Source organism: Prunus mume, linkage group LG8, assembly GCF_029339155.1.
Source record: "Prunus mume cultivar Tortuosa linkage group LG8, ASM2933915v1, whole genome shotgun sequence".
Classification (NCBI taxonomy): Eukaryota; Viridiplantae; Streptophyta; class Magnoliopsida; order Rosales; family Rosaceae; genus Prunus; species Prunus mume.
This window is the reverse complement of record NC_142705.1, coordinates 1,053,841-1,105,212: the sequence shown is the minus strand read 5'-3', so window position 1 is coordinate 1,105,212 and position 51,372 is coordinate 1,053,841. Positions and strand designations below refer to the sequence as shown.

The 51,372-nt window shown below is 36.6% G+C and overlaps 7 protein-coding genes and 3 pseudogenes across 26 annotated transcripts; 4 read left to right on the top strand and 6 right to left on the bottom strand.

The window, feature by feature from the left end:
* Positions 1-455: 455 nt before the first annotated feature.
* LOC103341355 (Ankyrin repeat family protein) lies at positions 456-8,550 on the bottom strand. 2 transcript variants are annotated; one of them, XM_008244868.3, is made up of 4 exons: positions 8,392-8,550; positions 6,977-8,155; positions 5,629-6,061; positions 456-1,530 (listed from the first exon to the last, which is right to left on the bottom strand). In XM_008244868.3, exons 2-4 carry the CDS (start codon positions 7,615-7,617, stop codon positions 724-726), a joined length of 1,881 nt encoding a protein of 626 aa, XP_008243090.1. In that variant the 5' UTR covers positions 7,618-8,155; positions 8,392-8,550; the 3' UTR covers positions 456-723. The 2 variants fall into 2 exon arrangements, with proteins under 2 accessions (XP_008243090.1, XP_016651858.1); XM_016796372.2 differs by lacking the exon at positions 8,392-8,550 and having other exon boundaries at positions 6,977-8,357.
* Positions 8,551-11,386: 2,836 nt separating this feature from the next.
* LOC148914474 (uncharacterized) lies at positions 11,387-12,075 on the top strand (annotated as a pseudogene).
* Positions 12,076-13,500: 1,425 nt separating this feature from the next.
* Positions 13,501-14,390, top strand: LOC148914473 (uncharacterized; annotated as a pseudogene).
* Positions 14,391-14,489: 99 nt separating this feature from the next.
* On the top strand, positions 14,490-16,094 carry LOC148914472 (uncharacterized). Of its 2 annotated transcripts, XM_089043017.1 has the most exons (6): positions 14,491-14,685; positions 14,779-14,866; positions 14,975-15,061; positions 15,159-15,390; positions 15,549-15,772; positions 15,853-16,094. In XM_089043017.1, exons 1-4 carry the CDS (start codon positions 14,543-14,545, stop codon positions 15,195-15,197), a joined length of 357 nt encoding a protein of 118 aa, XP_088899143.1. In that variant the 5' UTR covers positions 14,491-14,542; the 3' UTR covers positions 15,198-15,390; positions 15,549-15,772; positions 15,853-16,094. The 2 variants fall into 2 exon arrangements, with proteins under 2 accessions (XP_088899142.1, XP_088899143.1); XM_089043016.1 differs by lacking the exon at positions 15,159-15,390 and having other exon boundaries at positions 14,490-14,685.
* Positions 16,095-16,884: 790 nt separating this feature from the next.
* On the bottom strand, positions 16,885-18,474 carry LOC148914471 (uncharacterized; annotated as a pseudogene).
* A 38-nt stretch (positions 18,475-18,512) lies between these two features.
* Positions 18,513-20,413, bottom strand: LOC148914470 (uncharacterized). The gene is made up of 2 exons (XM_089042650.1): positions 20,269-20,413; positions 18,513-19,479 (listed from the first exon to the last, which is right to left on the bottom strand). The coding sequence occupies exon 2, from the start codon at positions 19,473-19,475 to the stop codon at positions 18,513-18,515; it is 963 nt and encodes a 320-aa protein (XP_088898776.1). The 5' UTR covers positions 19,476-19,479; positions 20,269-20,413.
* Positions 20,414-23,511: 3,098 nt separating this feature from the next.
* Positions 23,512-28,509, top strand: GDI1 (guanosine nucleotide diphosphate dissociation inhibitor 1). The gene is made up of 13 exons (XM_008244869.3): positions 23,512-23,716; positions 24,711-24,773; positions 24,907-24,990; positions 25,104-25,211; positions 25,328-25,500; positions 25,886-25,997; positions 26,113-26,193; positions 26,278-26,340; positions 26,494-26,595; positions 26,798-26,922; positions 27,607-27,817; positions 27,892-27,966; positions 28,170-28,509. The coding sequence occupies exons 1-13, from the start codon at positions 23,630-23,632 to the stop codon at positions 28,218-28,220; spliced, it is 1,335 nt and encodes a 444-aa protein (XP_008243091.1). The 5' UTR covers positions 23,512-23,629; the 3' UTR covers positions 28,221-28,509.
* Positions 28,510-29,973: 1,464 nt separating this feature from the next.
* Positions 29,974-35,026, bottom strand: MLO15 (Seven transmembrane MLO family protein). 6 transcript variants are annotated; one of them, XM_089043167.1, is made up of 16 exons: positions 34,884-35,026; positions 34,574-34,666; positions 34,292-34,471; positions 34,135-34,192; positions 33,780-34,033; positions 33,284-33,400; positions 33,128-33,188; positions 32,906-33,000; positions 32,721-32,795; positions 32,524-32,612; positions 32,017-32,066; positions 31,586-31,626; positions 30,929-31,138; positions 30,764-30,831; positions 30,579-30,639; positions 29,974-30,470 (listed from the first exon to the last, which is right to left on the bottom strand). In XM_089043167.1, exons 3-16 carry the CDS (start codon positions 34,409-34,411, stop codon positions 30,171-30,173), a joined length of 1,599 nt encoding a protein of 532 aa, XP_088899293.1. In that variant the 5' UTR covers positions 34,412-34,471; positions 34,574-34,666; positions 34,884-35,026; the 3' UTR covers positions 29,974-30,170. The 6 variants fall into 6 exon arrangements, with proteins under 6 accessions (XP_088899293.1, XP_088899294.1, XP_088899297.1 ...); XM_089043168.1 differs by lacking the exon at positions 34,574-34,666 and having other exon boundaries at positions 34,292-34,507; positions 34,884-34,997; XM_089043171.1 differs by lacking the exons at positions 34,292-34,471; positions 34,574-34,666 and having other exon boundaries at positions 34,121-34,192; positions 34,884-35,013.
* A 1,337-nt stretch (positions 35,027-36,363) lies between these two features.
* On the bottom strand, positions 36,364-41,233 carry LOC103341358 (methylenetetrahydrofolate reductase (NADH) 2-like). The gene is made up of 10 exons (XM_008244871.3): positions 40,444-41,233; positions 40,190-40,250; positions 39,756-40,012; positions 38,821-38,994; positions 38,610-38,710; positions 38,366-38,477; positions 38,003-38,083; positions 37,738-37,915; positions 36,742-37,076; positions 36,364-36,577 (listed from the first exon to the last, which is right to left on the bottom strand). Exons 1-10 carry the CDS (start codon positions 40,846-40,848, stop codon positions 36,494-36,496), a joined length of 1,788 nt encoding a protein of 595 aa, XP_008243093.2. The 5' UTR covers positions 40,849-41,233; the 3' UTR covers positions 36,364-36,493.
* A 2,741-nt stretch (positions 41,234-43,974) lies between these two features.
* Positions 43,975-50,940, bottom strand: ASHH3 (histone-lysine N-methyltransferase ASHH3). Of its 13 annotated transcripts, none has more exons than XM_089042498.1 (15): positions 50,415-50,934; positions 49,546-49,675; positions 49,136-49,247; positions 48,436-48,535; positions 47,622-47,700; positions 47,326-47,497; positions 47,157-47,237; positions 46,836-47,010; positions 46,256-46,326; positions 46,066-46,156; positions 45,365-45,413; positions 45,186-45,269; positions 44,586-44,686; positions 44,393-44,448; positions 43,975-44,297 (listed from the first exon to the last, which is right to left on the bottom strand). In XM_089042498.1, exons 1-10 carry the CDS (start codon positions 50,430-50,432, stop codon positions 46,135-46,137), a joined length of 960 nt encoding a protein of 319 aa, XP_088898624.1. In that variant the 5' UTR covers positions 50,433-50,934; the 3' UTR covers positions 43,975-44,297; positions 44,393-44,448; positions 44,586-44,686; positions 45,186-45,269; positions 45,365-45,413; positions 46,066-46,134. The 13 variants fall into 13 exon arrangements, with proteins under 13 accessions (XP_088898624.1, XP_088898616.1, XP_088898614.1 ...); XM_089042490.1 differs by having other exon boundaries at positions 44,586-44,694; positions 46,256-46,283; XM_089042488.1 differs by having other exon boundaries at positions 44,401-44,448; positions 44,586-44,694; positions 46,256-46,283.
* Between the last annotated feature and the right edge of the window lie 432 nt (positions 50,941-51,372).

Here is a 51,372-nt window from a genome sequence, read left to right as displayed (position 1 = left end):
GACTAATATTGAATTTCAAATTGTTTTTGCATGAGTGGTTTTTTTTGGGTTGAATCTCAGTCAAATATGTCCTAAAAGCACCTTTGGCTGGTCTGCTCGAGATGCTCCCTAAAACAGAGAGAACATTGTTTTATTTCAAAAATCCCAAAGGCGACGGTCGTCAAATTGTCGCTTTTAACTATATATTCCCCTCTGTCTATACGTTTAGGTTTGAATGGTTCTCCTCGGTGTTTTGGTCTCTGGCCCTATCTATGTCCATGCTCACGAAAGAAAGGTGGCAGAGAAACACGGCTTTATTCATTGGGATGCAGCAACAACATTCCATTGTTCATTCTCTTCTTTGAAACTTCCTTTGACAAATTATTTTGGGTTTCTACATCCAACCAAGACAAAAAAGGCGACAGGAGAAGAAAATAAAGCTCCCAACACGAGATGGAGAGGAGAAGCAAAACGAATTAAAAGTTACAATGATAGATATAACTTATAAGATAATAGTAGTCAAATACAAGCACGTCATATCTCAACTCTTTTGACAAACACATTCAGACTATCATAATGTGTCGTAGAAGAACTAAATTACAAGGTAACCACATGATGGAAATAAAATTGACAAACCTTGGCTTTGTCATCTGAACCCAGCTATGACGTTATTATCCATTACATATATCGGATAGTGAGGGGAAAAAAAAGGGAAGTGAAACCCCAAAAGTAAGTAACATCTGGCTATGCATTGCTCGGCGAATGAAGTAAAAATGGAGGAAGATGATGCTCCAGAACAGCCAAGAGCTCTCCGCACTGGCTCACCCCTTCTAAGACCCCACCGCCAAGCCTGCTTACAGCTTCAACAACCTGTCCTCTCAGTTTTTGTGACAACAAACAGCCACCTGCCTTGACACACTCCCTATACAGCGGCAGGTAAGCAATCGTTACCCTCAGAGGGGCTGGTAGATCTCTTAAGCAGATAGGAGATCCACCCCATTTTAAAATCCTCACCAGGCTCAAGTAATGTTCTTGTCCTTGTCTTATTCCACGCAAGAAAGCTTCCTCTGACCAATGCTCCCGAAGAAAAGCTTTTAACTCAGGAGCTACACCCTCATCATCAGACCGAGCAATACTGTCTGCAACAGCATAAGTAGCTGCTGGATCACCCAAGAAATCGGAATGGAGAAGAAATGCGACACCATCAAGAGAACCACCACTTCGTTCACCAGCAGCCTTCAGAATTTCAATGCTTAGTGCTGCAAGGACGTGATGAGGAACATGAGGAAGGAGATAGGCAGCAACATCAACTTGGCTACTAGAAGTTGCAGCTGTGAGAGCAAGGCAGAGCTCCATGTCTCGGCAACCCCTTTTGACAAACCACTCAACAACCTGCATACAGCCCCTCTCAGCAGCTCTCATCAGGGGGCCCAAGAAAGCTATGGCATTACCCTCTTCCACAAGGCATTCCATAGTACCAATCTTGCAGTAGTGAGAAGCAAAACCCAAAGCCAGGTCAACATCAACATCTAAACTGTTCCTTTGGGCAATCTAACAACACAAAACCCAGATGCCAAATATAAGTAAGATGAAAAAATTCCAGACAAACCACATATCATAACAGCAAATTTTGGGTCTCGATCTTCTTCTCAAAATTCTCCTAAAGCCAGATGCCAAACAAAATTGAGAAGAAAAGCTGTCAGTAGAACCATATATCATAAAAGCAAATCTTGGTTCACAATCTTCTTCTAAAAATTCTCCTAGAACTGATACATAAGCAAATTATTTATTCAAGTATGCTTCAGCATAAAAGAAGCAACAATGAATAATGTCAATGTCAGAAAAAATATTTTCGATTTTCCAGATTTTCAGAAGTACTAGTAAAAAGTAAGAAAGGATGGACATTACTTTAGAATTTTTATAAATTTATCATTAAACATGTAATCAAAAAACAATACACACGACCAACACACATGAGCTTGAATATCAATATATAAAACCATCTTATAAAAACATTACAAATTTATAAATAAACCCAATCCTAGACATGTATTTATAAAAAAAACCCAAGCACTATTTAAACATAGAAACACACCCAAAATTAACCCCAAAGTCAACTTTTTAGGTGTGTTTATAAATGGGTTTTTTGAGTGTGTATAATGATGGGTTTTGGGTGTGTTTATAAAGTGTTTTGGGTGTTGGGTTTTTTTATAATTTCAACCTCCATTTTGGGTGTTTTAGTAAAACTCCCATTCAAAAAAAATGACGATTATAGTCATTAGAAGAACTAAAAACTTTGGCTTAATAACTATAATACTAATTACCATTATTATATAATTAGTATTTATATTATGTTGAGTATTACCTAGGTACTTTTATATAAAAATAAAATAACTAACAGTTAAACATAACTAAATTATAATAGATATTAGGGTTATGAATTTATCCTAAAAGAAACAAGATACATATTTTTTAAATTTTTGTTTATTTTTGTAGTAAATGCATAAAGGACAATCAACCTCATTCTCTTTTCGAATCCAGAGAGTTAATGAACATTTTTTGGAAAAGCCCCTTTTTTATTCCAACTATTTGATACTCGGATTCTGCTTCATTATGATTGGTAAAACGACTTCTTTTCAAAAACCAAAAAACAAAAAGATTAGTAAAATGACCAAGCAGTGATACAACATTGATACATCATACATGAACAAGCAACCATGACACATCCGTCTTTCAGATGAATGACAACTAGGAATGAAACCCTCTAAGAACCTACAATCTAAGATAGTAAGGGGCTGCCTGGTAACGTTTCAGGAGAATGTTTTCAAATAATATTTTTTGAAAATGAAAACAAGAAACAAATTTGCATTTTCAAGATACAAGAATGATACAATTATAGAAAGAAAGAAAAAAGTGAAAACGTGTCTGGTAACATAAACAATGAAAAATGTATAATTTAACAAAATAAAATAAAATAATGATATTTTTTAAAAGGCTAAAATTATCATAAAAATAAAAAATAAAAAATATAACAAATACAAAAAAGAATTACGGTGCAAATATAGAAAATAAAATTAAATAACAAAAAAGCAGTTGCTTTCAGACATCCTCCCCCCTTTTTCTTTTTTCTCCTCCACCTTTCTTTCTTCCTCTTCTCTCCTTTCTCTTTCTTCCTTCCCAGTCCCTTCCTTTTTTTTTTCTCTCTTTCTCCTCTCCTTTCTCTATTCTTCTTCCTTCCCATCCCAGGCCCTCTCTCTCTCTCTCTCAGTGAGAGAGAGAGAGAGAGAGAGAGGTACTCTTGATCATAAGATTTGATGTATGATGTATTTCCGTTATATGTATACCGATGCATATGAAATTTCCAATTATACTGAGATGAAATCCACTAATCATTTGTGAGCAAGATTTTGTAGGAAATAAATCTAATAACATGCAGGTCCAGAGCACGCTAAAGCAAAGAACAAAGACGTGACCCACATTATATATGCCTTGCAAAGGCTAATGATGATATGCATGCCTTGTGGAGGCTATTAATGCAAAATGTCGAGGGGGATGTGATTAAGCCCATAAGGACTACCTAAGGAGGTAACCCAACCTCTGTGATTGGTGATCCCATGAAGGAAGTTCAATGTGGTAGAAACAATCCATACTGCGTGACTCATATAGCACTCATAAAATTATGGAGATATCCTTGAGATATTCTTCTGCTCATCCCTAAGGCAAAAGTGCTATTTTATGTGATGCAAGGAAGGGATTTATCCCTGAATGAGTTTCGAGGCGAGTAATCTCCCACAGGCTGCAGGTCACATGTACTCTTGGAGAACTCACCTAAGTAAGAGACGTCGTGAGGCCGCGATTGTGAGAATTGGGCTATTCTCTAGTAACTCTCATGAGAATCAAGATTAGTGCATGGCCATAAATAGTACTACTCCGCATCCAAGTCTCAACCAATACTACGTGTGGGATATGTTGAAGTTTGGTCAAAGGTGCCGAGTTCAATACGTTGTACAATCAGGTTCCTCAAATGGAGACTATCATCACTAAGTGAAGGTTCAAGCCCGAAAGGCACCTACACCTATTGCATAATATTATGTTGCCCATATATATTTTGTCATGGTAAAATTTTGAAAACCTTGTGGGGGACTGTTGGAATTTTAAAAAGGTTTTTAATTTTTTTTTACTGTTTTGATTTGTTTAATTACTTTGGCTGTTTTATTTTATTTATTGTGGGGATTAAAAACATTAAATTTTCAGGTTTTATTTCTATATTGAATGTCTTAATTTTCTAGTTTAATGTGGTGGAGGTTAAATGTTCTTGGATGCCTATAAAAAGCCACTCCTCCTTCACATTTGAAATACGACCACATAACACAAATACAAATACCATACCATACAACCACAACCACTACTACAATCTGCTTCTCTCATCTTCTACCTTTCATACTTTCTCTACTTATATTATTATTTTTGGGCAACAGTTCTGACTTGGAGACCTATATCCGACATGCTCATAACAGACCTTGAGCTTGTGTATTGGGGATCGTATCTTAGAGTTAGTACCTGCATGTAGGGAGGCTATTAGGACAACATCTTTAACGTGCTTCACCATACCAAGCTTGCTTTCATAATCTTAATTTGTTTTACTTTTATTTACATATTATTTGTTTATTTAGTGTCGCTTTACCTTAAAAGACTTTCAAATTTATTTTATATATTATTTATATTGTAAAGGGTTTTGCCTCTCTCTGTGTGCAATTTGCTAAGTGGGTGGTGGTACTTCGATTTGGTACAGGTGGTATTGATGGTAGGGTCGATTGGGTTCGACTGGGTGGTGGTGCGAATAGCAGGTGGCTGGTCTGTTGTGGTGACTATGGTTCAATTGGGCTGTAATGGCTGTTGGGTGGTATTTGACGATGGTGGTTACGATGGTGGCTTATGCTCTGTTTTTTTGCCAATGAATCCATATTCTCTGAAAATGAAAACATCATTTTGATGTTTTCTGCATTTTCAGTGAATTATAACTAAAAGGTTGAAAACGTTCTGCATTTTCTCAAACCACCGAATGCAAATCTCAATGTTTTCTGAGAATGCAAACGGAAAACGGCCTCCGAAAACACCACCGAACAGGTCCTAAGTATCAGAAAAATACATAACTACATACATACAACCATGCTTGTCAAAATATAGCTTGCTTTTGTTTAGTTTCTTGTGAAAAAAAAAAAATTCCATAATGAATTCTTACTCATCTGATGTTCTTAGGGTGCCTTTCTTCCATTTTTGGCTTTTGTGGAATGTTAGAATCATGGCAGGCATGAATGAATGAATCAAGTATAGATTCCTTTTTTCTTTTTCTTTTTTCTGTTCCTTTAATTTCTTTTATCAGCTCCTAGTGTCCCATTGTGGAATTGGTGAAGTCAGAAAGCATTCTAATAAACTTCATGATGCCAGGCTGCCCTTTCTCTAAGGTCATTTTGTAGCTTGGTATTGTAATATATTTTACAGCTTTCTAGATTTTACCCAAAAATAAACCACATGACTAATTTTCCACATAAACTACTAACAAAAAAGTACTCAGGCAAAAAATAATATCCAAAAGCTAGGAAGGCAAATAAACATCATCATGGCATCTAAACAAAATATTAAAGTCACCTGCAATAAGATGCGCACAAGCTCTGTACTCCCAAAACGAGAGGCTTCAAGAAAACACTGATTAACATTGTCCGCACCCCCTTCCACCAACATACCCAATAAACCATGAATTGCAGTTGCCGAGATCCCAGATGCCCAGCCAGAGTTGAATGAACTAGAAAAGAGAGTTAGGGGAAAGCAAGCAGCATCAAAGGCCTCCGTGAAATCCTTCCCGGAAAGCTGGTTACCAGCAAGATCTATGAACGTCTTAAATGCTGATAACTGGAGTTGGATCTCAACTGATGAGCTATTGTTAACTCTATCCTTTTTACCCTGACCACGAGAATGGAAGCCTATGCATTTCAGAGCCCATTCGGTAAACTTTTGAACCTTAGCACCAGCTTCTGCCTTCAAGACCTCATCTCCATTGCATTCCTGGAGACGCTCATGCAACCTATCAAAAAAAACAATGATGCAAAAGGCACACCAATAACAGGATTAAAGGGAAAAAGACTGACAAGGTGCTCAGCAGACACAATAAAAAATACCACACTATACTCTTGTACTTCAAATAAAAGAAGGGAAAATCAAAGGACATCAAAGAATGAAATCTATGCATTCTTAAGTTTTGATAGCAAGTGGTGCCTTTTGCACAACTCCCAGGTTTTCTACATGTACGTTCGTGCACAGATTGGCTGAAAGCATATGAACTGGCACATAAAAATTACTATAATATGATAACCACAAAAACTGAATATATGCACTTTTTCTGCTTAACGAATTGCTCACTTCATTAAGAATTTAAGAACAAGAGCAAGGGCATAAACGAACTAGAACTATACACTTCAATCACAAACTTCAATAAATAAAGTAATTTTATCCTACTAGTAAGAAAGATAATGCATCCTAATCTACCTAGCCCTCCTTATTAGTTATAAAGTCTTCATCTTCAATTCTGGAAAAGACTTATGTATTCTTTATGGACCCATGCACAGTACAGACACCCATGCAAAAACACAGCAATATTTGTCGTTATACAAGCATACGGTATTTTCTAAGTGTTTCTGATTCAAGCCTGCGCAACAAATGCAAAAGGTCAAGGAAAAAAAAATTGAAAACTACTTTCTCAAATAGATGGCAAATACAATAGCTCTCAGTACATACTAAGTGGCATCCCTACAAATTCAGCATGTATATCAACAGTACCGAAAAATTAACACAGGGTTTCAAATATTGATAGATGATCACTCATTAACTACAGAAGATATAGCAGAACCATACATGATGTCAAATCAAATTCAATCTTCTCAGAAAGATAATAAAATAAATAAATATTTCCCCATATAAGACTGAAAACATTAAGCCTTACCTTTGGGCCATCACTGTGACTGTATCTGCAAGACTCATTGTTCGGCTCTGACAAGCAGAGACGCAAGAAGCAAGAAATGAAGTCCTCAAGGCAGCTCTGGTGAAGTCATACGCACCATTGACAATTATCTTCTTAATCAATCCCGTTATCCCGTAGAGCTCTTGTTGTGTGCTCAAGAACCATATTGAATCCAGAGTGATGCACAAAGCATCATTCAAGGTTTGTGGATCAGCTAACAGGATCAAACTCTCTGCAAGTTCCCAATCATGGGAACTCACCGCACCCTGAAACAAACGACCCAACTCAATCCTATCTTGTCTACTGAGTTTCTTCTCTTGCTCAATTTTCTCCTTCTTCTCCAGGTTGGAATCCACCACAGCGGCCCGAGATTTGAGTTTCTTGGCACTACAACTACAATTAGTGGACATCCTTGACTCCTTCCTGACAAGGGGTCCTTCTCTAGAAAATACCACATTACTTCCCTCCCCTTTGTCTGATGCTAAACCTTGAACTCCGTTATTTGGACAATCAATTCCACTCTCTTCTGCTTCCATTTCAATATAAGTGGGGTCTTCAGAATTAGTCTCGTTTACCACAATCCAACCACCATTACCCTCAACAGGTGCCATCTCCTTTTCCATCCTCACCCTCTATAGACTATTCTATTCCCCTTCCCACGAATTTCCGTAATTTAAAATAAAATTAAAGGAAAAACCCCTCTAATCAGGCTATCACACAAATTTCCCAACAAGCATCATCAAACAGCCCAAGTAGTAAAAGTATAACTGATAATATAATGGAAGAAACTCATCGCTCAATATTCCAAATCCAACAACACCAAATGGTTAATGCACGAATTCGTTACAAAAGTTTACTCCCTTTTTTTTGTTTCTCCTCCTTCGATCACTGCTCCACTTGGAGTTAGGCGAACAAATCGAAAAGCAAAGTCCTCAACAGGCAATGGAATTAAAATAAGCCCTAGATTCTCGAATTCCTATACATGTTGGTGTTAAGAGACAATCCAGAACAAGCAAACCAGAGAAACAACCTACCAGCCATACCGTCAAATATCAAATGTCAGAGAGGACCACAGTTGCAACAACACTGGAAAACCCTAGAAACCCTCCTTTAAGCGAATCCGAAGGGATTCCAGCAATATATCAAGGATCGAGAATCACCCTATAACACCCAGAACCTCGTTTATCAACACGTTAACAAATACTAACAAAATCGTTAAAGGCATCAAATAAAAAATAAACTATCTAAAACTAAAACAGAATCTGTTAGGGAAGGAGGAAAGAAAGGAAACGAAAAAGCAATGCAATCGAAAATTAGTGCATAAATAGTAAGAACTTAAATAAAGAGGAAAAAGCAAAACGAAAAATACATGGAATGAATAAATAGATATAGCAAACCTCTGATTAATTGTGGTGGAGGACAGAGACTCATCAGAGAGCAAAACCCTGTGATGTTTATTCATTCCCTTCAATTTTTTCATTTCCTATCTGGAAAACCATTATAGATGTTTTCTGTTTATTTTATTTCCTTTATTATTCATTTCGTTAAAGGAATCCGCCAATTTGACCCTTCAATTCTACGATCACTGTCAATTTGTCTCCGAATTAAATTTTCTAAATTTTAATTAGTCTATGTATCTCTCAATGTTAAATTTCTACACATGTCATTCAATTTGCCTCCTAATAATAATGTCTCTTTTTTAATAAATTATAGAATAGTACGCTAATATGATCATATGGAAGAGTATTTTTACTCACCATTTTAACTCAAGGTCTATGTTCACCATCCTTCTCAACACTAGATATGTGTCCATATGCATAATCATGGTTCCATAATACAAAGTAAAAAAGTTAACTATAGTTATGTTTATGAACACGTATAAAGTATTAAAAATAGTGATGAGAATACACATTGGGTTAAAGTGGTGAGCAAAACTATTTTTGGTCATGTAGTATAGTATGTACACGTATTATAATATGAAGGCTTAATTATGTACATGCCACTGCTTTCCAACTTATCTCGATTACTGTGGTGAAAGCGTCTCAAAGTACGTGCAAAAAGCTCTCACGTTACCTTTCCTTTTTGAAGTTCCGATTTAATATTCTTGTTCATCTCCCCAAAATTCCGCAGTAGTCCCTCCCTTTTTATTCTTGTTCATCGCTTATTTACCTCCAAAACTCAAATTTCTCCTAACCAACACAACTAGCAGCAAGAACAACTCGAGAGGTTGAAAAATCATACCGGATCGAAGAAAATGGTGCTCGGAATCGCTGAACGAGCAATGGAGATTTTGGGTAAAATCGGCCAATTTCTTGCTTTTTCGGTGATCCGGCGGCGGTTGGCGGGTGAGATGTGAGGGTGGTAGAGGACAACGTCTGGTTCTTTTGATATCCATGTCGCGCTTGGGTGGCGGAGGAAGCGATGGCGCCCAAAACTGTGCGATGAACGGTAACAAATGGGAGGAGCTGCTTGCGAATTTTGGGAGATGAATAACGTTAAATGCGGAACTTCAAAACGACGAAAGGGTAACGTGAACGATTTGCACGCTTGGGGTACTGAGACGTTTTCCCAGTGGTAATCGAGATAAGTTGGAAGCACAATGTACATAATTAAGCCTAATATGAATGAATGACATGATAGATTTTACCCCTTTTAAGGAATAATATCAATAAATATACTTATACTATAATATGTGGGCAAATTATATCACGTGGTCGTGCAATCGTACTACATTATAATTACTTGTAATTTACAAATAAATTGGTGTTCAAAACACCAATTTATAAATGATTTTGAAGTGTTTCAAATCTTTGTGTATTGTTGTTTCAAATTACTGTAAAAAAAGAACAATTTGTCCTTTATAACATCACATGTGTGCACCCATCACATGACATTAGGGGTGGGCACGGTTCGGTTTGGACCGATTTTTGTCTCAAATTAGAACCGATTTGGTACTTTTCATCTGGTTTGGTTCAGTTCAGTTTTAATAAAAAAAAAAATTCAAAAACTAAGCGGTTCGGTTTGAATCGATTTGATCCGATTCGATTTGATTTGGTTTTGAACCAGATTATAAAAAGGGAGCTTTAGTTTTAAAGCATAATATAGTTTACTAATTTAGTAGAAAGAAATACAATTTAGTCTAATTAGCAAAAGGCAAAAAACCAAAATGTAACAAAAATACCATTACAAAATATGAAAATTACAACATATGCCATTTTCAGTATTTAGTTTTAAACCAAAATTGAAAAGCGACATCAAGCCAAAACTGAACCAAAACGACATCAACCGAAACCAAAATTGAATCACAACCCTTTCGCGCGACGTTTCAACTTCACCTCCGAAACCTCTGCAACTTCACCTCCGAAACCTCGGACCACCAACGATCATCGAAGACCACCAACCCATTCGTGCGACCATCGCCGAAGACCACCAACGATCGAAGCCGATTCTTCATTCTCTCTTTCAGCAGGTTCCAACCTATTCCCAAAATCGAAAGCGGCGACCAATGGCGAGCGACGACGGCGACGACCAAAGCGGCGATTGAAGGGTTTAGCACTCTCTTGGGGAAAAATCGTGAAAATGACCCTAACACAAATTTGCGTTCGATTTTAGGGTTCGAAATTTTACTTCTGTTCATTCTTCATTCTGCAATGTAGTTTAGGTTTTGGGTTTAGTTTTGGTTTGAAAACCTCTAAAAACCGAAAAATCACAAAAGAAAGAAAAAGAGCATCAAAGTTTTCACTCAACAAAGCAGCGCATTGTAGTTTCGCTAAATTATTTATACTTCTTTCCATTTCACGTCATGTTGTTCTGTAGTTTCATTATGTTTTGTATTTCTTGTTTTGGCTATGCTTGATCTTTCAATTTCATGTCAAGTTGATGCATATTTCTGGTATATTCTGTTTTTGCATTGCAAGTGAACTACAAACTGCATTGCGATTTCTACCAAAAGCATTGCAGTTCTACCAAATTGCTTCTTGAATGTTGCTCATTTCACGCCATGTTCTTCTGTAGTTTCTATGTTTTGCAGTTCTTGTTTTGGCTATGCTCTTCTTTCAATTTCATGTCAAGTTGATGCATATTTTCTGGTGTATTCTCTTTTTTGCATTTTAGTGAAAGACAAACTGCATTGCAATTTCTACCACAAATCGCATTGATTCTACCAGCGCATTGCGTTTGTGTGCTTCTTGAATGTTGCTCATTTCACGCCATGTTCTTCTGTAGTTTCATTATGTTTTGCAGTTCTTGTTTTGGCTATGCTCTTCTTTCAATTTCATGTCAAGTTGATGCATATTTTCTGTGTATTCTCTTTTTGCATTTTAGTGAAAGACAAACGCATTGCAGTTTCTACCACAAACGCATTGCAGTTTCTGTTTGCTTGTAGTTTATCTCTACTTGTCCTAATAGTATTTTCATCCCTTCTTGTTGCAGATCACAAATGGCACAAGAAATGTCACCACAAAAGGAGGAAGCTCAAAACCAACCAAAGCGAAGATTCAAAATGATGGCTCAAAAGAGTAAACCAAAGCCAAAGTCAAAGCCAAACTATGATCGGAAAGCAAAGCACCCAGACTATGTCCAATTTCGGTGCAATTGCAACGCTTTCAACAGCATCATTACGGATGTAAAAGACAAGCTCAATGAAAGGCAGAAGAAGCTTCTCAAGAACACCCCATTTTGGAACTTGATTGAGGTGTTTTACAACCGAAGGATTGACATGAATAACATGAATAAGTCAGACCTTGACTTAGTTCAGCTGCTCAAGAAGTTTGATCCGGATACAAAGTCCTTCAACTTTGGCACCGAAGCATTCAAGATCACAGAGCAATGCTGTGAGTCGATTCTAGGACTGCCAAATGAAGGAAAATCTGTCCAACTTGTCAATGATAAGTACACTTCTACCTTCAGAATAAGACACTTCGGAGAAAAGGGAAAACCTTCAAAAAATAAGGTAGAAGCAGAATTACTAAAGACAATTTCCTTGGCAAACCAACCGAAGAAAGACAAGGCCAAGGTAGAGGAAAAGAAGAAAACGAAGAAAGGAAAAGAAAAGAAAGAAGCTGAAGAAGAAGAAGAAGAAGAAGAAGAAGTTGACTACGACAATGGAGGTGGTCAGCCTAGTATTGGTTCACCTCTGCATGACATTCCTTTTTGCCAACGCTTCATCAACTTTGCATTGGAAAGTATTTGAGCACTGTGTGAATCTAGACACACTTTCATGCTATTCTTGGGCAAGAGCTGTTTCAGCCTACATGAATGAATCCTTGGTCGCAAAAGCAAAAGCAAAAGCAAAGAAGGGTGGAGAAGGCTCTATAGGAGCTGTTTCGGGTTGCATTATCCTAATATTGGTAAGTAAACAGTGGCTTATGCAATGCATTTTGAGTTTTAGGCAATGCAGTTTCCCTTTAGTTCAATGCAGTTTCTGTTTATCCTAAGCAGTTTCCAACCTAATTTATGATATATCTTTCAATTTCATGTTTATGTTTTGCAGTTCTTGTTTTGGCTATGCTCTTCTTTCAATTTCATGTCAAGTTGATGCATATTTTCTGGTGTATTCTCTTTTTTGCATTTTAGTGAAAGACAAACTGCATTGCAGTTTCTACCACAAACTCATTGACAGTTTCTACCACAAGCATTGCATGCTTCTTGAATGTTTCTCATTTCACCCCATGTTCTTCTGTAGTTTCGTTATGTTTTGCATTCTTGTTTTGGCTATGCTGATCTTTCAATTTCATGTCAAGTTGATGCATATTTTCGTGTATTCTCTTTTTGCATTTTAGTGAAAGACAAACTGCATTGCAGTTTAATGCTTCTTGAATGTTGCTCATTTCACGCCATGTTCTTGTAGTTTCATTTTTATGATATATCTTGTTTTTGAACTGCAGTTTCTCTTGTGTGAGAGGACAAACATAATACAACCAATCACAGGCAAGGAGAAAGAAACTCCTGCCATTCTTAAATGGAGTCTTGTGGAACTCCACACAAGATTCAACCAAATAAAGGACTTGAATGACATCGAGGTATGCAATTTATCGTATGTTCTACTTTAATGTATCTTGAATGTGAATCCATGCTAAATCATTCTCATTGTACAGGGTATTTTTAAAACTCCTAAAAAGCGAAAAACTACGAGGAAGAGGAAGACATCATTGACAAGGTAATTAAAATCAGTATACAGTGCATTGCGTTTGTGTTTTCTACATTGCAGTTTGTATTTTATCCAATGCAGTTTTTGAATCATTCAATCTCATTGTATGCAGGGTATTTTGAAAGCATATAAAAGGAGAAAAACTACTAGAGAAGAGGGAGTCCCTCTTGACAAGGTATAAGAATCTCTAAACAAAGAATTATGCATTGCGGTTTCCATTTCCTCCAATGCAGTGCAGTTTCTAATTAGTTTCCGTTCAATATGCAGAAAAAAGAAAAAGAAGATGAAGGACAACAAAGAGAAGCAGAGGAAGCAGAAGACCAAGGAAAACCTGATAATGCTTGATCAAACTCCAGAATTAAAAGAGGATGGAAAGAAGAAAATGTTTGAGAATGAAGCTGGAAATGAACCTCTTGCAATTCAAGACCTCTTGGTGAAGTCCATGACAGACCAAATCAACTATCGCCAACGTCAAGATCCTACCTTCATTTGCCCAGAAAGATTACAACTGTGGAAGGATGAAATAAATGAAGACAGTGAGAAGAAAATGAAGGAATTGTGGGATATAATTATCCAAGGAGAAAAGAGATCAAAGGAGTTGGAAGCGAAGTTGGCAACATACGTAGAGAAATTAGATAATGAAGAATATTTGACTGCCACCATGACAGTGGAATCTACAGATTCAGCTTCAGGAAATACAAAATCTAAAAAGGAGGATTGCAGAATTGGAAGGCAAGGAAACTTGTATTGACAAGGAGAAGATTGCCAAGAAAAAGGAGATTGAAGAAAAGTACAAGGTAGAAATTGAAAGCTTGTTCTCAGACCCAACAGTCTTTGAAATGGAGATGGATCTGCCTACAACACAACCAACACAACCAGTTGAAGAGCAAGAAGAAGAAGAGGAAGAGAAAGAAGAAGACAAGAAAGAAGAAGAGAAGCAACAAGAAGAGAAAGAAGAAGAGAAGAAGCAAGATGCTCCAAAACCTGATGTTACTTCAAGAGTACTAAGGCTGAAGAATAGAGAAAGAAAGAGGTTTCAAGCATCTTGCTATGTGTACGAAAAAAATAAGAAACCAAAAAAGAAGGCAAAAGGATGATGAAGAACTACCACAATTCAAGATTATCTCTTCCGAGGAGCAATCAACACAAGAGGATCCTCAAAATCGAAGGTGGTATGCGATTCTGCAGTTCAAGCTGCTTTTTTCATTTTCTGCATTGCGACAAATAGAAATGCATTGCGCTTTCTGAAACGACGCATTGCGTTTCTGTTTTATCAAATGTAGTTTCTAATTAGTTTCCTTTCAATCTGCATTAACACAAGAGGCATCTCAGCCCGATGCCACAAATCCAATTCCTGATCCCCCAAAGGAACGAGCCTTCATGATTCAATACCTGTAGGTATGCAAGAATCAAATGATGAAGATGAAGGAAAAAAAAAGCCAACAAAGAAAAAACTAGGATGGGGTCAAAAGAGGGTTTGGCAGAAAATTCCAAAGGAGGACAGGGACAGAATTCAAGAATACTACTTAAGTACTCAACCTAGGTAATATCTCTATTCCAAAAGAACAACTCTTTCATCTTTTAATTACAATAAACTAAAACTAATCTTGTGAATTTCATGTATTCGAATCCGCAGTGATAGCTTTTGGGCAGGACTCGATAATGAGAAAGTGACAAACCATGATATCAAAGATATTGTATGGGACCTGGAACTGTCACAAAACGTAAGTATAAAATACTAATTCTATAACACACACTGCACTGCATTTTTTATTTGTGCTACCTATATTACCCGTTAATAATTCCATTTTTCTCCAATCAATGTGAAACAGGTTATTGAGGCCTATATCCAAATAGAGGAGGAGAAAATAGGGCCCATGCAGACAGATAGTCCACAGTACATGTCTACATGGACTTGGGTAAGAATTATTTTGAAAATTCAAAGTTGTTTAAACAGACACGGCACTGCAGTTTTCGAAAAATATATACTAACAAATTGCCATTCAATGATGGCAGGCTTACATGCAAACCTCTTCTAGAACCAAATTGGCATAGGGCCCTGTATGAACACTTACTTGAAAAACTCGGGAAATGCAATGTTCTCTTCTTCCCGATCATTTCAAGTTCTGAGTTCCACTTTACACTTCTCACATTTCACAAAATGGAACGAAAGTGGAGACACTACAATCCACTTAGATCGTTGGGATCTAGAAAAGAAGAAAAGTGTATTGACATTGCTCAAAATTTTGTAAGTGGAATGAAACTGTCTTAATTTCTCAGCACATACACAAACAAGCTGCAATGCAGTTTACGTATTATACATCTTGCTTAATTTCGGACCAAAACCATAATATGCAATGCACGATTACCATTTCTTTTTCTCTTTTTTTCTTCTTCTTTAAACAGGTTAATATTGTGGAAGGGTGGCTAGAATATATCAGACCACAAGCACAAGAGTTCTTAGAAACTAAAACAATACCAAAACTTGTGAAGCAAAAAGAAGGCCCCCCTACACCTGCATAGGTTGATTTGTCCCCAAATGAAGAACTCACTCTAAATTGGATTCTGCAAAATCCATATCAGTTTCCATTTGAGGATGACACAGAATGTGCTCAACAAAATTCGTCTTCGTAAGAATTGTGTCTACTCAACCATTCATTACAATTTGAAATCATTCAAAACCAAAAGCTAATCTCGTATTCATTTGCAGGTTGGATTGCGGCATGTTCGTCATGTTCTACATGGATAAAATAGCACAAGGACAGCCCATTCCAAAAAATGTGGACAAGAATTTCATGAATGAATATCGAGCACAATATGTCACAAAACTCCTACACCACAAACACTGTGTAATTAATCGTCTCTAGTGATTTGCCTTTCGTTAACTCAAGACAATATGTATCTTAATTCTTGTGGATGTTTGTAAATATTTCTAGTTATGGTATATAAGAACATATTTCCTATACATATAAACTGTAATATAATCTTGGAGCAGGATGCAACAAAACGAAAGGGAAACAACAAACTGCAGTGCAGTTTCTGGTCTCGAACAATTATTCGAAAATTATTGTGAAATTGAAATATCGAACAAGAAACTGCGCTGCGGTTTAGGTCTCGAACAAGCTAAATTTACGTCAAAATCTGCACTTGCTCGAAAGGTAAAGGCATAATCAAAGTACTAAAACTAATATCAAAACACATTTAAGTAGGTCAGCAGTTGTAACATTCCAATATACTTGCAAAAATTATTCTGAAATTGAAATATCGAACAAGAAACTGCGCTGCGATTTACGTTTCTCAACAAGAAACTACTGCAGTTTAGTCAAAATCTGCCTTCTTTATTGAAAGGTAAAGGCATAATCAAAGTACTAAAACTAATATCAAAACACATTTAAGTAGGTCAGCAGTTGTAACATTCCAATATACTTGCAAAATTATTCAAATTGAAATATCGAACAAGAAACTGCTGCAATTTCGGTCTCGAACAAGAAACTGCATTTCTGGTCAAAATCTGCACTGCTGCTCAAAAGGTAAAGGCATAATCAAAGTACTAAAACTAATATCAAATCACAACATAGACTAGCAAAAAGTATTCTGAAATTGAATTATGGGACAAGTTCTGTTCAAAATCTGCAACAAATAAACAGAAATTGCAAAGTGCAGGTTTCGCAACAAAATCTGCTCAAATCTGAAAACAAGCATTCAATGGCAGTCAAAAACGAATATCCACTCATGAAACAATTGTATAATTTTCATTAACTTCAAAAAACAATCATAATATCCAATTAGAAGCTGTGTAGCCAATTAAAAGCAACTAAAACTGCAATGCAGAAACTGACTATACATTCACTAAACCATATCTAACGTAAGCAATCGTCAACTGAGAAGGAATGTTCATATCACAGCCTTGCAAGTCTTCCTATTATGCCCAGTAACACTACACCGACTGCATTTCAATGGCCTTTTAAATTCACCAAAAGCTTTGATCCTCTTTGTTGGTGGTCTTCCGGCTGGCCTCTTTGTAATTGGCGGAAGCACAAATCCAGCTGCAAAATGCTGCCCAAGCCTTTCCCAATATCTGGAATAGGAAAAATAGGACTCTCATAGGCTTTTCGAAAGAAGTCAGTCCTATAGTAACACTCCACGTAATCATAAATTGAATCTTTCTTTGCTAGAATTGCAGCTACCGCATGCGTGCAAGGAAACCCGTCAATTTGCCAAAGACGGCAAGAACAAGTCCTTTGCTCAAGATCAACCATCACAGAATAATCAGCAAATACTTCAAAAACAAGTGAAACTAGAACGACGAACTACCCAAGTCCTACCGGCCTCCGCATTTTCCCACAGTCTAGTTTCCATCTCCGGACACAAAATTGTTGTCCACTTCTCCGCTTCAATTCGTCGTTGAGAATTCAATACCATCAATTTCAGTCGAATCCCTTCTATCAAAGGTAGCACCGCAAATCTCGAAACACACCAACCCAATTATTAAATGACTCCGCTAAACTATTTGCCATCTCCCCATACCGCATTCCTTTGAAATATGCGTTCGCATAGTGATCTCTAGACAAATCAGATATAAATGTCTTCACTTTCGAACTCCCAACAATCACCAACTCCTCCATTGCTACCGTAAACTCTTCCTCTGTAACAGTATATGCGCACCTACTAAATAAATTGATAACACGATCCTGGAGCAATTTCCCATAACCTGACTTCGGTACTTCGATATCAAATTCTGTTTGAGGTGATAGTAACAGTAAGAATGAGGCCATCCAGGAAACACAAACCCCGTTGCATTTAACAAACCTTGATTGCGATCCGAAAAAAAGGTCACCACTCTCCCCATCGGTAGCAAAATAGAAGCCAAATGTTGAAGAAACCAAGTCCAATTCTCCTCTGTCTCAGAATCAACAACTCCAAAAGCTAGAGGATAAAACCCTGCAAAACAAAACCAAGAGCACAAGTATAAGCAAAAAAGGGAAATTGCAGTGCAGTTTTTGAAAACAAATCTGCTCAAATTTGAAAGGAAACCAAAAGGCAAATCCATGATCCAAGTACTAAAACTAAATTTAAAACACATTTAAGTTCATGAGCAGTTGCAACATTCCCACAGACATAAAAAAATTACTAAGAAAATCGAATTATGAAACAAGAAACTGCAATGCAGTTTACTGCTAAAATTGCAACAAATGGAATCTGCAATACATTACAGTAACCATACCTTGATTTCCATTCTTTCCGGAAGCACAGAGAAGCTGCCCCTTGTACTTGCTCTTCAAAAACGTAGCATCAACGAACAACAAGGGTATGAAATATTGAAATCCAGCAATGCAACCGCCAAACGACACAAAAAACCGTCTAAAGCGATTAATTCCAGACTTCACATTCAAGAGTGCAGAGAGAACCAGGGTTAGTTTCCTTTACGGCGTCCGCATACCACACTAACTCGTTGAAGGACTTCGACTCATCACCGTGAACGTTCAATTTAGCTAACTCTTTGCCAAACCATGCATGGTAGTATGAAATGTCTATACCATAATAATCTTTGAACTCGTGTATAATCTCAACTGGCTTCGGCTCTGGTTTTGCACGAATTCTGTCCACAATGAGGGAGGACACCACACGAGACTTCATCATCTTACTCTTTGATTCCCGTATCCGACCCACACATGTATGCACATTATTTAATGTCCGAATTACAAAACAGCCAGTAGCTTCACAACGAGAAGCATAAACACGCCAGCTACAACCCTCCAATTTCTTATTCGAACAAATAGCAACCACCCGCTTCTTGTCATTGCCGGCATATAAAAAATTAAATCCTACTTCAAGAGCGTACTTGCACAATTTCAAACGGAACTCCTCTGCACCACCGTCAAACTTCTGCCCTACATGATGTATGTACGTCTCCCACTCATTCGACAACAAAGGCTTAGCACTTGCTCTCTTCGACCTGCCCAAAAATTCATTTCTGTCTTCGACAGTACTAGAACACGACGACTCGCCCTTTTCACATGCTATCAACTCCTTATTTGCACAAAAATCACCACTATATTCACTGCTCCCGCATAAATCCTTCACTAAAATATCAACACTCTTCTCATTTGATACAAACAAAAATGACCTCATCATGTCCAAATCGCTATCCGTTTCTAGAAAACAACTCGGATAACTGGGCAGCGAATACCGTAACGTAAAACAACCCAACTGCAAACCCTTAAACCTTAGACACAAAGTCTTCAAAATATCAACCATGGATGACTCTGATGAAACTGAAAACATAATGGTTTCCGACTTATATGTGCACTTGGCAATGACACACACCTCCATTAGCCTTGAAAATGCAAACAAAACAACAAACAAAAACAGAAAACAATTTAAATCAGTAAATAATGTACATGAGCAGTTGTAAAATTCCAATAGACTTCCAAATATTAGTCTGAAATCGAATTATGAAACAAGAAACTGCAATGCAGTTTCTGCCAAAGTACTAAAACTAATATCAAAACACATTTAAGTAGGTCAGCAGTTGTAACATTCCAATATACTTGCAAAAATTATTCTGAAATTGAATTATCGAACAAGAAATCTGCTGCGTTTCTGTCTCAACAAGAAATCTATGCTTCTCAAAATCTACTTCTGCTCAAAAGGTAAAGGCATAATCAAAGTACTAAAACTAATATCAAATCACATTTAAGTAGGTCAGCAGTTGTAACATTCCAATATACTTGCAAAAATTATTCTGAAATTGAATTATCGAACAAGAAACGCTGCAGTTTTGGTCTCGAACAAGAAACTGCACTGCAGTTTCGGTCAAAATCTGCACTGCTGCTCAAAAGGTAAAGGCATAATCAAAGTACTAAAACTAATATCAAATCACATTTAAGTAGGTCAGCAGTTGTAACATTCCAATATACTTGCAAAAATTATTCTGAAATTGAATTATCGAACAAGAAACTGCGATTTCGGTCTCAACAAGAAACTGCAGACAGATGTAGTTTATGACAGAAAATCAAAACAATTCGAATAGAAACCAAAAGGAAACCACGATAAAAGTACTAAAACTAAATTCCATAAACATACAAGTCGACATAATCGAAAACAGGTTCTAAAGTACTCATACCTCAAAACTTAGGACTGCCAAAAATCTCCACAACCAAACAGCAGCTTAAAATCAAATCTGATCACGAAACGAAGAATATAGGGTTTAGCATTGAACGCCACAAGATCGCGCCGCAAAATCGAGCCACAAAACTGAGCTCGAAATACCCGAACTAAAGAGAACAAATCACCCAAAGCGCGATCATTCAAAGATGAAAATCGAAGCGTAGCGAAAAGGAAGACAGAAAAATGAAGAAAATAAAGCAAAACCTACAAGAAAATTGAGCTCCAATGGCGAACCCAGCTGAAACGAAGAAGAAAACGAACGAAAGAGAAGAACTCGCGCGTCGTTTAAACGTTGAGAGGCAAAAGCGTCATTTAATTTGTAGGTTTACAGATGGGCCAGGCTTTTTAAGAGAAAAGGGTAGAATTGTCTTTTTATTTGACATTTTTAAGCTGGCCCAACGAATCTGGGCCAGCCTTGGGCCTAATCTAAAATAGCTATTTTTTATTGAGTATTAAAACCCAAACTAAAATACCTAATATCTCACTTCCTAATTAGTAAACTTAATTATGTCTAATACCTAATTTTCCTTTATAAAAATTATTTTTTTAATTTTTTTTAATACAATTCTCAACTGAAATATTATTATTTTACTTGAAAATTAACAAATTATTCAATTTCATATAAAAATAAATATTAAAGTTAGAAAAGATAGATATTTTGAAATTAAACTTGGATAAATATTAGTTTTTTTCTAGCAAAATTAAAAATATATTGAAATTGTATATATTTTGTAATTTGACTGGTTCGGTTCGGCCCAGTTCGGTTTTTGAAGACATGGAACCGGATTCAAAACAGGCCCAAACTAGTCCGGTTCGATTTTGACCGGTTGTTGACTTTTTGGTCAACTCGGTTTTTTTCGGGTTTGATTCATTACGGTTCAGCTCAGATTTTCGGTTCGCCGGTTAGAGTGCCCACCCCTACATGACACTATTAAAATTTGGTGGCATGTGTACTAATCCATAATCGGATTAAGATTAACTGAATTGAGAATAAGTTGAATTAAGGAAATTTAGAATCCAGATTCCTATGAAGTTTACCAAACCATATGAATTGGGGTAGGAGTGGTATTAATTCATTGTAAGTCATTTAATATTCTTATGAATTGGAATTGAAACCAAATTGATTACTAAAATGCTCTTGTTGTTAGGTTAAAGTGATGACAAATTTGGAATTTTTAAAATTTATGTGAGGATATAATTGGTAAAAAGATGAATTCCTAATGAGTTATTTATCCATCAATTAATACCACATTTCACCTAAGAGTCCAATTCCTCCAAAATCATGAGTTGATTCCTCCATGTGAAGTAAACACATGAGTAATTCGTATGAATTCAACTCATTATTTTAATTCCAATTATAGATTAACAAACATGTAATCTGTAGATAGTCACGATGTGTGGTAAATTGACCAATAAAAATAGTACAAAATTTTAATGTGTAGATATTCACTTTTTTTTTTGTTGGAAGACTTTTCTTATTGAGAGGGTCAATAGCATACTAAACTCACGCACACTACACGGATTCTAAGACTTGAATTCATGACCTTTCCTAAAGGAGTAATTGCTCAAAACTACTATACTAGTGGGTCTTTTATAGATATTCACTATTAAATGTAATACATAATATTTATTATATATTTATAAATGATAATTTTAAATACAAAACCAGGAAAAGTGCTTACGGGCATTTGCAATGTGATGTTATAAACTACAATACAAACATATAGAGAGAAGAGGATTTGAACTTTCAATGCAAATGGTGGGCACAGTGCCATGGTTAATTAGACTAACTCATATATGCATACTTTACTTTTTATTTTATTGCAAACATTTGCATGTGTTTGAAAGGGGAAATTTAAGAATGTTGATAAATAGTAAAAGTATGAGGTTTCGACTAAAATGGCAATGAGATTTAATACATGACTTTAAAGTTTATATACATTGGAAAATATACTATGAAAATATGTGATGCTGATGGCAGTAGCTACGTTAGTAGGTGATGTTATTGGTGATGTTTGATGGGTCATGTGAGGTGCTCGTAAGGAGGTGGCGACAATGTTGGATTGATGATGATAATAGTGGTGGCGATGGTAGGAGTGATGATGTTGGTCATGTTGTTGATAAGGCGGTGAGGATGTTGGGTTGGTTTGTTAGGAGAACTCATATTGCCCATTTTATTTGATGTGATACACGTTTTAAATTGGCATGGTTACTTGTAAGCTGCAAAAGAATGGGGGAAGTCATGGATCAAAGAGCTATATGATAGTAAGGAAATGGAATCCCATAGTTGATATGATTCCCAATTTTGAGGCTATTAACGAATTTTACCATAGAACTCCCATACTTTTTATTATGTAAAGTGTAAATAAACGCAGGAGAAGTACAAAATGAGATTCATTCAAATACCCATGTGTTAGTAAACGCACATGAAGAAATAATTGAGGGCATATTTACTTACTAAGAATGGAGGAAGCCATGAATCGAGAAATTTGGATAAGGGAATCAAAGTATTGGAAGTGGATCAACTACTCTCATAGTTGATCTTATTTCAGAGTTTGAAGGTATTTGATTACAGATTTTAAAATAGAATCCACATAATTTTTTATTACTTATATATTAGTAAACGCAAGAAAATCAGGAATTGAAATCATACATTCACACTAATAAGAGCATCCACAATGAGGGGGTGTATTTTCAGGGGTGTAAAGCCACTTTTACATCGCATTTACATTTTCAAAGGTTGTAAATGTAGTTTTTGCTCAAATGAGGAAGATATAAATCTAAAGATATACATGCCCCACTTGCAAGGAATGTAAAAAAGATACATGTACATCTAAATTTGAATCTCACGGTTGTGATGCAAATTTACAATCATTTACACTTTTTCATTACGGGTGATTTCAATCACAAATAATATATATTTAACATACACCTCATTATATAGTCCCCATTAAAAATGCTCTAAAAATTACTAATAAGTAAATCGACCGTAATTACCGAGTAAAAGGAAATACAAAATCATTTTACATCCCAACACTACAAGAAATGTAAAGGAATAAAAATCCTCGTAAGCTTTTCCTAATGGACACACAAAGCATCTTACTATAAATTGTAATATATTCAGATTTTTTTTTTATAAAAAAAAAGAAAAAAAAGAAAAAGGAAAAAGGAAAAAGGTAGTAGTGCTGATATATTATTAGTGCAAAACCAGCACGACATAGATTAGACTTGTGTGAGAAACTGGGAAGAGAGCTTGAGACCAAAACCCTAGAATTGTGTGAAGTTTGATCTGTTCAGATCAAAGAAGCGAGGAGGCAATGGATGAAGAGTATGATGTCATAGTGTTGGGAACGGGTCTCAAAGAATGCATCCTCAGCGGTCTTCTCTCCGTTGACGGCCTGAAGGTCACACCTTCCGCCACTCCTACACTTTTTTTGCTTGTTTTTTGAATCTCATCCATGGACTCTGTTTTTTCACTTTGATTATTATTATTATTATGTGTAATTGTTTTTCCAACTGGGTCGACGGGGTATACTCGCAGTTGTGATCGGACGGATCTAGATGCTCCAAACAATCTCACGGTCTTTTTTTTGTTCCATTATTTTCATTTCTCCGTTTATGTCTACTTGGATGTTTGTCTAAATTCTTATCGTCTTACTTCAACTGGTTTGATCTGAACCTATTAGTCCAAAGTGCGTCTAACCAAGTGCGCTTTACTGTCAATCTTAGACCCTGAAAAAACTGCCACTCAAACTGGGCTGCCAGGATATTAGCAGCTTCAACTCTTACCCATTTAACATCCTCAATTCTCCAACTATTTTGGCAAATAACCAAGGAGAAAATCTCTAATGATAAATGTCTGACAGGGCCAGTGGGATTTTATCCTACTTCTGTAGCTTGCCTGATGACAACCGCTCCCCAAAATTACTTAACGTCTGTGCTTAGTTACTACAATATTATGTGTATTTGAGTTCCTGATGCGATGTGAAAGTTTTTGCTTGCTATGACTATTTGCTTCTATTCGCCTTAACAAACTTTCATCTGTTTAAACTGGAACAATTGTTTGAGATTGATTTTCTGGTTGATTTCTAACTATTTTTCTCTGAGATAATGAGTACTCCCTCCTACATGTAGAAGGAATGGTTATTAAACCACTTGTTCTTTTGTTGGTGCCTTTCCTTCTCTTCTCAGTCTGTTTTTCCATGGTCTTTCCTTTTTGTACTTATTTCTTCTGTTGGGGCATGTAGGGCAAAAACCTTAGCACCTTTGCTATTTATTAACCCTTATATATTTACTGTTTTTTTATTTATATAAATTTCTTATCTGCCGATGATGATTGAGTGTTGATAAAAAAAAACTAGGGACTTTTAGTATTGATGCGTGCATCTTGTGAACCAGGTTCTGCACATGGACAGGAATGATTATTATGGAGGAGAGTGTGCATCACTTAATCTTGTCCAGGTTCTGTTCTGCCCCTTATTGTTTAAACTAAAGTCTCAATGAAGTATCAGTTCTGTACTTCTATTGCAATCTCTCTCTCCCTTAAACTTTCCAGTTAAATATTTATCTTGATCTTTAAATGATTAACTTGCAGCTATGGAAGAGGTTCAGGGGAGATGATAAGCCCCCAGCACATTTGGGCTCTAGTAGGGATTATAATGTGGACATGGTCCCTAAGGTAGGTTTTGTGTGCTTCCTTGCTTTCTGCATTGTGTTTGGCCCACTATTTGTGGGTTTTTTATTTATATTTATTTTCTAGTTTCTTAAAGTGTTGTATTTTTCTCTGTGTAGTTTATGATGGCCAATGGCACTCTAGTGCGTGTTCTAATTCACACAGATGTCACCAAGTATTTGTACTTCAAAGCTGTGGATGGCAGTTTTGTGTATAATAAAGGAAAGGTAGAATTTGTGCTAACTTATTCGAAACCTGTATTTAGTATTTACACACACTCAGACATATATGTGTATAGATTTTATCTTTACACTTATGAGTGGCATATGAAATGTTGCAATAGGTTCACAAGGTTCCAGCAACTGACATGGAGGCACTTAAATCTCCACTCATGGGTCTGTTTGAAAAGCGCCGTGCCCGCAAGTTCTTCATATATGTTCAAGATTATAATGAAAGTGATCCCAAAACACATGAGGGAATGGACTTAAGAAGAGTGACTACTAGAGACTTGATTGCGTAAGTGATTGGATGTTGCCCTCTTTGCAAATGAACTCATTGTTGCAATCTTGATGGTCTCAATATCTTATAAAAATAAATTTTAAGCAACGGATCGAAGATTAGTTGGTTGGCATATTGCTTAATGGGTGTTCAAAATTTGTGCGATAAGTATTTGGGGTGTAATGTTGGGATGGAAACTTGTTCAGAGAGAGAGAGAGAGAGAGAGAGAGAGACCTAATTGTACCAACCAATGATTGCCTTTGTTTTATATTGTATATGGTTAATCTCTCTAGAAAAGAGAGGTGATCTTATTTTGATTGCACTGTTGATACTGTACGTGTGATGAACTTAGTAACAATCTGAGACCATTTGTTTATTTTTTGTGTGGTTGATGTTTTGACAGAAAATATGGTCTTGATGACAACACTGTTGACTTCATTGGGCATGCATTGGCACTTCATAGAGATGACCGCTACCTGGATGAACCTGCACTGGAGACTGTGAAGAGAATGAAGGTAAATACTGGTTGGGGCTCACAGTTGATATTTGTATCCCTGGATTTTAAATTCGCATATATTACAAGTTTCATTTTTTCATGAACTTGAGTTTTACCTCTTGTTTTTGTGTTAGCTATATGCGGAGTCTCTTGCACGTTTTCAAGGAGGATCGCCATACATATATCCATTATATGGATTAGGAGAGCTTCCCCAGGTCTCTTTCTCTCTTTTTAAACTATTGTAATTAATGTCAAAGTTGGTAAAGATATTCATTTTATTTATTTGGCGCTTCATGTAGGCATTTGCACGACTTAGTGCAGTTTATGGTGGGACATATATGTTGAATAAACCTGAGTGCAAGGTACTCCTTACTCATGTTTCTTGGATGTAACACTCTTTCACACTCTTTCCCTTATGTTATTGCATTAGTTTTTTCTACTCTATATTTGGAAAATTGCTGTGTACGTGAATTTTATTGTTGGTCGAGACTGAGTTGGGTACTGCATGAGACCAGGTAGAGTTCAATGATGAGGGGAAAGTAATCGGTGTAACATCTGAAGGGGAAACTGCTAGGTGCACAAAAGTTGTCTGTGATCCTTCTTACTTGCCCAACAAGGTAAACCCTTCTAAGTTGGTTTGCAGTTATAATATCAATTTTCTATTCACCTTATGCATTGTAAGTAGGCAGATGATTCTATTGAATTATAGGTCCGTAGGGGACAGACAATTGCTTCTCTTTTCTTCTGTACCATGCTTGAAGGGTGAAGAAAAATGCTCATTATCCCACACTTGACTGAAAATTTATTGCATTTCTACAGGTTAGGAAGGTTGGAAAGGTTGCAAGGGCTATTGCGATAATGAGCCACCCAATTCCGAACACCAATGATTCTCATTCAGTGCAGGTTATCCTGCCACAGAAGCAGTTGGGTCGCAGATCAGATATGTGAGTTCTTTTGTTTGTGACAACTATGAAGGTTGCAAGCAATGCACTTATGTATCTTGTATCTGTGATTTTAGAATGGGGTTAAAGGTATCTAAATAGTTAAAATGTTTCATGTCTGGCGCGTGGTATGTTTACCTGATCTATGGTTGATTGGTTAGAATATACTAAAAAGATCTAATTTAATTGGGCATCGTGGAAATACCAGACTCTGTAACTTTGGAAATCATTCGTGCTCTGCAAGTCCTCTCTTGGGATAAGGTAAAAATTTGAGCGAACAACCAAATTCTTGATCTTACCTTGATCTGATTTGAGGTCTGTGTCACTGTTGCTTTAGCAAAAAGCAATCCCATGACTAGCTTTTCTTTTGCTATGAGAAAGACATGGCATCTTTTTATTTTTCTTTACTTTTTCGAATACGAAGAAAGTAATGGCATAATTTATACATACAAATGAACACTAATTGTTTTATCTCTGTTTTGTATTGGATATGCAATGTTATTTCCAGTGGATTTCTTAATCACTTATCTATATACTATGAAGCAATGGTTTGTTGGTGGATAGTTATTTATTCCGATTTATCTCTTATTATCATTACTACACTACTACTACTACTACTACTATATGTTATTATTTTGTATCTTTTGTACCACAGGCTAAGTTTTGTGATCTTTTATGACCGAGCAGGTATCTTTTCTGTTGTTCTTACTCTCACAATGTTGCTCCAAAGGGAAAATTTATTGCATTTGTATCAACAGAGGCAGAGACTGATCATCCTGAGACTGAGCTAAAGCCAGGAATTGACCTTTTAGGGCCTGTTGAAGAGATATTTTTTGATATTTATGACAGATATGAGCCAGTCAATGAACCCTCTTTGGACAATTGCTTCATATCAACCGTGAGTCATTTTCAAGTCTTGGCCTGTTCCGTGTATTCTTCATTATTACTTATGCGCCTTCTTATGTTTAACAGAGTTATGATGCGACAACACACTTTGAGTCCACTGTTATGGATGTACTCAACATGTACACCTTGATTACAGGGAAGGTAAGAAATATAATAATCCATACACAGGGCTAATTGGTTCCATTCTTTTCCATTTCATGTCTCCTTCAAGTCTCGACGGAAATTGCCTTCAATTAAAATTCAAAAGCTACTATTGACTAACTTGCCCTTGTTCATTTTACTGTTTCAAAGAGTTATGTTTATCATACAAGGCTTAACCAAAAATACCTGGAATTTTGGAGCAGGTTCTTGACCTCAGTGTGGACTTAAGTGCCGCTAGTGCTGCAGAAGAATGAGTAAAAACTACATGTGGTGCTTGTACAATTGTGCTTTGTTCCAAGTACGTTGAACTGCTTAAGTTGCTGGTGGTAATCCTCATACCGTGGGGACTATATGAGTTTTCACTTTTAATCATAGACTTGATATGTGATATAATGCTGTTTTAAATGTACTAAACGTCCTTTCAAGAAAAATTGTAATGCTGTTTTAAATGTACTAAACGTCCTTTCAAGAAAAATTGTACTTTAAAACATGTCTAGATTTCGGACGTGCACTTGTGGTAATGTTATTTTCAGGTTGCGAGTATGCGGGGAGGCATATAAAAGTATTACTTATCAGGGGAACAACTTTGAAAACCACCAAAAAAATTTGTAAGGAAAACAACAAATATTTTTACTTTTTCTGGAATCAACCAAACATAACTCCAGATTGTTGACGTATTTTTGTTATTTATAAATCAACTATTGATGATCTGCAAATTGCGTACGCAAACTCATAAATTAAACACGGCTTGAGTTTTAGTTTTATGTTTTTTCATTTTTAGTCCTAGAATACAAAGGAAAATGAGAGTGAGAATGGGAGTAAGGATGAGATTGAGAGAGAGGATGAGAGGGTAAGATGGGAGGGAGGAGTACCAAAAGTGAAAACAATTTCAAATAAATTTTAGTTTTTAGTTTTTGTTTTCACTTTTGTTACTCCTCCTTCCTATCCTCCCTTCTCATATTTTCTCTCAAATCCCATCTTCACTCTCATTCTCACTTTCATTTTTCCTCTTTTTCTTTTATAATCTAGCACAAAAAATAAAAATAAAAATTGAAATAGTTACCAAGTGCCCTTATTTTATAAGATTTTATGCTTGTGTTAGGCATGAATAGTTGATGTATGAATTCTTTCACCTCATCAATATATGAATTCTTTTACTCTATCTATAGTTCTTGTATGAATATGAAGTCATTTTCTAGTAAATTTGTTGTACTTAAACTTTTTCTAAAAGATAAAAGGCATTTTAGGATTCAAAGTATGTGTAACTTAATATAGAGAAAATTACTCTTATGCACTTATCAGTCAAATAGTTCATTGTTTAAGTCATCCCTTCAAAGGTGATCCAAATTAGCTAAATAAAAAATAAACTGCTCATTTCAATATTTCTTTTAATTATATTGAAAATAGTGTTATTGTCTCTTTATTTGATTACTATAAAATAAATAATTATTGACTAGTTAATGCATCAATGGAGGAGGAAGATTTGAATTTAGAATATTTTTTGGTAAATACAACGAGGTGTCTCCACACCCGAAGGGTGAGATTAATCCCCGCTTAGAGTTCGGCTTGCCCCTAACCACAAAATACTTCCAACGGGTTTCGAACCCCTACCATTGAGGTACTAGGTAGCTGACCAGCTGGATGTGGCAGTTTGTCAACCGCAATTTGGAATATTTTTCAATGAAGTATCAATAGACTAAGAGTGTATTCGTTTTTTTCTTTTTATTTTATTTATAAAAATGATCATGTTTTCTTGACCAATGAGTAGGGGGCCATGGCCAGCTCCCATAGTGTGATGGGGGATGTGTACAAGGCCTGGGAAAGAATTCACCGCCGTATGGCTGATCGGCGATTACTAGCGATTCCGGTTTCATGTAGGCGAGTTACAGCCTACAATCTGAACTGAGGCGGGTTTTTGGAGTTAGCTCACCCGGGGGATTCGACACAGACTCACTAAACTCAATTCTAGCATTCTTGCTATATTATAGCAAAGGTTGCGCATAGACATTTAAAAAAAAAAATGAATGTATAAAGTCGGCATATCATTCTCGCTATATAATTTATAACAAAGGTTGTTTCCTCCACAACCAAAAAAAAAAAAAAAGGTTGCGCATAAACGTTGAAGATATGAATGTATAAAGTCGGCATATCATTCTTGCTATATAATTTATAACAAAGGTTTACTTCCACTTGCTATCTTGATTCTATTGAAGTTTACTAGTAAGACTAGTTTGAGTGAGACCAGGAGGTTTTTCATTTTGATTTAGGAGTGGCGGTTCAGGCTCAATTTCTCCTGTCTTGTGATCTTCTCGTGAAGATTCCTTATGTCCTGCTACTTGAGCCAATTGGACTGTCTGAGAAGCCTCTTTGGGACCTCCTTGGCTAGAAGAAGAACCATTAGCAGCCTTTCTCAACGCCTTGTTCTTTTTGGCCGACCGAGCCCAGCCAACAAGCCCCACTTGTATATGTTCTTCAAATATAGCCTTCTTGAATGAACTTCCCATCTTCATTACAAGTAAACATAGATATATCTGAGTCTAAATTCTTCAAAAGGATAACAAAAAGGGAAAGCAATTGCAGCAAATCAAATTCTATGCATCCCTGCAACTCACCTGTGTGACAATTGCGTACAATGGCAAGGTACTGTAACTGCAGACGAACTGAATGAATGCTCTGAGAATGGATATTCGCATCCAGAACGAAAAAAAATCTCAGATTTATGAAGCTGTGTTGGGATATATCAATATAAATATAATACAAGGAGCACACAAACATATGTAATTAATATGGTTTTTACCCAATAACAAGTCTTGGGATGATATAACCAACTTGCCCCATTATGCAGGAATCAAATGAATATTGAACCTGCAAGAGATGGAGGCAACCAAATATGATAAATCTACCACTACCATTTTGATCAGATATAAAAGTTTTACTATGTAATTTTATATTACATTCTTACCCATATCCAGAAGAAAAATGCCAGTTCAAAAGAATTTTGGAACAAAATGATTTGAATCAGTAAGAGAACCAGTCTGGGCCTGTGGAACCAGAAGTGATCATCTGAAGGTTGAACAACCAAGTCCCCTTCGATTGCAATGTGTTTCTCAGCAACCTCATGGGCCAGTTGGGTAATTACATGCTCCAACTTAGTGCCAACAGCAAGTAAAAGCTGTAGGAAAGATTTAAGAAACCACCACAAACATTAACTTCCCTGTCCTATAAGGTTTCCTGGTTAGTCTGCGGAATTTGGGGAGACAAATGCACAAATTTATGGATCATTGGTCATGGATGAGAATTACTATTTAACCACACAAGAAAATTCCGATATACTCATCTAAAAAGAAACAAATATATGATCTGAAAAAGAAGACTATGGAGCAAAAAGAGACCTCATGCATCGCGTAGCTTTAATTATAGATGAGATGACCATAAACAAAGAAATAAGATAATCATCATCATCAACATACGTATATATAAACTGAAATTTGGACTTGTGCTAAGAAGCATGGGGCAGTGGCAGAGCTGCAGGTAAGTCTAATCCAAACAACACAGGTGTTGGCAGTGTGATAAAGACAAAACCAGCACTATATTACAAGTATATATTTGTCAAACTTACAATGAACGGAATGAATGCTATCCAGAAATAGGCATGCCAACCTGCATAGAAACATCACAAGTGGCGGTAATGATCTTCATGCACCAGGTCAAAAATGCAAATGAAGATGAGGGTATATCTATAAGGTGGATTGTGTTCAACTCCAGTTCTAGGAACTTCTTGTCAATAAAACTAAGATAATTCTAATCTCATTTGATGTGTCAAGTGCTTAAGAACTCAAGATCTCTGCCACAAAATATCTATTTCACTTTCAAGGCAGAGACAGAGGATCTTATTGTAGGCAAATGAGTTGTACAACGTGCTGACCAATATCTCATTTCCATTCTAACTAAACATTGCAGAACAACAGTGCAAAGTTGTAAGAACAACAGGATAAAAATAATGACGTAGTCATTACAAACCCAAAAATAAACCGAAAGTTAAAAGCTTACCCGAGACATTCAGCAACAAGAAGATGACCACAAAGATCCAAAGATACCAACTGTAAATGATAATTAACAAGTTAATGACACAGTAGTATGCTTTATGAACAGAGAGAACAGTCCAAAGACATGATTCTAAACTTTTGTAAAACCCTGAAACAAACGATTTTAGACTATAGAAGTATAAATCTCCCATGCCTGCACTTGATGTGCTTGATTATATCTTTAAGGTATTTTTATGTTGTGGATGGGAAGGAGTAAGGCAGTAGTAACTAGTAAGTGCAGCTCTGCCAATGAGGCTCCAGCCATTGCAGGGTATGTAGAGGGTCAGATAAATGCAGACTTCTCCCCGTTCGAGGAGAGGGAGATGCGCTGTTTCCTGCTTCAAGCCTGTGGCTTCTAGGTTGCAACTCATCCTCAAAGAGTAAGGCAGTGAGCTAACTAGTAACTACCAAAAAGATGCAACTAGTGAAACTATGAGCATGATGTGAATGATCTTGTAAAATTGAAACTAACCTTATTCCAACGACTCTCTTAAAATCTGCTTCAAGGGCACGTATCATGTACTTGTGGAAATTAAAATTTGGATTCCCCCTGCAATGGGTCTACGGGAGAATTACTTCAAAATTTGAAACAGGAATTTTGTGGAAACATTCAAAACGTGTGATAGCGCAGAGAGAAAAGAGGATGCATAAATAAATAAAATAACTTACGCTGATGAAGCCTAATCGCATTGTCATATAATCTGTTTTGGTCACAGACCCATAAAATTGCTTGAAAAACGCATGCTGGATAAGAAAAGAGCCATGAGACAGACAGACAGACAGACAGACAGACGGAGAGAATTATGCAACATTGCTGATTGATGCTGAAGGATGATATATATCATATGACTCACCAACCAGCCTAGAAAAGCTGAATTCTTTCCAATACCAAGAAAGCGACCCCTGATAAAGTCATGATCTTGAACGTGCGTGAACTTCTTTGTCAAAACTGCACACATAATATATATTCCAAAAAGAAGAAAAAGCACTCCAGAATCAATTAGAAGTTGAAGCACTTCCTCCCAATGTGAAATTAATTATAAAGAATGATGTAAGTTAACATTAGCTAATGGTACCTTCTTCTGGGTTGTACTCCTTTTTTGCGATAGAATCCTCCCAATGTTTCCATTGACGTATCTACTCCATTGAGAAAACATGAAACGGAAAATGTCGCTGCTATAGAATGAGTCGATTAGACAGACACGAATAGGAAATTAAACTAAGGATGTTACCTTTGCCCCTCCAAAAAGAATGGTTAGAACACAGAAAGTCACATGCACCACAGCCAGCACAAAGATGAAGATATGAAGATGATGCAATGCAGTGGTGGATAACAATGGGACCTTCCCCTGGAAAAATTTAAATTAAAAAAAAGTAAAAATTAATTGGTGGCATAATGGCATTGGCATGGTGCAACATGAAGGAAGGAATCAATCAATCAATCAATCTTGTTGTTTAATTACAAGTTAGTTTGGTGGAGTTTTGATGATCAGGTCATTTCAATTTTCAAGAGATCCGGTGTTATCTAGTCAATTTCATTTGACCAGAAGACGCGGGTGGGTTAAAGACTACATATAATCAAATAAAAGATAATAATTGAGCACCAGCATTCGAATGGTCTCTCTCTCAAAGAGCTTTAAGTTAGAACTTGGAGACAAGTTTTAAAACTCAACTCCCTCCAACTATGCACCCTGTCTAAAAAAGAAAGAAGAAAAAGAAAATGAATACCTCCGGACAGCCAGCAGAATCAGAGTCGTCAGCAAGTAGGCGACGGGCAGTAGTAGTAGCAGTGGAAGTAGTCCAGGGAAGAAAGGAAGTAGTAAACAAGGTCTGGAAATGGGCAGTAGTACTATTAGTGGTCTCTTGTTTTTCTTTCTTACAAGGCAGCCATTGACTAGCCTGTTTCTCCGTTATACAGATTTTGGCTATACGATCTTGGCACACCGTCAGCAGCAGTGATATAAACCCCAAAAGCATCAACTCTGCATCACCAATTCACCATCATATGATTGATCACTGATATACATGTTATATTGAATGAATTGGAGTGGATTGGATGAGTGAGGTACAAGGAAAGGAAGACCTTCTTTGATCTTCTGCAAGGCCTCAAACAGAGGTTTCTGGTTCTGTTTCTTGAGATACTGCAAACAAACAATTAAATTATATATATTAATAATTACAAATCGAGATGAGAATATATGTGGGTGTGTATGTGTAGAGTGGATGGGGAGGATGCATGCCTTGCCAGTGTAGTGAAGGATTCTCTCGAGGGCTAGGGATATAAGCACTATGACACTACACACCAAAGCCACCACCCATGTCGGCGTGTGCTCCAACGTTGTTCCTCCTTGCGCTGCCATCCAATTCCAAATTCCAATTCTTTCCAAACCCTCTCCCTGACTTCCTCACCCCTGCCTGCTCTGCAGACACTCCTACCTAAGCTTAAGCTACCTACCCTAAGAAACAAACCAACATATTATATATGTATATATATATATATATATATATATATATATATATACCCAGCTCCAGCTATGAGGCGGCTCCGTCTGTCTGTCTGTCTCTGTCTTAGTACTGTAGTCTAAATACTTGCTTAGAGTAATAAGTAATTTGATCTGTAAAAAAATAATTAATTAGTGTACGTTATTAGGATTCAGGAACAAAGGCCTTAGGCCTGGCCAGGTGAGTTAAGGCTGGCTGGCTGGCTAATATATATGTCGTGGGCGGCGGGCGGATTGTGATGAGCAGTGAGAATAATAATAATATTATATCAAGGAAGGGAATTAGGAGGAAGGAGCTGTAAAGCAGCTTAGCTTAGCTTGGCCTACCTACCTGCTACTACAAATCGCATTTCTCATAATTTCGTTTTGTGGTTGGCTTCATTCTCTCTGCGCGCCTTCCTTTCGTTTTGTGGAGGAGATGGGAGGTGAGGTGGTGGACTCCCTCCCAGTCAGTTCCAGACCTGCAGTCTTGTTCGTTCTTTGTGTTCACTCTTGACGTTGCAGTCCTGTATTAATATTTTTCGATCAAATTAAAGAAAAAAGGAAAGGAGGAGGAAATTCCACAAGGGCCTCTTAGTCGCGCGGAAGACGTGGGCGTAAAAAACAAGGGAGACTTTGGAGAAAGCAACAGGAGATAGAATTTTTTTTAAAGAAGCCAAACTGGACAAATACTCCAATCCATCCGATTCAATCTGCCCTGTCTCTCAGTGAAGACAAATAATAGTATATACTACTTTGTCAAATTCCTTCAAAAACATGTCCTTCTCATTTATGAATATTTATTTATTTCGTTTGGAAGCTTCTATTGTCTCCTATCTCATACCGCGCGTCCTGTCTCCATCCTGCGTGTTTGACAACGTAGAAGAGTAATGTCCCGGTTATGTGATGGATGAACGTGAATCAGATGGGTAGGAAGAATAACTTGTATGTTACGGTAATAACACTATTTTGTTGGCTCCATTCAATCACCTTTTGTCAAAAAAATTATTACGCCTGATAAAACGTGATTAGTTAGGATAACAAAAAATTACTATTCCCATGATATACAAGCTTTTCTGGATCGGTAGGTAATGAATCAATCTCATTGACTTAATAATATTCAAGCCATCCCTAATTCGATTTCATATTGTTGCAAGTTGCAACCTCGGAGAAGGTTTGAGAAAGGACTGGCTGGCTGAGCATCTGTGCTCTGCGTAGCAAAATTTGAATTTGCTGTGCTGATCCACTTGCGGGAATAATAAATGACTTATTGTGTTGATCTATTGCTTATATGTGACTTAAAAGCTGGATTCATTATGCATGCATTTTCAGAACCTCTTTTTTTCTCTTTCTTTTTTGACATTATATGACGGATCTACCACCTTTCACAATCTCAGAGGGTGAGAGTGATACTTCGTTAGTTTCCTGATTCTCTACAATTGCTAACACAATCCTGAAAATTTTGAAACCAAATTGTTATCTACATTGATTTGTTGTATTCTGATATGTGGTATGGTTCTATATAAACAGTTGTGAAATAATTTCTGAACCAAAAACAAAACAAAGGAACTATTCTGAACACCGGTTTCTTTTAAATAAGATAATTACCAATCATGTAAATGTCAAGTACTTTGACAAATGACATTAATAAAGAGAAAAGACCACCTATTAATTTAAATGTCATTAAAATGCGGATTCCATTGCCGCAAAGCACATACTGGAAGCAAACACACAAGATGGTCGTATCAATTAAGCCAGACATTGATGAACTCTGATACAGACCAGTAATCAATCACGAACGCAGATGCTATTTGCACATGACACGGGGGAGATCTCAAAATCCCAATGAGTTATTATTACACATCCCAATTACAATAAACTTATAATCCGACTTACAATGAAAGCACCAGTTTAATGGCTTATGCGGCTTTAAGAAATGGAAGAGTTGACAAAATAGCTCATTCAGAAATCAGCAAAAACAGCAAAAACATCACCCTGGATATAGTCATTATCTACCAAACTGACCAAGAAGCAGCTGTTCTGGACCTGCAATAGTCAAGAGAACATCACGTCAGCATTACTAAACTCAATGCTAATCAAAAGATTGAGTAGAAAGGTGTCTGCAGGGCTGTGTAGTAGGTATACGTTTCAACAATTAAAATCATAATTATGTCAATAAGCAAGAAGGGACACTAATGAAGAAAATAAACCTCTTCAAGCAATTTCCTAGATGAGTCACCCTCAGGGTATAAGCGGGCCCATCCTCTTGACCAGATTTCAAATGCCTCATCCTTCCAAACCATAAAACTTGCAGGATCCACAACAGTCGGTTGGATTATCTCCCTTGCGGGAAAGACTCCCCATGTCACAGCATTCACATCAGTCTGACCAATATTAGATATCCATCTCCCATCCTTGTTCACGGCCATGTAGGTTAGAGATGGAAGAGCCTTGCATTTCTCAACAAGAGCATCCAACTTCTCCTTCGAACAGAAAAACTCTAGATAGGCTTTCTGATAAACATATCCTCCAGGCCCACCCCAGCCTGAGAAGCAAGTAATAGATGTTAAGAGTCTACATATATAGGTAAGTTTCTAGATCTGGTTCGAGGATAATTATCAAATCTAAATATCAGTTTGAAGAAAAATAGAAAGATTAAAATATAATAAAAACTAGTTAAAACTTTTTTATGAGGGAGGGAGAGAGGTAGAATTTTTACCGAGCCAAATAACAAAATTTACTAGTTGGGAAGTGAAGTAAATAAGAGGAGATTTTTGTGAAGTACAAAGCTATACTTCAAAGCCAAACAGATGTTTAATTGGCGCTCAAGCAGATTTCTATAAAGACCTGAAACCCCATTATGGCAATACTAGTAATGGTTAAACCTCAATTAGGGATTTATGATCACCTTTCTGAACTCAATGTTGTGCTATAGTTTTGAAAAAAGTAATACAATCTGATCTTCATGAATGGAAAACAAAATCATATCATGTGGAATTTTTAGGCCATCAAATTCAAGTCAGTTTATGTCTCCATTAAGACTCACTCCTGTAATCATTAAGTGACTTCAGTGACTCATGACCAAAACTCTCAATGATAAAAATCAAATAATTCATCATAAATCCACGCTCACAAAAATGAGATACAAATTGAAATATTCACATAATTGTCATGACCGTAAACTCACAAACATACTTATTACTTACCAACAGACGTGGAATCAGATCTTTCCCCATTTACCGCTGGTTGGCTGTTGATGGTAAGGAAACCTTTCGTGTTAATTTTACCTAGAAGTTCGTTTATGATCTTCGTCTCTGGCTGAAGCCCATCTAGTTCTGACCAAGGGCTGCTTCTCAATTTGCCAAGGCAGAATTTCTTAAATTTCTGATATATAAGAAATTCCAATACATCAATTTATATCTAATTTGCTGACAATGCAGAAGACAAAACACACAGAGATGGAAACTTCACCTCATGGATATCTTCAACGCTTCTCAATGGGACAACCCATTCTTCAACAAGTTTCTTGTCGCGTGCACGTGGCCGCATGAACTGTTGAGAAAATTATGACTTAAAAGTCGTACATAGCCAACTCTACCAATTCTAGTGCAAAGGGATAAAATAAGAAAGGATGTATGCCTCAGCCAAGCGGTGGTTAATCAAATGAAAATAAAATGGATTATGATTGCAAGTAAATTTTCCTTTGAGGGAACATCATGGGAAGGTTTACGTATTTAACTACTTCAAAATTTTTGATAAAAAAAAAAAAATGATCCACCCAAATTTATCACAAAATTATAGGTGCCAAGATTAAACTTGTGTGATTATATGTACCTGATAATCAGTTAGTGCTCCATATGAAGGGTTACGAGAATCACCCCATCGCCCATGTGGATAAAGGTCCCAGCCTATGGTCCTTGATATGTAGCTCTTGGGACGATTAGCCCTACCACCATTTGCTAGGACGATTAGAAATTTTGAAAGATGTACAAGAAGTTAATTACATCCTTTTTTGTTTTCTTGTTTCTGTTTTTTTTCTTTCTGTTGGGGGTGGGGGGACAACAGTTGGATTGCTTACCAGAATATTGGACGAACATCTTCTTTAACACGGAAAACATTTGCAGGACGTCTCCAAGGTAAAGGCCTTGATATTTTGGTCTCTTCAATCAAACCAAGATTCTGCCAAGGTAGTATGTTTAGAAGGGATCAGATTTGGTAGTAAGTGTTAATCATGCAAAGAGTATTATATACATCTGAAGTGAGACAATTAGAAACGTATGAGAAAAAACCATTAATATAGCCAATGCTGATTTCTCCATGTTCAGTGTATAAAGATGCAACGTCCTAATCCCATGAGCCAAAATCTTCTTGCACATCTCGGTTCCAAGGTGAATTCCATAAGATTTGACAGCTTCTTCATTATCCTTGATAAGCTCCAAGGCAGCAGTAACCTCAGCTGGTATCTACAGTATCCCATAATTGCAAACATTGCACTAATTTAATATATAAAGCAAAACTGCTGAATATGCAAAGGAAATGGCATAAAGTTACTATGTTCTTTGTATCTTTCAAATGCATTTATCATTGTTTTCTTTATGTGAGGCCAATGTGCGTAACTAACGGTTTCGTATGGTTCTGTAGGTTATATCCAAAGGCTATGTCTAGGGTAAAAACCGGTGTTTGACTTGAGTTTAAAATTTATAAGCGTATATTTGTAGATCTGGGCTTTCACAAAATTCCTACTTTATAACTATCAATTTACCTCTAGTCTGAATTAATGCGAGTTCAGGATTTTTTTTCCCTCTAGTGTTGGATGAGTGTTTTGATTTTCCCTTAACTTTGAATCAGCCTTTATATGGCTGCTTAAACCCAACCCAACTCAAAATCATTCTAAAAACCCCCAAACTTCTTCTTCTACAATCCTAAACCTTAAAAATGGAAGTTTAAAAGCCTAAATCACACCATATATTCAATTTCAGGATAGTAAGGTTGCCAAACATGTCCTAGATAAACAGCCAGACTACTTTTGAATGTCGCATGTTTTGTTCACAACACCAAGTCACATAGTGTTATAACTTATATGGCAAGAAAATATTTCTGAACCAATTTAGTTCCCCAAATTTTAGCCCTATTCTGGAATACTACTTGAATTTCACGATGTTAAGAAATAAAAAAATAATAAATAATGAAAAAATAAATGCAGAAGAGAAAAGTGAAGAGGTACCTTGGTTTTACAGAAACCAGTCATGCGTATGAATCCCTTGTAGTTATTAATGGGCATAATTCCAGGAACAATAGGACAAGTAATTCCAATTTGGCGACAGTCGTGGACGAATTTGAGGAAAACATCAGTGTCGTAGAATAACTGAGTGATAATCAAATCGGCACCAGCATCAACCTTTCTCTTCAAATAAGCGAGATCACTTTGATAGGCTTCGGGAGAGGCGAGGCCATCGGTTCCAATGGCGTCCGGGTGTGCCTCTGGTTTCAATGCCAGCCATTTGGTGATTGTTATGTTAAATTTAGACAGAAAATAGCAACAAAGCCGATAAGACAAGAATGAATCCTCCTTGATGGGGAGGATTGCTTATCCTTCTCTTTATCAATACAACGTTTCTATTTAAATAAATAAATAAATAATGAGTAAAGTATGTATACCTGGATAGCCAGCAACAGTGACGCCAAAGTAGTCACCATATTTGGCTCTGATATGGGTGACCTGTAAGCAAGCAAACAGGCAAAAGATGAGAGAGCGAGAGAGATGTGAGATCTCTTTTCTTTTCGTTTTGGTTTTCCGTTTGGGGAAATGGTGACAAATATTATGAACTCCAAACAAATATGGCATCTATCTATCAGAAATAAACAAAATTGAAATAAGATAAGATAGCATTTATTTAGTAGTTATGAATTACCAGGTCGAGGGCGCAGGCAAAGCCTCCTTGGATCTGAACAAACTTGTCCTGGCCATGGGGCGGGTCGCCCCGGAGAGCAAGAACGTTTTGGAGGCCGTTAGACTTGATGGTTTGGAGGGCGTGGTCGATCTTGTCGACAGGCATGTTGGTACAGGTGAGGTGCATCATGCTCTCCACGCAGATGATGTTCTGCATCTTGTTCGCAATTTCCAGCGTCAGATCCGCCGTCGACCCACCCGCACCCCACGTTATGTCGCAGAACGCCGGGTTGTGGGCCACCATCCTCTCCATCCTCTCCAACAGGTTCTCCACCCCATCCTCCGTCTTTGGCGGGAAGAACTCGAACGAAAACAAAACCTTCTTCTCCTCCAACAATGCCTCCTGGATCTTCTCTATCACCTTCATTCTCTCTCTCTCTCTTTACCTTTCGGATAGATCTGCAATGACCTGTTTTTGCTTTTGTTTGTTTTTGTTTAGAGAAAGAAACCCACCCACCAACCACTCGACCGGAACAAGTTTAGAGAGAGAGAGAAACTGAGAGTGAGAGTCACCGACACGGTACACTTTTAGCCTATGGCTCTATATTAACTATAACTAAGAATGATGCATAAAAAAAATTCATTTAAATTTAGAGCCAGATTAGATTTGCAACAAATCAAAGGACAATGCAATGTGGTGGCATTTCCCCTCACCCCCCCTTTCTCTTATTATAGGATAGGAGCCCCCACCAACCCCCATTCCCTTCTTTCTTCTTTACTCCCTTCTCAAACCCCTAGTCTCAAAAAAGACTGTTAAACCACCCGCACCAACAAATAAATAAGGAAAAAAGTCACTTTTAGTCTATATAGTTTGTCACTTTTATCACTTTGGTCATATCGTTTCAATTTGGTCAATTTTATACTTTCAATTTCGAGCAATTTAATAACAAAAATTGAGTTTTTGTCAAATGTATGCAACTTCTGTTAGTTTCTTGTCATGTGCCCCTCACTTGGAGGGGCAATTTTGTCCAATCATTCGCAGCTTAAGGTCTGCCAAACTACCCTCCCTTCATTCCAAAGAATTTTGTATGCAGTGGCAAAAATACCCTCGAAAATGCATCACATCCGCAGCTGTGACCAACACTAAAATTTAATGGATTTGACTGTAATCAGAACACTTTGGTGGTGTGTTTACTAATCAGGAATTGGAATTCCGCCTATAGAGAATTCATTCGTTTACTTCACATCGGAATTGAAAAGTAAGCGGAGCCCACACAAAGTTAGAAATTGAATTCATGATTTTGGAGGAATTCAATTCCAGAATGGGAGGTGATATTCTAATTCCTGGAGAATTCACCCATTAGGAATTCATTTTTTTTACCCATTATATCCTTACACAATTTTCAAAATTCCAATTATGTCATATACTTTAGCCCAAAAATGATGACATTTTAGTAATTATACCACTCCTACCCCAATTCCATATAGTTTAGTAAACAACTTCAATAGGAATTCGGAATCTAACTCCCTTCAATCCATATGGTTTAGTAAACAACTTCATTAGGAATCCGGAATCTAATTCTCCTCAATTCAACTCCTCCTCAATTCAATTCATCCTCAATTCAATTCTTCATAATCTAATTACTGATTAGTAAACATGCCATGAAAGTTTAGGAGGTTGAAAACTAAAATTGGAAATTCAGTGGACAATGGATTGGATTAGTCTAGGTAGGTGACTGCTAAGTTTTTCAAAGAATAACAGAGGGTAGAATACTTTTTTTTTCTTCACAAAAAGATAGAATACCATTTTTCGTCACTGAATTTTGAAGTTTTATTTTGGTCAGTGTGCTGCATTTTTCGTTAATTCCCCACTCACTGCTTTGATGCACCCAACACCAGCCCATCCTACCACGGCCACAACCAATTGCAGCCCAGCGACACCTACCCCATCAACAACCCACCCTCCACTGTTCTTGTATCAAGGGATAGTCGGCGAACACCGCCTCAGCGGGCTTGCGTTCGTTGGACAAGTAGAAGGCTTTTTTTAAAATAAAAAAATATTTTTAATCATTAATAAAATGAATTTTAAGTTTTTTTAAGTACGTATATATATATATATATATATATATAATTTAATGAGTTAATAAATGTTTTAATATTTTAAGAGCATCCACAATGAAGTGTATGTTAAATATACACTCAGTTACAGAATGGTTTAATGGGGAGATGTAAATGGATGTAAATATACATCACTACCATGGAGATGTAAAATAGAATGTATATTTACATCTATTTTTACATCCTCATAATGGACCCACTCGAGAAAAGAGAAGAAAAATGAAGAAAAGTCAACATAAAGGTTGGGACCACTGAATTTACACCTCTTACTGGAGCAAAAACATATTTACACCTCAAGATATAAAAAGAATGTAAAAATAACTTTACACTCCCGAATTTACACCCCCCACTGTAGATGCTCTCATATGAAAGAGACGAAAGGGACTGATTGTAACCGTTTGCAAATATACATACAGTGACCAAATAAAACTTCACTGTCAAAACCGACCCACCAACCATTTCACATCCTTGTCTACTTCCTCGGTCCCACCACTCTCACTGGCACTCAGAAAACGGCGAACACGTTTGCTTGGGCCTGAGTTGGGTTGGTGGCGTGCGACCTACCACACCTACTCCTTCCACTCCTCGCCTCTTGTAAACTTCTCCAATTTCTCGGCGTCCTCTTATATATATATATAATAGCTTGTTTTTGTTCAGATATTTTTTTCTTTCATCTTTGATGCGTTCCTGCTGGAGGATTCATCATGTAAGTCGTGGGGTCTCTCGTTCCGCACATCAGAGTTTTCCCCATGATTTTGGCCCAAAACTCAGCTGATCCTTTTCTCCTCTTCAGACACTCTTGCATAGTGACAACACTTTTGCCCAATAAAATTACGAAACGAGTGACAACTTTTTCATTATTGGCTTATTGGCCAGAAATAGCAAATTCATGTAAGTGTAAACTGTTCAATAAATACCTCAAAGAGACCGAGCTACCCAAAAACAATTCAGTTGTATATTTCCGGCCCACGAAAACAAACAAAAAGCATTTAATCCGCCAGTGGAGTGGGCAGTGTCCCTCCTGAGAGAGAGAAAGAGAGAGAGAGAGAGAGAGAGCATGGGATATCTTTTATGTTCAACAGTTAGTTCTGCTCTCTTTCTGATCTGATCCAACAGTTGGTGTATCGTACCAAGCACGATGCGAATATCCAACCAGCCTAAAATTAAATTAATTAATCTACCCATCACTTGCAGACGATGAAACGATCACTTGACGCAGTGAGAAACCAAAATTATTTATCAGAACAAAAGAAACTCATTCACTGAATTCTAATGTGACCACGCAGATCCAAAGAAAGTTAACCAGCGCACAACACCAACCAATTTCAACTGTCTTAAGTTGAAAGTAAACCCTCCTACTGTCGCTATGTGTGTTGTGTTGGTGTGGCTTTCATAACTCAGCTTTCGCATTTCCATAGTCTGTCTAGTCAAACACTTCTAACCACAACAATAATCTCTTATTAAACTAGAACAGACGCATACTTATTATCCAAACAAGAAAAGAAAAGAAAAGGTGCAGAATATATTTAATACAACATCCTCATCAGCCCTATGCAAGGAATATAAAATACTTGCTTTGCGAGATTAACACCTCTGATTCTTTTCTTTTTTTTTCTCTTTAGGGAGGGGAGGGGGCTTTATTATCACTTAGGTTTGGTACATTTGTTACAACATGCATTGCAAAGAATTGATCCTTTGTTTAATGAGACAGCAGATTGAAATCTAAATCAGCGTTCACTAACTTTAGTTATTGGGTACCTGTGACAGAACAAAGATAAATATCAGGGTGACCAAGTTGTGCATTCAGTTTAAAGCAATTATTAGCCATGCCTCAGAAAGGAATATGGACATACTGTCATACATGTTACGATTGCGGACCACCACACGTCATCCTTGCTTCAGCAGAATCCTTCATGATGAAAATAAGCACCGAAACAAAATATATCATCAAACATTGCACATTTAAAACTATTAGTACCAGCAAATGAATATACAAGACTTTTTTTTTATTTTATTTTTTATTTAACACAAGGCTCAAGTGGATACATGAACACAAATGTCGATAAAGTCATGGACAGAACCACACATAGGCCTGATGTGGCCAGGGCCCCCCAACTCCAGCAACTCCTTTGAAGTTCATATAAAACCTACAAAACTATATGTCTGAAATAAGTGCATGTTGCAAATTCTCCATTAAAATGGAAGTGGAGGTACGGCAACACATCCATGCAAAATCAAAGATGCAATGCATTTCTTTAAAATTTTGTCCTCCCAATCTCACCACAGAACCCCCAAAACCTCTCCCCTTCCCAGTACCCAAAAAAGAAAAGAAAAAAACCCTTAAAAACTATATTATAGTCAAACAGGCCATATGTAAGTATGTACGTATCAGTATGTATGCTTATACCGAATTAAGTAGTAGATCTAGCCTTGGTACTGGTAGAACCCAGTGGTCATGCCTGACCAAACAAAACAAGAACAGCCCTCTCATATCATAGGTTTTGTTTAATTCTCATGACAACTTTGCATAGAAAGTGCAAAGAGTTAGCAAACACGAGTGTGAGACATCGTATGGATAAAATTTGGGAACAAGGGGCTGAGGATGAGGATATAAGATGCATTAATAAAGGAATAATTTGCACTTGCCTCACAATCATATCACAGTGTTACAAGTTCCCATTCTTCTTTTGACATGTCAAGGAATTCGATGCCACCATCTTCAAACATGATCTGCAACCAAAAAAATAGGTCCATTTTCAATATCTTAATTTATTACAATAATAACATTTTATTGTTCTCTCTCTAAAAGGTAATTCATCTCTTACTGAGTGTTTTTTGGAATATCTATCAAACCGCTTGATAATCCCAAAGGATCTGAAACATTGGAAAATAAAGAATAATATTCAGCATCAGCAGATTTAATTAAATAACATGTAACCTCAGAATTTAGAGCATCAACAGATATGTATAGAAAATGGAAAAAAAAAAAAAAAAAAAAAAAGCAGCACAAATCAATTATAAATAACTTCAACAGAGAAGACATCAACATAAGGCTATTGTTCCAACTGAGAAACTTGTAAAAATCTTTTGACCGTAAACATCACAAACACACACATAGAGCCATGAAGGCATTGACATTTGACGCTGTCCATTTCACATCTATTATTGCTCCAAAATAAATTTTCAGATCTCTTATGATCCCTAATGTTTTCCTATTGTTCCCATAACAAAGACATTTTCTCCAATTTCCACCTCTTGTTTGGTTTTCGTAAAATCTTTAAACTTTCTTGAGGTAGTGAAGATCAGCAACCTTGGCAACATCAGAAGGCCACTAAATCAAACCCATGATTTTAGTATCATGAGGGAGTTAGTTTTCAGAATTCCCCAGATTAGAAGCAGGAGGAACTCACAATATTTTTTCTTTGTATTGCACATAAAATAAAACAACTAACACCAGTGCATAACACATTGAGGAATATGAAGCACTACTCTAAAGTGAAAAGATTCATAGATATTCTGAAATTACCTCTGATTCGTGGGGCGACTTATTCGAATCACTTCACCAATGCAATTACAAGAACGTGTACCTCTTTGGTTATGGAAAGGTTGTGAATTTCCTAACGGACAAGAGGATGTGAAACAAGAGTTTCAAATAGTTATCATTAATTTTGAAACACTAGTAAAAAGCAATAAATACATAATAGAAAAAAGCTCACCTATATGTAGACCCCCGTTCTGATAAACCTTTTCCAGAAAAGAGTCCCACAATTAGTCCAAGTTTGCAGAACTTCAAATATAATTATTACAAAAGAAAAAAAGGCAGTCATTTGTACAGCTAAAAACTTTACAAAGTTAACAAATACAATAAATTATAGCCAACACAGAAACATTTCAGCAGCAACTCTTGGAGCTGATTTCAGACATCTATCCTCCAGTATATTAGTCATAACCAACTTATATCCAGTATGGGTAGGTGAAATTAGGAGAGTTAGTGTGCTGGGAGGGAAACTAGGCACTAATGAGAATTAAAATGCTAGCAATGCAAAAGTTTTCATTTCTACAATATGCCACTTAATTTGCAAGAGGGAAGGATAAAAATCAAAAATTGTCCAACCTGTTTCAATAAGGACCATCTAGAACTAATTGAATGGTGATTACACCAAAATGGTCTATGACATCAAACTTTAAATGATCGTTTAAATTAGCAGCAAAACTTTGTAGGGCTTTGGCAGATTGGTGGTGATTTTCAAAACATATAAATTTCTGTTAGAAGTAAACAGAGACACTTGTACATACGTCTTTAGCAGAAAGAATTGCTTTCAATTTGGGAGAGGACACAGCCACCTGACATGCTACTAGTTTCAAAGCAGCAACTGATGACATCTTTGGCTTGGTAGGTCTGACACCAAGTTTTCGCCGACAATCACGTGCACCGCAATGGCAATCTTGATCTGCACCAAATTGAACAAACCTGCTAAATTTATTAGACCGGACTAGAGGAATACAAAGTTTCACATCTAGCAATAGTTTTAGTGCAAAGGAAGTCCATGATGATTCTAGAAAAACATGCATCAATTAGTAAAGCATTAAATTAAAGGGTTATGCATGTGTTCATACTGATAATCATAGGTCAGGTGTTCTCCCTTTTTTACATCACGAGTTGCGAATATACCAATTCTTGTTTCGCCATCGATTATCCTTCAAAGAAAAGAACAAGGAATACATGTAAGATATAGTATTAACTACAAAATGACCTAAAAATCAGTAACAAGGTCAAGTAGAAGACCATTTTTGCATCTCAGTATTAGGACAACAACTATGGTTTATATATCTCGACTTGTTTCCTTTGTATGTGGCATCAATAACCATATCTCGATTGATTTCACATAAGTAAAAGTTTGTTTCTCCACGGTGTTTCATATTCCATAGCCTTTCCTCGCATGTTTTGTCATCAATAACTGTACAAAGAAACAGCATTGATTAATAGGTTTCAAATGATATTTTTGGTAAGACGATAACTTTCAAACATAAAACAAGCTGCATGTACTGATATGTAGAGCAAAAAAGGACTAAGGAAGTCACCTTCTCCCACATATTCTATCACAAATTCTCCTTGCTTAATATCTTCATCCGCCACAATTCCAGAACCACATTTCTCAGTCTACAAGAATACCCTATTCCATTAAGTCGCTTAACAATGTCTACAATTCTAATAAATAAATACAGTTCCTGGAAACAATTTAATCAATGTACAAGGCATTAGAAGACCAAAGAAAAAATAATAACAATAAATGATTTCCAAACATGCAATGCAAGCAGCCTCCCTTATGTGAAAAATATGTTGCCCTGGAATCTATCTTCTCCGTTCCAAAATTGAGACCCTTGATATTTTTATGGGGAGGCAATCAATTACATAAAACAATGAGTTGAATAGTTATATTGCTGAAATGTAGCAAAACAGACGCCAACTAAATTGCAGATAATGCAAGTTTAATAAATGTCCACCAACATGGAAGACAAATGTCTGAATAGAGAGTCAGCTATCTCTTCAAAGAACCTTTCAGCCTTCAACTTATGCTATTATATGTGTAAAAACATGAATCAAAAGGTCTGCAAAGTAAATAAATTCATATGATTTGTGGTTCATAAAAAACCTGAATAGCATCCAAATAGATACTAACAAAAGCTATTACTTCAGACAGAACTTCAACTTATGCTAATTTGTATGTTTAAACTTGAGCATTTCATATCTGCAGTTCCTCCTGCCCTTCTTAAGAACTTACAAGTCTCCCCCATACCTATTAAATTTTTCTCTATTTCTATTATCTTTTCAGAAAAATAAAAATAAACAAAATCTTAACCACTGCAATTTATATTCCAACATAAGGCGCATTACCTGCACCAGTTTCATCTTCTTCACAGGCCGGTGCTGGAATGGTTTGTTCAGACAGGAACTTCCACATTTACAGACTGAGGAGCAGCTAGACAGAAGCATCCTGCAGATATAACACATTCAACTTATTTATTTTTAGACAAAAAATAAAACCTGAATATACACTATCACATAGAAAATTAATGGCCCTTTTTCCTTATATCTACATCTGCCTGCATCAATAACATCATAATGCCTAAGGTTGCAAGTCACCGAACATCACGACCATAGGTTTCATCCCCTTAATTAGTTCCAAAAGGAAAATGAAAAACAATCAAAAACCCACAGCAAGCATATTCTTCTGTAGTATAAATGCCTGCACTTCTCTATGAAAAGGCATCCCTCAATTGAGTGGAACACTGCCGAATAGCTATGCCCCCTCAATGAACAATGTTTATAAAACAGCACCACTCACTGGACTGGAATCCTGTCAAAAAGGTATGCCTTGCATAACTTACTTACCGCCTGTACCCAAACTTTATCAAGATAAGAGTTCAAAGTAAAAATTTAGGATTTAGGAAAAACCAGACTATGGTTAAATATCCATGTCCAAAAGATCAAAATGATGTACAAGTACAGTACAAGATGATCAAATGCAACCTTTACATTGCTCCTTTATTACACATGAGGTAACACAAACACCATTGACAATGATCGTCCTTACCCACAATGGCAATCTCTACCGCAAACATTAGAAGACCCTTGTGATGGGCTGCAGGAACAGAATATGCCATCATCCTCAAGTCGTCTTTTAATCTTCTTCGTGAGATATATATCTTAAATTTGTCAACGAAACTAAGAGTGGAGAGAGAATTGAAAAACACTTCCAACGCATATAAAACCATTGAATAAACAGACAGATGGAACATATCCGAGAAAGGCAGCATGACAAAAATATTAAACTATGGCAAGTCCAACCTGTGAGGAGTGTTTCATGGGGAAAGAAAAGAAGAGAAAACCCAATAGGTATGTAACATGCACTAAAGTATATAAAATTAAAATGATAATTTCCAACATGAAAAGGTTCGTTCAATAAAAATTTAAAATTAGTGAGTTTAAGACTTAAGAGGATACTGCGCTTTATAAAAGTGTAGGGCATCGGTTTCCATTTATTAAACCAATCTGGAAGTTCAAAATCTACAGGATTTCCAATCTGCTTCAGCAACTTGTTGAATACGTTCCCAATGTGACTTCGCTCAGAATTCTGATAAGCAAGAACTTAAGTCATAAAATTTCATAAGCATAGAAAGCAAATATAAGGAAATAGGAACAATATAACAACCATTCCTTGGAAGGAAAAAAAACTCATTGAAAACATCATGAGCAAGCAAAGGCATCCAGGGAAAATTAAAAAACAGAGAGAGAAGAATAAAATTAAACAAAGAAAATCGGAAAATCTGGTGAGCACTGGAAGCCCTACCCCAACACAAAATAAATAAATCAACAAGAAGCAGCCAGAATATTGTTACCCAATAATTTTAAATGGGAAACATAAGTACTTCGCAGCCAGAATCCATAGACCAAAACATTGTAAGAGGAAGGATAGAAGCTTATCATAAACGTTAAACAAACTTGTGAGAAGAAAGCGAATCTCTCAAAACAATGCCACATTATCAGTTTCTCCAAACATGTTTCTCAAGTCCTTTCATTTAAATTATATTAAAGCTAAAATAAAAAGGTAGTATGTCAGCAATAATTTTTTCTCGATGGGCATCCTACAACGAACCGACAGTTAACTTATAGAAATCTGCAATTGCATCAAATATACATTGTATACAGCTGAGTGATATAGTGACCCAATTACGTAAATAAGCATTTGAAACAAAATCAGAGACATATTTCAGAATAAAAAATAAAAACCAAGAAAACAAATTTGACATATCATTCATTCAACTACTAAGGATATATCAAATATTGGGGGATTCAATTGCAGAAAAAACAACCTTGTTCATAGCAGGCATGGCACCAAGAGCCGCCACCGTGTAATAATTCAACAACTCACTATAGAAGGCCAGAGAACTTCCACTGGACCAGGACGCTTGGACCTAGCTAGGTATATCTTCCGCATACACTACACCGGGGGTGATGACTGATGGCCAAGTCCAAGTCCAAAACCAAGTCGTGGAGTAAGAAAAGAAAATAATATTTTCACTACTGATGTAGAGTAGGGACTGGAGATGATGGGTGTGGGGATGAGGAGAAATGGTGAGATTTTGTTGGCTGCGAGCGAACCTCTACGATCCTTGGAGTCGTGGTTCCCAGTTTGATGCGCGTCTCAATTTGGGTAACAGAGAAATGGGTTAAGTTGGCATTACATGGATATGGATGGAATTATCAATATCATTCAGGGTAATTTGGGTAACAAAACATTTGGCGATTGTTTTGCAGGCAAATGACGTTGAGAAAGTCTCGAGGAAGAGAAAGTGGTGCGTGGGAAAGGAGATAGGTCAATTGGGAAGACATAGTGTCATTGTGGAAAAAGTTTCTTCCTATAAACAAGGTGGGATGAGAACTTAGGCCACTTGTAAAAATAAAAAAAAATAAAAAAAATCTTAAGACACCCTCACCCTGACTAGACGAGGGGAAAATAATTTAATTTAATAAAAGTTATAAATTTAAAAGGAAAAATTAACAATTCTCTTGTTTGATCACTTTTATTTTTTATTTTAATCGAAGCATGAAATTTCATTACGAAAAACTCACCCAAAAGGATGGAACAAATACAACAATACAAGGAATCACATATATAATCTGTAATATCATATGAACAGAGCAACAGACTACCTCAGATGATGATATCAACAGATAAACAAAACTAAAAATTAATTTAAAAAAGCTAAAAATTAATTAAAAACAACATTGCAACAATAACCACAAAAACCCAAAAGCAACATTAAACAA

Bases quoted from the DNA above. Each gene is read 5' to 3' on its own strand.
- LOC103341358 (XM_008244871.3), bottom strand. From the start codon at position 40,848: ATGAAGGTGATAGAGAAGATCCAGGAGGCATTGTTGGAGGAGAAGAAG. The intron at 40,013-40,189 runs GTATACATACTT...CATTGAAACCAG, and splicing joins CACTGTTGCTGGCTATCCAG to AGGCACACCCGGACGCCATT. The intron at 38,995-39,755 runs GTACCTCTTCAC...GGGATACTGTAG, and splicing joins CTGGTTTCTGTAAAACCAAG to ATACCAGCTGAGGTTACTGC.
- GDI1 (XM_008244869.3), top strand. From the start codon at position 23,630: ATGGATGAAGAGTATGATGTCATAGTGTTGGGAACGGGTCTCAAAGAA. The intron at 25,998-26,112 runs GTAAATACTGGT...TTTTTGTGTTAG, and splicing joins AGACTGTGAAGAGAATGAAG to CTATATGCGGAGTCTCTTGC. The intron at 26,341-26,493 runs GTACTCCTTACT...GCATGAGACCAG, and splicing joins TGAATAAACCTGAGTGCAAG to GTAGAGTTCAATGATGAGGG.
- MLO15 (XM_089043167.1), bottom strand. From the start codon at position 34,411: ATGGCAGCGCAAGGAGGAACAACGTTGGAGCACACGCCGACATGGGTG. The intron at 34,034-34,134 runs GTCTTCCTTTCC...TTGGTGATGCAG, and splicing joins CTTGCAGAAGATCAAAGAAG to AGTTGATGCTTTTGGGGTTT. The intron at 31,139-31,585 runs GTAAGTTTGACA...TCTTTCCTACAG, and splicing joins TAGCATTCATTCCGTTCATT to CTTTTACTTGCTGTTGGCAC.
- ASHH3 (XM_089042487.1), bottom strand. The intron at 48,536-49,135 runs GTAAGGACGATC...TTATATCTGCAG, and splicing joins GGTAGAGATTGCCATTGTGG to GATGCTTCTGTCTAGCTGCT. The intron at 47,011-47,156 runs GTATGAACACAT...TAAATTTAGCAG, and splicing joins CACCTGACCTATGATTATCA to GTTTGTTCAATTTGGTGCAG.
- LOC148914470 (XM_089042650.1), bottom strand. From the start codon at position 19,475: ATGGAGGTGTGTGTCATTGCCAAGTGCACATATAAGTCGGAAACCATT.
- LOC148914472 (XM_089043016.1), top strand. From the start codon at position 14,543: ATGCAAGAATCAAATGATGAAGATGAAGGAAAAAAAAAGCCAACAAAG. The intron at 14,686-14,778 runs GTAATATCTCTA...TCGAATCCGCAG, and splicing joins TACTTAAGTACTCAACCTAG to TGATAGCTTTTGGGCAGGAC. The intron at 14,867-14,974 runs GTAAGTATAAAA...AATGTGAAACAG, and splicing joins ACCTGGAACTGTCACAAAAC to GTTATTGAGGCCTATATCCA.
- LOC103341355 (XM_008244868.3), bottom strand. From the start codon at position 7,617: ATGGAAAAGGAGATGGCACCTGTTGAGGGTAATGGTGGTTGGATTGTG. The intron at 6,062-6,976 runs GTAAGGCTTAAT...TTTTTTTGATAG, and splicing joins GTCACAGTGATGGCCCAAAG to GTTGCATGAGCGTCTCCAGG. The intron at 1,531-5,628 runs GTGACTTTAATA...TTGTGTTGTTAG, and splicing joins TTGTGCGCATCTTATTGCAG to ATTGCCCAAAGGAACAGTTT.